Source organism: Fukomys damarensis, unplaced genomic scaffold, assembly GCF_012274545.1.
Source record: "Fukomys damarensis isolate Sample0158 unplaced genomic scaffold, DMR_v1.0_HiC HiC_scaffold_35, whole genome shotgun sequence".
NCBI lineage: Eukaryota > Metazoa > Chordata > Mammalia > Rodentia > Bathyergidae > Fukomys > Fukomys damarensis.
In genome coordinates this window covers 24486370-24558458 of record NW_022900947.1, presented here as the reverse complement: position 1 = coordinate 24558458, position 72089 = coordinate 24486370, and positions in this window count along the sequence as shown.

The following is a 72089-nucleotide window of genomic DNA, read 5'->3' as shown; positions in this document are numbered from 1 at the left end:
TTTTATATTTGTGTTTATCTTACTAGCAGAGAGAGAGAGAGAGAGAGAGAGAGAGAGAGAGAGCCATCCAATCCCAATCCTGTATCCCATTTCCTAATGGAGGCTGGAGACAGGGCTCTACCGGCTCTGTTTCAAGTCACTCTGACACAGAGGATATCTCATGATCACCAAAAGGGTTACCTCTCACCTCAAAGTGAAGTCCAGTTAGGGGAAAATAATTATGTGGAGATTTTTCTACCAATTACCCATTCGGTCTGCTGGGAGTCAGTTTCCACTGGGGGACCTTTAAGCATCTGCTAGAGAGTAGACCTGGCCACAACCTTTCAGTTGTCAGTCCAGTTTCTACCAGTTTCACACAATCATAGATCTGTCTCCAGGAAGAAATCTCGTGCCTGACTTGCCAGAATTTAGTCTACAATTTATTTGCCAAAGTATTTTTTTCATACACAAATGATAAGAGCTAAACCTATGAAGAGAGAGAGGAGGTCATTTTTTTTATGGAAATGAATGAAAGAAGGAAATCTGCTTATCATTTTTTTTTTTTTTGCACCAGGTATTGAACTCAGGACCTTGACGCTTGTGAGGCAGGCACAGTGGCACTGAGCTACATCCTCAGCCCAGCTGCTTATCATATTAACAAATGAGATACAGTCCCAGAATTCATGGAAGCTGGGACAGGTGAGGTGGGAGGATATAATTTTGAGACCAGGCTGGGAAACTTAGCGACTTAGTGAGATGATATGTCAAATTGATGAAGTAATAAGTTAAATAATTAATTAAAAAACCTGAGGAGGTAACCCAATGTGAAGGCCCTAGTTCAATCCCCAAACTGCAAACAAAACAAAACAGAAAAAGGAAGAGAGGGAGGGAGGGAGAGAGAGAGAGAGAGAGAGAGAGAGAGAGAGAGAGAGAGAGAGAGATAAATTTCCCAATGCTACATGCTATATTTTTCTGGGTCATCCAAATAATGGTTCATTTTCTTTTAGAGGCAGAGAATTACAAAATCTATAGTTGGAAACCTAGAGAGCTAGGAAAGCTAATAATATAGTTCAGCCTGAATCCAAATGTCTGTGAAACAAGATGGTAAATATGTCATGTTAAGCTTTAGTCCAAGTTCGAGTACAAGGCGGGCAAAGACCAATGTCCCATCTTGAGCACAGCCAGGCAGAGAAAGCAAAGTCTTACTCAGCATTTTTGTTCTACTCAATCAGTCCTTAGGGAAATCTGCTATATCTTGTCTACCAACCCAAATATACCAACCCATAGCAGACACAATATTAAGTAATAAATGTAATATTTAAACAACCCTTGGTCTAGTAAATGACATAAAATAATCACTGGACCGATGAAAGCTAACATACCTTGATTTTTCATTATTTAGAATATTTGTCATATCTTTCTGCTTTCCTTTTGACTTAGATACCACATTATTTTTCTTCTTAAACTTTTTAAAAACATAACACAGATAACTCTAAGTTAATTAAGTATTTGTGAGTCAATCATTTCAATATCGGATCTTTTAAAGTTGGTGACATTAGCAGAGAGAAGTAAAAGGATCATTTGAGTTCCTTAGTATTTTCATATTTGTAAAGTTGTATTCAGTTTGAGAAAATAATTTTCAGAAAGATTTCAGTGCAATCCATCAAAATAAAGTGTGAATCTCTAAGAAATACATTAACTCTCACTTTAAACATGAAACCAATACAGAAGTGCCTAATGTAAGAAGTCAGATATTCAAGAACCTGAATATTTTCCCCTTCCAAAGCAAAACAAAATTTTTATTCACCTACTTTAGGGTCACACTGCTTTTTGATTTTAGGGAAATTTTTTTTTCCTAAGCTCTTAAGCCTCATTTTGCAAAACTCACTCTCTTTCTCTCAGTATATGTGTGTGTGTATGTGTGTGTGTATGATTCTTATGAGTTAATAAAATTGCATCCTCAAATATAATTTATAAACTATAAAGTTCTATATAAATTGGAAGTATCAGTCATTTTAGTTTGATTGGTTTTGTTTTTATTTACTTCAGATTTTACCCTTTTCTGTAACCTAATGTATGTTGAACTGATTTGCTTCTGCAGTTAAATAGTTGAGAATCTATTGTTTGTCTTAGTCAAACAAATCAATCTAAGTCTTGTGGCTTCTAAGTCATGTCATCCAGTATAGATTAATGGATTCCTCTGAATTACCAGTAGAGATAATTGCTGGACAATATTTTTGGGTGATGCTATTTAGTTTTTCACTGTGTACATGTCACTAAGTATACAATTCTTTTTTCTGAGTAAGTTGAATAAATTTGTTGAGCAAAATGAATGTTATAATCTCAGTGTCTGTTTCTTCCTGAACTTGTATGTCAAAATACTAACCTCCACACGATAACATCAGAAGGTGGTCCAGTGGGAGGTGATTAGTTTATGCTGATGGAACTCTCATGAATGGGATTAGTTCCTGTCTTGTTCTGTCTGTCAGATATAGGTATACAGAAAGAAGGGGTCATCTATGAGCTAGGAAGTGGTTCCTTTTTATACACCAAGATCCCTAGAACCTTAATTTCCATCTTTCCATCCTCCTGAATTGTGTGAATTAAAATTCTACCATTTATATCCAACCAAGTCTATGGCAATTTATTACAATAGTGTGGATCAACAAAGACAACTTAAATGGAATGTCATTCATTTACTCATTTAATGAATATTAATAGATTATGACTGGACTAAATATAGGTGATATAAAGATAAGTAAAGCATAACCAGTCCTTAAGGGTTCAGAATGGATTGTGGTAATTTCATGAAAACAGCCAAATATACATACATATGTATGTATTTATATATATATATATATATATATGTGTGTGTGTGTGTGTGTGTGTGTAAAGGGTCATGTTGGCATAGGTAAGAGAAGTACTTACATAGTCTTATCATTTGGTTTTTCAATAAAAGCAAGACAAAATGAACCGATATGTGAAAACAGAATCATCAAATTACTCAAAGGTCATACAACTTAATAATTTACACAATGAATAAAGAGCCAAATTGAATTCTTTAGTTCCTTTTCATGTCATGGTTTTATGAATTTTCAAGTTTTCTATTAAGACACGTGAAAATCCTAGAGTAGTAACAATTTATAACGAAAGAAACATAATTTTAGTAGTGTATGGCCACACTTTAGAGAATTAACTAATAAGATGATAATCTTTAAAAAACAAATGCTAAACATTGTCAAAATAATCCTTTGGGATTGCAAGTAGGTACAAGTGCCTAGTAAGACAACAAGCTGATTTTTTCAAGACCTGTCATACAAAGGTACAAGATCCCAGTAATGAATGTAACTGTATTGTATGCCTAGAATGTACCAATAAACTCAATAAAAAGAAAACAAAAAGACAACAAACTGGGTGTGATGGCACGCTCCTGTAATCCTAACACTCAGGAGGCTGAAGGAAAGAATCTTGATTTTTAGGTGAAATTGAGCTACTTAGTAAATTCAAGGTCACCCTGAACCATATAGAGAGACCTTATCTCAACAATGAAAATAACAACAAAGCCACATATTACCATTCCACACTGACCAATTGATTCCAAGAACTCGATAGAATAAAATACTACTAAACCATATATCCTTTAGAGAAAAATATAAATATGAGTAGAAGGTGATTTTCAAAAGAGCACATCATTTTTCTCTCACCTATTCACAGTATTATTATGAGCAAGTCAAGAATAGCTCTTTTATATTTCTACTGGAAACCTTTGCTGAAAAAGCCTGTGTCACTTTGTTTCTTGTTTTCTTTTTAACTCAGTCGTTTCATTACACGTGATAGTTATTTCTGCTTCACGCTACTGTTTTTAATATGAAGTATGCCTCTTTGCAACTTGAACTCTTCAAAGAGAAGTCAAGTACCTTTGTCTAGCTACAGTTCTTCCCCTGACTATGAGTAACTGAGTTCCCAAAAATAGATTGAAATATGAGAATATACCTGACTTTTATGTAAAGTAAAGCTTTTATTTCCTTTCTACTTCTTGCTATTTTTTTTACAAGAAAAGTAAATACTTTCTTTTAATTCTAGGTTAATTTGGGAGATATATTTCCATACAATTTTACAACTTTTTCTTAAAGGGATCATATTAATGTCTTAGATCAATGTATTTAAAAGGGTATGTACTGATAAACATAATTCTTTCTTCAAGGGAATTAGCTTTTATAGTTGACCTAGCAACAAGATACCAAATTAATTGTTTTTCATAAGGGTTGTTAATCACAGTGGTGACAATTCCACACAATGAACCCACCAGTAATTGAATATTGCCTCTCACTTTAAGAATAATTTAAATCATCCAGCAAGTTTAAGTGCTGCCGATGGAAGAGTTTCTAAGTGGTTGGAGATGATCCATAAGCTAATTGCTACGCGGTGGTGGCATTTTCATTTATTATAGTCCACTCGACCGTTAATTGTGTATGGTGATACAGTTCACTGGAGTTTCTCATTGAACAAGTTGCAAAGGTTAACAGGAGCCAAGCTGAAAAGAAATAAAAAATAAGGAAGAAACATGGATCCTCTCAGGTGCCTATGAACAATGAACAGTTTTTTGAAATCATGGATGCCAGTTAAGATTTTTATAAGCCTAAAATATATACTGAACTAATTTTTTGTGGAACTATACAACATCTTACAAATTCTTTGATAATACAGTTTACAGTATCGACTACTGCTATATTTCATGTGAGAGAGTTTGAATATTCTAGCAAAATACCTTAGAAGGAAGATGCATATTTAGTACTTAGGCATTTCAAAAGCAAATACTCTTAATAATTAATTCTTAGAACAGCAGGAACTGTATATTTTTCTCAAGTATTTTGACATTCTTGTTATTTGGGTTATCCTAAAATACATAATACATGACCTTTTCTTTGGAAAATATTTCATGGATAGGCCTAATTTCAAATCCCTTGCTCCATTTTTTCCCTTGCAATTAATCACACTGACTTGAGAACGAAAACATTATTGCTTCTTATGGAGATCTTACAGGTAGTAAATCATTAGGAGCCCGCTAACTATAACATGCTCTTTATGTGGACTTCACTTAGCAGCAATTGTACTTGTAGAAATATCTAAATTGTAATTATTTCTTATTGAAAAGGAATGTACACACACAGACATATGTTAGATAAAATTTTAAAATTACTCCCAAATTATTTCTACTGTTTTTATACTAGGTTATTTTTGTTAGTTTCATTTATCTAGTACCCAGAGTAGTATGTTGACTTTTGAAAGTAGAAGTGTATCTTTCTCCCTATGATCAGCCAGCTGTTGCTTGACATATGTTGAAGATATTTTATTTGATGCATATATTTCATGCTCATTAAATATTTGTGATTTGTATTTTGTTTATTGATAATGTTCCTTTTGCCTAATATGAAGATTCTTTACAGATTCCTAATTTTATAATCATGCCATAACATTTTTGTGTTGCATGCATGTATTCGATACATCTCATATATATTTGGTTTAAACAATTATGAATTCTTTGTTTTAAAATACTTTTTACAAATCACATTATCAGATATGGTTTGATATATCTCAAGTTCAATATCTTTGATTTTTACAATAAGTTTAATACATTTTTCTTTCTTGTATGCAACATGTCAGATATTTTAGCAATCTAATATCATATTTTCTGATTGTTTTAGATTATTTATGATTACTTTTGATTTCTATCATTATTTTCTATGATTATTTTGCTACAATGTTTTGCATCTTCTTTTTTTTTTACATTAAGTTTATTGACATATTTTAGGTAGATGACACAGTTACATTCATCATTGTGACTTTGTACCTGTACATGACATATCTTGGTCCGCTCTCCCTTACTGCCTCCACCCTTCCTCATTTACAAAGATATTGCTTCCATGTTTTTTTCTTTTTTCATTTTTTTTTCTTTTCCCTTCTTACATTTGCCTACCCTTCCCACTTCCCCTCCTCCTTTAGACCTTTTCTTAGTATTACACAACATTAATTATACATTTTGATACTTACTTACACTTTTAGTTTTTCATACCAGAGAAACTATTTCATATTTGCACATATATGTGCTATTTATTTCACTTAAGACTATGGCAGGAAAATGCATCAACTTAGCTTCTTATTCTTTATGCAGAGTAGTACTCCATTTTATAAAACAAAAACAAAAACAAAAAACAACAAAAAAATCTTCTTTATCCAGTCTCTAATTAATGGGCAATTAGGCTGTTTCCAAGTTTTAGCTATTACAAAATGTGCCACTATAAACATGGTGAGCATATATGACTGTAGTACAATTCTTTTAATTTTGGGGGGAAGATATCCAGCGGGGGAACAGGTGGGTAAAATGGGACTTCCAATCCTAGTTCTTTGAGGTATATGCATACTGATTTCTATAGTGGTTGCACTAGTCTACACTACCACCAACAATGAAGAAGAGTTCCTTTCTCCCCACAACCCTGCCAGTATTTGTTACTGCTTGATTTCTTGAAAGCAGCCCATGTCTCTGGGATTAGATGGAATCTCAGTGATGTTTTTATTTGTTTCTCTTGAGTGACCAGTCATATTGAACATTCTTTATATGTTTATTTGCTGCTGTCATTTATTTGTCTGAGAAATGTCTGCTCATGTCAGATGCCCATTTGGGATTTGGGTCTTTATGTTTTTGGGGATCTGATTTTTTTTAGTTCTTCTTATATTTTAGATAGTAGACCATTGTCTGAGGAACAGCCGGTAATTTTTTTTTCCTACATCATAGGCTGTTTCTTAGCTCTGGTGGTAGTTTCTCTTGTAGGGCAGAGCTTTTTAAAAAGGTGAGATCCCAATTGTTGATTAATTGTGCTAGTTCCGTGCTACTGAGGATTTGTTCTTAATATCTTTTCCTATTCCATTGTCTTCAAGAATTCTGTCTAACTTATCTTCCAGGAAATTTAGTGACTCTTTTTAATATTTAGATCTGTAATCAACCTGGATTTTAATTTAGTGCATGGTGAAAGATAAGAGTCTAGTTTTAATCTTTGGCAGGTTGAAATCCAGTTTTTCCAACACCATTTATTAAAGAGGCTATCTTTCCTCCAGTGAGGATGGTTGACTCCTTTGTCAAAGATGATGTAGCTAAGTGCATCTGGAGTTGTTTTTGTGTCTTCCAATCTGTTCCACTGATCCACAGGTCTGTTTCTTTGCCACTACCATGCTGTTTTTCTCACAGTTGCTTTGTAGTATAATTTCAAATTGGGAATTGCTATACCCGCTGGCATGTCTCTGTTGCCTAGGATGACTTTTGCTATTCTAGGTCTCTTATGGTTCGAAAGGAATTTTTGGATTCTTTGTTCTAGTTCTGTGAAATATAGAGTTGGAATTTCAATTGGCATTGCATTGAATCTGTATAGCAGTTTTGGTAGTATGGCCATTTTCACTACCTTGATTCTTCCTACCCAGGAGCAGGAGATATCTATCCATTTTCTTATATCCTCTTCAATCTCATTTTTCAGAGTGCTATGGCTTTCAGTGAAGAGGTCTTTTGCTTCTTTCATTAGATTGATTCCTAGATACTTCATTCTTTTTGATGCTATTGTGAAAGGAATTGTTTCCCTAATTTCTCTCTCAGTGAGTCTGTTATTTGTGTAGAAGAAGGCTATTGATTTTTGGGTGTTGACCTTGTATCCAGCTACCATGCTAAAAGGATCAATTGAGTCTTAGAAGTTTTTTGGTGGAACTTTTTGGGTCTTCAATGTAGAGTATCATATTGTCAGCAAATAATGACAGTATAACTTCTTCCTTTCCTATCTTTATTGATTTAATTTCTTTTTCTTTTCTAACTGCTGTGGCTGTTTCCAAAGACTTTATGAACAAATCCTCAGTAGCACATTAAGTAGCACTAAGAATCAACAACTGGGATCTCATCCTCTTAAAAAGCTTCTGCACTGCAAAAGAAACCATTAACAGAACTAAAAGACCACCTACAATGTGGGAAAAAAAATTTACCAGCTGCTTCTCAGATAAAGGACTCTTATCTAGAATATATAAAGAATTAAAAAAAAATCATCCCTCCCAAATATAAAGACTCAATTCACAAATGGGCATCTGAAATGCAGAGACATTTCTCAGACAGAGAATTAAAAGCAACAAGTAAATGTATGAAACAATGTTCCACATCAGTGGTCATTCAAGAGATGGAGATGAAAACAATACTGAGATTCCACCTCATCCCAAAATGAATTGCTGCTATCAAGAAATCAACCAATAACAAATGTTGGTGAGGTTGTGGGGAGAAAAGAACCCTTCTCCATTGTTGGTAGGAGTTCAAACTGGTACAACCACTATGGAAATCAATATGGAGAGATCTCAAAGAGCTGGGACTAGAGGTTCCATTTGATCCAGCCATCCCTCTTCTGGGTATCTTTCAAAAGAATTAAAAGAATCATATCACAGTGATATATGCGCATCTATGTTTATAGAGGCACAGTTTGTAAAAGCTAAAACTTGGAAACAGCCCATTTGCCTATCAGTTGGAGACTGGATAAAGATGATGTGGTTTTTTTATAAAATGGAATACTACTTACTCAGCCATAAAGAATGAGAAATTAGAGTCATTCATAGGAAAATGGATACATATTGAGGATATGCTCCTAGGTGAAATAAATAAGTCACACATATATAAATACAGAATAGTTTCCTTGGTGTGAAAAACTATAATGGTACATAAGATCCTAATGATATAATTGATAATGTGAAATAGGAAGAAAAGGGCCAATGGTGTAGGGAAAATGGGAAGACTAGGGGAAAGGTAATAAGGAAAAATAAAAAAATAGAAAATTTAAGAAATGGAAATAAAGTATTTGTAAATAGGGAAGGGAGGAGTGGGTGAAGGAAAGGCAGGGACAAGGGGAGAAAATGAGAACCAAGACCTGTCATGTAAAGGTACAAGATCCCAATGATGAATGTAACTGTACTGTATACCTAAAATGTACCAATAAACTCAATGAGAGAGAGTAAAAAATAAAATTAATGTTGGGGAGTAACACTTCAAAATTTCATCAATGACAGATAATAAAGGAAATATATGTAAAGTGAATAAAAAGAGTAACTCAGTTTTGTATGTAAATTCATAAATACCACAAGAATTAATGGCATTTTACCTTAAAAGAGATCTAAGGTTTACCTTAAAAGAGATCTAAGGTCAGAATGATCACATCTTGTGATTAGTGAAATAAGAGGTACTGAAATAGAATTCCCTTAGTCAAATGAGGTTGCTCTAGCAATATTTCATATACTGGGTTACATACAAACAACATAAACTTATTTCTCGTAATACTTCCAACTGGAAAGGCCAAGACCAAAGTGTCTGCAGATTCGGTATTTAGTGAGGATTCATTTATTTTTTCTTTGTACATGCTTACAGTGCATAAGGTTTACATTCCTAGGGGGAAGTGGTAAAGGTACATACAGCGTCATAATTTCTTTTCACCCCTTCTCTCTTCCCCACTCTGCACTTCCTCTCCCTGTTTCCAGACCCATTTAGTTGCTTTACACATGTTTGTAATACATAATACATTCTTTGTGTGGAGTTGGTACATAGACACAGCACAACTGGTGAGAGGCAGGGAGTGAAATGAGATGAAGAAAGGGTCACATATGAGGTCATACTGCTGTGTCCTCACATGGTAGAAAGGAGTAAAGATCTTTTTGGAGCTTCTTTTTAAGGATACCAATCCAAGTCATGAGAGTTCTTTTCTAATCTCTGATTACTTCCAAAACTATATGCCAATATTATCACTTTGAGAGTTAAAATTTCATCATGAGAACTTATAGGGGGCATACTAATTCTAAGATCATGGAAAAATTGGAAAGCTCTAATATACACTTTGAAAAGAAGTACTTGGCAGATGGTAGAGGTGCACATAGTTTGCATAATTCTTACATAGATCAATTCATCTGGGTCTAGTTTTTATTGTTCACATTATGTTTCTAAGGAAATTTGCACATAAGCCAATGCAGAAATTACATTTTGCTAAAACATTTCTCTATTGTATCAACCAACTTAGAACAAATTTGCATTTCTGAAACAAGCTTTATAGCATAACCAACTGTAGTTGGAAGTGAAGAACTGACTGATTATTATAAGTAAAGACTACAACACTGTTTGGTAAGTATAATATGGCTTAAATCTTAACAAAATATTTATATTTACTATTAGTATAATTTTTATTGAATGATCCTACAATATTTTAACATCTCACTAGTAAAAACCAGTCAACACCATCATTAATTATAACTGTGATTATGTGTCTTCTCTCACACTCAGCCTTCATTTATTTAACCATGGTTGTCTTTTTTGGAGTTCTTATAGTGGTTAGTGAAATTAAATAAGAATGGTATAATTTCTGAAATTTTACATCATTGGGACATAAACTACTGACTTGATTTCAAATATTATTTTCTTCACAACCTGACCATTAATAAGGACAATCAAAACAACCACAACAAGCTCTCTAAACCTTAAATAAGGTACAGTTCTTTTCTTCCTTTGATATTAAAGTGGCCTTTATGATGTTTGTATGATATGTTTTTCATTTTTATGAATTTACATTTACTGGTTATGGTTAAGCTTAATTGTGGGCTTGATTTACTTTACAACCACCTGGGTGAGTCAGACAGAAATGACCTTCAAGTCTATACTGGGTCCTTGACCCTTCCTTTCTGGCCTTATTCCCTTTTTCTGATTTTGGGGTGCTGTGAACTAAGAAACCTGACTCCACCAGGCACTTTTGCCATAATATTCATTTCTTGGAGCCAACCAGTGATGGACTGAACCCTCTGAAATCATGTGCAAAAATATCCTCTTTCAAGTGGTGTTTGTCTGGTATGTGGTTCTATTGATGAAAATTTGATTAACACAACTCTCCAGCATGATGCAAGTGATTTACATACCAGATTACATTTCATTTGTTTGTGTTTGTATCTTTGTGAAGTTAAACCTTTTTGTTTCCAAGGGGATGGAGAATAGTGTAAAAAAGATAAAATAACACCTAACTGCTCAATACTGTTGAAATTACTTTTCTTAATGTTATCCTTCAAAAATCACTCTTCTTAGAACAATCATAAATTTCTTCTTCTGAGTTACTATCATTCCTCCAGTGATGAATCTTTGTAAAACCTATTGAAGTCTTTGGTTTTCCATTAGCAAAATTCCTGTTTTGCATTGTACCTTCACCAGTGCTATGTACAAATTACCATGGTTTTATTTGTATTCCCTTTGGTCCTCAAATATTATTTTCTTCTCTTGAAATATATCACTTTGCCTGTAAGTAGAATACTCACATCCTTACCTTTCTATGTCACTCCCAGACTACTCCTCTGTTCTATAAATGACTGACCATTAAAAATCATGTTTATTTATTGTCCTTCATTCTACTATCACTCAAGGAATTTTATCACCCAAATCATTGCTTTTTCTTTATATTTTTCTGTCCTCATTCCTGATCATGTTAATATTCATGTAGATGACACATATACTATCGTCCCCTCCCAAGCTGTTTTCCCTGAACTCACCTCTTACTGTTACACCCATGTGGAAGTCCCTATTTTACTAGTCAGGTGGAATCTCTTTAATATCTGAGGGAAATCAACTAATCAAAATACAATAATTATTTGGGCTCACGGTTTCTTATGTTTCTGACCATGACCAGTTGGACATTTTGCTTTTAAAACTCCTAGGGGAGAGGCATAACATCATGATGAATTATGAGATGTGAATACCAAAACTGTATATATTATGGTGCAGGTGTGAACGAGGAAATAGCTGGGGTCCCACACACCCATTTAAGTCATGTGGGACTTTCTCAAAGTTTTCACTTTAATATCCTTAACAGTTTTGCTATAGGTTTAAAGCTAATTCAAAAATAAAAGGTTCAAATTTAAAGAATTGGATAGATTGGGAATATCTTAGGAGAATTGGAGGAAATGTTATGCCAAAATAAAGGCAGATCTTCTTGACAGAAAAAGTAAGAAAAGCATACATACACATGCACATGCTCAAAGGAAGTATTGGTTGTGTTTAAGGAAGAAAAAAATTTTTTTGGACTTCCAAATGCACATGAGGTATGTGTTTTTGATGAAAGTGATGTGATAATTTGGGACCATATTAAATTAAAGAGAAGTCAAGCAAATTTTGCTTTTCCATATATTTCAGTCTAGAGAAGTCTTCTAGGAGCTATTCATCATTCTTCTAAACAAGCTTTCACTGAATGTGTGATGAACTTGAAGACCTTCATAAGTCTTTCATGTTTGCAATCTTTGCAGCTCTATGTATTTGCCTGATATTGTGTTGACTATCAATGCTCATAATGTGAACAGAATTAATTTTTGTCACTATCCCTTTGATTTTCACACCCAGTTGCAGTAGATACTTCTCACTGTGAAAGAGATTTTCCATTATTCTATGCTTTTAAATTTAATTGTTAGTTTCATGTGTGTGTTTGGCTGTTTCCTAACCCATTGTAGCTTGACCTTTAGTTAAATCTTTGATCATTGTTATGCATATAATGTAAAAATTGAATGACAATGCCACTAAAGTTATGAACTCTTGACTATAGCTCCTGTTTTATTTCTGAAATAATACTGAGAAAATATGTGGGTGAAAAGTATGGGAGTACATTAAGAAAAGTAATACTCTTCATATATCAGGAAGTTCTAAATAGCTTCCACTCTAAGTTAATGTCAGAAATTGTTATGATGCTCTTAGCAAGCTATTAAATCCCTGAGGCAGACAACTTCCTAGAAGTCAAAGGCTTCTAGGAACACAACGTTGAAGAATAGTCTTTTATGGTAAGTTACTCAGACTCCCCCTACATTGTTTATCTTGATTTGAAAACAGTTTAAAGATGTCCATTTTATACATAAATAAACATGTAACCTATTTCACATACAGAGAGGGATGAAGTTTAATTTGAAAATTAAATGAGTAGATTTCATATTGACATATCAAAAAAATACAAACTGTAAGCCTGAAGGCCTAGCATTCAGACATTTACTCACCACTACCTTCTAATCTAGAGGAAGAACGCACAAATGTTTTTAAAGGAAAGCTTTAAAGTTATTAGTATCTACATTTCTACATATGAATTACAGAATCAAACACTCTAAGCTGTAGTGAAAAATAAAACCTAGTATATTACATTTTAAAATGATATTTTATAATATTGTGAACTATGGTGGGATTTGGAGCCTTTCATCTAAGCTTCTATGATTTTTCTCCTTCTGCAATAGCTTGGCCAGTATATTATTGAAGAATTTTAAAAAATTCTTTCATCTGGTAAGTTAAATAAATTCTATAAAATTACATGTCTGGAAATACAAGACATTATTTGCCTTGGTGGGTTGAGTCTGCTTTGAGAAGTCATGGATTTACCCACTCCTAACAGCTGAGCTTTACTCAGATACCAATCAAAGGCATAGCGTGTTCCACAGCTGTCAGTTTTACATTTGAACATGGGAAGTTTATATATAGTAAATCCCTTAAGTATTTTGGGCTTTCTTCATCTTTGGAGAACATTTTATCAACTTTTACCTTGTTATTTGATTATGGATGTCATTGTGTTCTTTAATTTTAGCAGTCTCCAATTATTTATGTTATAAATAAAGAAAATAATTAACTGATAAAGAATGTTGAAATTTTCATTCACTAAATTGATTTAAAATTTGTAAATCTTCAAACATATAAACAGACAAAAGCATGTACAGGATTTAGCTCAGCAGTTCTGTGGCCTGCTTTGCAAGCACAAGGACCAGAGTTCAATCCCCGGTACCAAAAAAAAAAAAAAAGCATGTACAGTCCTTACTACTAATACGACACACAGTTAGCTTGAATATCCACTATGGTGAAATAACTAATAATTCTAGGGATGGGTATTGCCTCAGAATCATTAGTCACCTGATAAGATCATCAGATGTTTTCAGGCCAGACCTGAGCAACAAAGATACTTGGAGCTGTAAAGTGTTTTCCTACAGTCAGATTGTACCTGTAGGCAGGAGATTAAGATGGGGGAAGCTGGCTGGAAAAGAGAGTGTTACCTGTCTATCACCGAGGTCCGAAACACACCTACAGAGCACAGTTTGCAAACTTGGAACCTGAAATCAATCAGATACAGTACTACTATCTTAAGCTCTTCTGGTTGACTATCTGGCAGGTTTTTGATAGAATTGTCTAGATGTGACATTAGACTGAAGAACAACTTACACAGAAGACACCCACTATTAAGCTCTGGCCCCTCTGATTTTCTGTCAATGGTCTTCTTGCACTCTGCAGAGTGTACTTCTTTTCCTAACTTTAATAAATGTTAAACCTCATTACTTTTTTCTAGCAATTCTTGTCTAACTCTTTATTCATGATACAAAGAACGTGGAAAGAACCTCTGAAAAGAATCTACAGTACGCAACAGTCTGGTAGATTGAGGTCTCCCAAATCTCATGAACTTCAAGTTAATTAAATCCTCATAGGAGTTAAGGTCTACATACCAGCTGTACACATGAGGTGTCAAAGGAGCTCCTCACGATGTAAGCCAGAGTCTTGAATTTAAGTGGGAATATAAAAAACGCTCCTTGAGTGCTACCTGGGAAATTAATTCATTAGTAATTTGCTACCAATTAGAAAGATAGAAATAATATAAACAATACATGAGAAAAACATGTTTTAAAAAGCAACGGAAAATATATTTTTATGCCATGATTTGGATATGGACTGAGAGAGCACTCTTGGGTATATGTGATGAATTTTAATTTAATTAAGAAGGTGAACATTTTCCTTGACTTTGCTGTTCACAGGTATCTCAATAGGGAGATGATTAAATGTGGATAGTCATGAGGGTGGGCCCATCATAAGTGAATCGTGGTTGCTTTAAAAAAAGAGAGTCCACAAAAGAAGAGAGAGATAATCAAAAGCTTTCTGTTTCTTATCATGTGTTGACTTACAGGCTTGTGGACATTTCCAGCCAGAAGCCTGTCACTAGATGACTTCCCTCAACCTTGAACCTCTAGATGAGCCAACATAAACATTTTTTTTTTTAATTGTGACTTCCCCATGTCTTTGGCACTGTGTTATTGACAACAGAAACTGAGTTAGTACAATTTTCAGACTTCTTTTAATGATGATTTGTAACCAAAATTCAGTACATATGAAAAGACAAGAAGCCAAAAATCAAGAATTAAAGATTTTGCGAGGAACATCAAGGCATAAGGTAGACATTGCCTCAAGGGATTCTAAATAACGACTGTGAAGAATCTCTAAAGTAAAATACCAAAGAAAACAGTAAGTTGTATTCAAAACAACTCGTCACAAAAAACAGGAAGGTAACATGAGTGGGAACTGCACATATAAACACAACACTTCATACTAGTGTATAAATAGATAAAGATGAAATGAACATAATTACATGTTTAAAGTTTAAATTTATAACCTGAAAATATAAAAAGGAAATAAAGAACTTAATTTAAATGATAGCTAGTAGTTTTTACATTAAATTATATAAAATTAAGCAAGCTTATACATGACTGATGCAGGAATTAATGGGCTACAATATAGGATAACAGGATCATTAGGTTCTGGAAAAAAATGCGTTGTACAGAAGTCTTCAAAGTTGCTTTATCTATTTTACAACTTTAATATTGAATAAAAGGATCTCTTTATTTTAAAAAATGTACCTATATATGCTTTCTCAATTTTTTGGAGCATTCAAATATTTCACAACATAAACACAATTATTTTCTCTAACGTTCTTATTATTTTACTCTAAATATTCAACTTTCCTTTTAGATTCTCAGTTTACATTTTAAATTTGATGTCTGTTAGTTGAAGATGAATTGATTAAAAGCTCTTAATACAAAAATATATTTTGCATATATTTATTAAACACAGTCAGAGAAGTAGACTTCTCTGATATTGTTAGTATCATATAGAAATATGTTTATATATTCTAAATTAAAAATAAACACCAAATCGTAGAGTTATTTCTTATATATGCCTTTACATCCACTCAGATTTGAATAAAAATATATAGCATTGAAGGTCCTGCCCATTTCTTCTCATTGACTTTTCAAAAATTACAGAGATATTTGTTTGCATAAAAAGTTCCAAAATTTAATTTGATAACAAGTCAAATCTATATAGGTATCTTTAATCTCAACCATTTCCTTTGAATGGTTAATACATGGATGGACATTCAGATATTATTTACCTTTTTAAATCATCATTAAAATTGATAAATATATTTTCAATCAAAAAAATTGTTTCTTGAGTCCAAAATAAATATTGACCAAGTTTTACTGTCGATACAGATTCACTGAGACCTCTTCCCTATGTAGTAAGATCTACTGTCACATAAAATTCATACTATTTTTTGAATATTAAATAACATGATTACACATTTTTTATTTGCATAAATTTCATATTGCTTGATTTGCTTTCTTTGTGGGCATATTTTTGTGTTCATCAATTTTATTGGTACATTTTATGTACACAATATGATGACACTCATTATTGGGAATTTGTACCTTTGCATGATAAATCTTGGTTCTCCCCCCCGCATTCCCCTTTCCTTCCTTCAACATCTCCATCCCTTTTATCAAGTTTAAGAGTGGATTTTTCTGAATACCAGTCAGAAGGTAAATTATGATCCCCCAGAACATGCTTTGCAACCTGTAATTATGTCTTTAATTTGCATTCTTTTTTTGGCTTTTACAGTTAACATTATAAATTTCACAGCATTTGTTCTAGGACATCCATATTGGTTTCTTACAGTGTTCATTGTGTTGCTCTTGAGCATAATGTTATTCAGTCGATAATACTATTTGATGATACTTCAAAATGGAAAGAAAGCAAATTCTCAGTTCAAATGTCATTTTCATTCCTGCTGCATATTTAAATCATCATAGTGCAAATTGTCTTTGTACATATGAAATCACAATTCTAAAGGATAGTTTTATTTTTTTTAACCAACTTATAATCCTTCTTGCAAAAATAAGCATTCAAATTTTTTGTGGCAAATAGTAAACATAAAACATAGAAATATATATTCGACAACTGAATCAATAGCTGTATCAGTTATAATACAAAAGCCAGGATAAACAATCTTGCCAACTGAGTATTTAACCTTAATAATCCTGGTTATTAAAAATTATAAATTCTTGAAATAGGTAATAATCAGGAAAAATAATAAATTTGAGATTTAAGACACTATATTCCTAAAAAATTGATTCACTACTTTTTTTCTCTGAAAATGTTATACAACGTAAAAATGCTCAATTTACTTCTATGAATCAAGAAGAAAATCTATAAAATGGAAAAAAATAAATAAATCCGGTAAGGTAAAATGAAAGCATCCCATGGAATTAGATAACTGTGGAGCAGGAATAGAAATTGTGCTATTCTGCAATTGAAATTATGGAATCCTTAGATATTGTTTTGTACAAAATGGTGATAATCATCTCAAATCTGTATAAGCACATATGAATTTTGCTGTTGAGTCTGTTTATTTCTATTATAAATTATATCCTTCAATATTTGTTATTTATCAAAACTTTGATATTTTATGTATTTCTACAATGTGAAACTATTGTAAGCAACATCTTTTGTTGCAATTTATTTCAGTCTACATTATGGTATTACCTTATGGGACTATGTAATTTAATTTTATATTTTAATATTTTAGTATAAGTATGTACTCAGAAAAATCATGGAACAGCGTCATGTTTCCTTATATTTGGGAATTTGTTGTATAATAGTGAGGCACTATCAAGAAATGTCTTTGCATTTACATAAAGGTCAAATTCTCCAATATAAGATGACATCAAGAATAATAGTAAGCATTAGTGTTCACATTTGCTACTGAAAAAAATTCTGAAATTCTGAAAATATACTGATCTTCTAATTTTTATATGTGTGCATCTTCCCAAGCATTTGTTTATTTTCTTTGGTAATGTAATGATAGGAGATTTTGAAGTTAATATACACTTTTCTAAGGAGAGGTGACATAAATCATCAATTTAAGCCATATCTGAGATAGTAGCACTTATTTTAGTTCTTCTTCTAAAATCATGTATATGTATATTGCACCTGGAATTTAGCATTTATAGAGTGATGTCTGCCAATTTAATAAATGTACTCTGAAAAAACTGGGCATGAGAGGTGGAAGAATTTCTAAATTCAGGGAACTCAGAAAGAACTGCCTCAACCCACTCAGTCAAAAATTCATTACTAAACAATGAAGATGCAAAAATTATTATTTTAACTTTTTAAGGATATAGTTTAGTGGCTGGAACTACTTTTATATTGTTTGATCATCTTCATATTGATCATCACAGTTATTTTAGCCTACAATTATTTATTATTCCAAACAGTAGCTCTTTGTCTGTTAAGCAATGACCTTCTATTTTCTCTCCACTAGTCTCTAGTAACTACTTTTATTTTCTGTCTTTATATATTCACTATTTTAGTCATTTTATGTAAATAAAGTAGTCCAATAGTAGAAAAAAAATAGTAGACACTATTTTTTGTATGGTTTACTTTACTTAAGTATAATGTCTTTAAGAATCATGCATGTTGCATTATATATCCAAATTGTATTCCATTTTTAGGCTGAATATCATTCCATCATCTTTATACTACATTTTGCTTTCTACCCGTCAATGGACATTAGTGATAATTGCACCTTTGGGCTGTTGTGAATAAGCCTGTAGTGAACCTTGTATACAACTATCTGTTTAAATCTAATTTTCATTTTTTTAAACATATTCCCAGAAGTAGAATTGCTGAGTTCAATGGTGAGTCGATTTTTTTTTTTAAATTTTCAAGGAGCCACTGTATTAGTCAGTGTTGCTCTCTGGGGACAAATATTTTGTCACCTATAATTTAAGGGAGTCAAGGGTTTGCTTGGCTCGCTGTTTTAGAGGACTCAGTCTACCATGTGCTGGCTCTAAGGCAGAAAGGTTATGGCAGTAGAGAGTGGCAGGCCAATGTGTCTTCCTCACGGCAGCTGGGAAATGGAGTAAGAGAAGAATGTGAGAAAGGAAGAGGCCAGGGACCCATTTAGTATCCAAAGTTGTACTTCATGATCCACTGAGACACGTAGAGGTACGTTTTACTAACAGGTGGCTCCCAAGAAAATCTAATAGACATGATTAAGCTCAACAATCACATTATACCCTTGTCAACTTGACAGCCTACAACATCACCTTATATCACACTTTATCTCCAAATAGGGATCAGTCAATGCCACCTAACACCTCATATCTATCTTGTGCACAACCAAGAAGACGATCATTCTTCCAATGTCTTGATAGTTCCAGGATTTTTCTTAACTCCAAATCGATATCTCTTTTGAGACACAAAGAAAACTCCTAGCTGTGAACCTCTACAAAACAAGTTTCATAAATCCCACGGTAAAATGTCATAGGATGAATGAGGGAATAGAAAAAAATAATAGAACCAAACTAAAACCAAAATCCAACAAGACAAACATTAAGTCCTGTAGCTGTACACCTGGCACTGGGGACACTAGGTGGTGAGATCTGAGCTCCAGAGTGCTTGAGCAATGCCACCCCTACAGCCTTGATAGTGGCAGCCTGTCCCTCAGACTAGCTTTGCTCACAGTCTGAAGTTTTCCTCAAAAGAGGTGCTACACTTCTGAAATCTCAGACTTCCTGGGGCCTCCCCTGCACCTTTTGCTCTATTCCCATACATTCACAGCCAGCTCTCTCAGAGGTACATTGTCTGTTCTACCAGACCTTCCTTTAAAATCCATGTGGAGGCTTTTCTGACACTACAACTTCGGTATTCTGCACGTCTGTGTTCTGTATCCTGTCATGGAAAACCAGCATCCTGTAGGTGACACAGACTTCTTCCCCCAGTGTGTGGAATGACCAGATAGCTTTGATCATGGCTGCAGCAGCCTCTGAGTGCCTAGATGGTGCAACAAGGTGAAATGAACCCCAGACAACAGATTTCCTAGAAGGTCCTTTCTGAGCGTGGATTCCAGTGACTCTCAAATGAAAAGTTTACACTTTTGCACCTTTGAACCCTCAATGGACTCATTCTATCTAATCCTGTGATGTCCTCAGGGATCTTTGTTCTTCCTGTACAACATCATTTCTTTTAATGACACTAATCTCATTAGCAGACGTATCTCCTTTGGTCATATTTTATATGTGATTTGTTTCAGGAAAATTTTAAATATTTCAATTTTTTTCTACTTTGTGTTTCACTCAATTATCAGTATAAATTTGATAGAAAGCTGTCAGTGGTAACTATGCCACAATCTGATTGTTGGACTGCTTTGCAATTTCTTTCACCAAATCAATTAGTCCATAAATTTTAAACTCATCCTCCTGCAAAATTTCAGGAAGTGTGTAATATGTAGACAACATTGGTTGCTAATCCAACTCCCAAGAAAACACTCATTCCCAATTTAAACCTATAAACAGGGCCTTATTGGTCTGCACCACTGTCTCTATTCTGGTCTGAGTACTGACCTGAATCATGCAACAGGCTCTGCTTATAACATTCTAGAACTTTTCTATCCTGAACTTCTAAGTTTTTGAAAGTCCTGCAAAGCAGTTTAAAGTTTCTGAAAGAATGGAATTAAGGAGAAGTAAAAAGAATTAAGGTGTATCATTCACGTGTACCAACTCCAGATAATGACTCGAATCATTATGTACTGCAAACATATCGCAATAAAGAAAGGAAAATAAGCAAGCCAACAAACAACAAATTTCCAGACAATCAAAGGCTTCTGAACTACATAGATTTACATAGACATAGCAATCACTCCAGTTCTGGTGTTACTTTCCATATTGGTTAGCTTTCCAATTGCTGGGATTAGTATGCTGACACCTGCAATTTAAAAGAGGACATCTTTCTTTGCCTTACACTTTCAAAGGATTCGGTTCATGGTTAGCAGACTGCAAGATTGCTCCTTCATGGTGGAAGTGTGCAGGAGAACACAGATGTTTACGTCATGGTGGCAGAACAAAGGATGAATGACAGAGAGGAGAGGACAGGCACCATAAATAATACTCATGGTCATGCTTCTGTGACTTACCTAGGTACCCAGAAATATATCGTACTAAACTACATGGCATCCATGCCAATCATGTTCACACAATTAAGCTTAACCAGCAGCGCCTTTATTGCATTTGTTTGCTTTTTGAGATGGGGTCTTGCTAAGTCCCTAAATTGGCCATGGGTTCAAACTCATGTTTCTTTTGCCTCAGTCTCCCAGAGTGTTATAATTATAGACTAGCACCACCACACCCGGCTACACAGCCTGTACCTCTTTTAAACAGTGATAGCCAGTTTCCAAACCCAGTACACATGAGGTCTAATTTCTCCACACACTCAAAAAATAGTAGTTATTTTTTATTTGGTTCTTTCTGCTTCAAACAGTCACCTTAATGGGTATAAACCGATAGGCAAAATCTTGATGATCTTATGGACATTTGTATATCATCTAAGAATGAATGTCTATTCATTTTAAATGTCTATCTGCCCGTTATACAAAAGATATTCTCCACCTTCATGATTTGTAGATGTCCCTATATTTTCTTTAAGTTTATTTTGGTTTCTAATTCTTTGTCACACACATGATTTTCAAATAATTTCCTCCATTCTAAGTTGTCTTTTTACTCTTGTTCATTTTCGTGGATGAGGAGAACTATTAATCTTGATAAAATTCAATTCACTTTTATTCCTTGCTTTGTTTCAGTGTTTAGGTAAGGAATCATCATCAAATATAATGTTTTAAGTTTTTGCCCTCACTCTTAACTTTTATCTTGACTGGATTAGGAGAACCCTGGATAAATGACAGGATCCTGGGCATACAGTGTGACATTATAAGTGCTCATGATGATTCATTCACAAAATTTCTTAGGTAAGTGTGCTGTCAGGAGCAGGGGCTTGTTGAAGGGAGGGGTGTCACCTAGGATGTGTGTCTCTGGAGGGCAGAACTCTCACTGTGCTCCTCTGAATTCTGACTCCCAGCTGCCATGAACTGAGCAACATTGCTCTTCCACAGACATCCAACATGATAGTCCTGCCTAAGAGCCAGCTAACTACGGACCAGAACCTCTGAAACTATGAGTTAAATGACACATCTCCCCCTTCATGCTTGGGTGTCAAGTATTTCGACTCAGCGATAGGAAAGATAACTAGCAGCTTTTTTCTTTTTGAAAAAAGTTTATAATTTTGACTTCACATGTATGTCACAGACTCACTTGTGGTTAATTTTTGTATACAGTATTAGATAATCTTTTGTTTGCAAATATTTAGTTTGGTCAGCAATACCCTTTTTTTCGAGGGGGAGGTTGAGACAGGGTCTCACTATGTGGTCAAAACTGACCTGGAACTCACTATGTAGCCCAGGCTGGTCTCGAACTCACAGCGATCCTCCTGGCTCAGACTCCTGAGTGCTGGGATTGCAGGCATTCGCCACCACGTCAGGCAGCAATATCCTTTTCTTCAGAGATTAAAATTCATGTGAAATCCCAAGAGGCCCCAGGGCAAAATAATTTTGAAAAACTATAAATTTGGAAGTTTTACATTTTTTAATTTCCATATACTACCATACTGAAAATAGTATGCTACCTTCATGCAAGACATAAATATAGACCAATGCAATAAGGAAAAAGAGTAGGAATAAATCCTTACTTATATGGTCAAATGATTTTCAACAAAAATACCAATAATGGGAAAGGCCAATCTTTTTAGGGTTATTTTTAATCCTCAGAAATTGATCTATGCTTAGCTGAACTTCTAAATAGTAGTATTGAATGTAATCATATCCCATTATTTTAAATACATACTGTTTAACATTTATGAGTTAATTTTCTTATCATTGAAGTCCATCTCCTTGACCTAATGTCCTATTATTATCTCCCAGTGTGAGCCAGTAAATTATATTCTTCTTGCACATCATAAATGTCATAAATATTCTTGTCATAATGTGATATAATAATACATATTCTATCTTTATTTTTGTTATATGTAATTTTCTTGAACATTGTAACTCTATATCCCTATTAAGTTCTTAAAATCTTTCATATAAAGTAGTCAATAAATGTCTGTCAGTGAATAACACACACATGCACACACACACACACACACACACACACACACACACACAAGCACCATAGATATTGTTAGCACTTTAATCACCGTTTCTTTTCCCTTGGAAAGCTATAGAGAAGAAGGCTGATAATTATATGGATATCAACAGGTTATCAGCGTTACCTATTCTAGTCTATGTCTCTTTAAATATCAGCTCTATTCATTATTCTGATAGAATGTCCCTGCTAGAGTCTACTCTCCTCTTAAATGACTAATGATGACAAAACTGTAAATCTCAGTTCAGTCCCGAGTAGAAGCCATCATCGGTTGCATAATCAAGATTCCAAATTCTCAAAAGACGGTAACTAGCTTTATAAGACCAGTAGCATGATGTATAAACAAAAATATGAGACCTGCTATCATGATCATTAGGGGTTAATTTACTATTTGAAAAAAAATTAAGCTTAGTCCGAACTCAAGTATGTTTTATTTTATTTGAATAAAATGGAAAACATTTCTAGTGTGAGAAATGTAAAATAGAATGATTGGATTTTGGAGAATTTGTGACATGCTGTTTAGGAACTTCTGGTACCAACTTGAAATAGGATTGGGTCTTTCTTTAATGTAGTTCCTGTTTTTAATACATTTTAAAAAGTAGTCTGTTGCCTTAGACTGCCCTTTAGTTCTACCCCCGTTAACTAAGGAAAATTGGATATTAACACATAGTTTAATTGCAACATGTAGAAATATATCCTAAGAATGAGTTTGTTTCAGTAATTAGAACATGAGCAGTAGTTTTCAAAGCAGTGAGCTACTGTATCTATTTTTGACCATATGTAGGTATACAGGCACCTATTTCATTTGTAAACAAAGGCAACTTTAAAATCCTTTTTTGTAAGCTAGAATATTTTATGTTGTAATATTACTCATGAGTAAATCAAAGTAGAATAGCTGGGAATGGAATGGGGGTTCCGAACAGAGATTTATGTAACTGAGAAAGAAGATCATCTTTTCCCCCCTTTTATGACTCTTCGCCAGGAGAAGATACTATTGAGAAATTACTCTTGTGAAAATGATAATTGATGTCATGTAAAATAAATTGGCTGAAAACAGCTTGATAGTTAAAAGCTTTAAGTGATTCCTCGGCTCGCCCTCTGTGGGATGCTCTCCTCATTCAATGACTAGATGAACTCATCTGATGTGCATCACTTAATGCAATTTGAATTAGAAAAAGCTTTGATTAGACAGAAGCCAAGATGTAGGAGATGAGGAACCATTCTTATCCCTTACTGAAAAGCTTCAACCTATATAAATGTTAAGAGGTAAATTGATTTGGTAAACATTTTAGGAGTAGATAAATTGCAGTCTCTGATAATATCTATCTCATTAAAGATGACATTTTAAGCCTTTGTGTCTCTCTGGAAACAAACTAATATTTTAAATAGGTCCAAATAAATTTGGTTTATTGAAGCATGTCAACATAGTATATTATTGTCACTATTGCTGTGAAGAAATTTCTTATCAAACATTTAGTGTTTGTAAAAGTTTATTGAAGTAGAGATTATACTGCTTGTGTTATAGGATAATTGAAAATAAATTTAAACTCTACACCATTATTCTATAATAAAGTTGAAGTATTTAGTTATGTAAATTAAAAGTATTATAAGGCTTTTAATTGAGCACTCATTTATTTGTTTCTCTCATAAATTCATCAGTATCTATTGAGCAGCTACCTCTTATGAAATTTATCTTTTGCTTTTACTTTGTGGTCTTTGTAAGAATCTGTCTTAGTATGTGACTTCTATTGTGTGGTCCCTAGAGAATGAATACATTTTAAACATTTTTCTTTCACTTCTAGATGACTCCTAGTAATCTATTCTTATGTTTGAAAAGATAAAAATAATTATTTGACAATATTCACAAATTCAGTTGTTATATTAAAAACAATATAATTAAGAAAAATATAAAAGAAATAAATAAAGGGAAGGACATAAGTAAACATGATTACAAATTACACATAAATGCAAAAAAATGAAGGGAAATAATGTCTCTCTTTGTTTAATTGTATGGAGAATCACACAAAAGGCTTTAAACTGCCCAAATATTTTTGCTGCTGAAAATTAACCATAGTGTCTTAATAAGCTGTTTTAGCACCAATTTTAAATATAAAGTAACACTAAAATTTCCCAAAAATCTTACTTTAGTGAATATTAATGACCATGTGTCACATAAGCACTCATTATTTTTAATTCAATATGCCCTTTCATCTTTATAACTATATTTCCACTGAAGGAACTATAAACTGTAGGAACTATTGTAATAAATGCACATTTACTCACCACTGTGGTTAGTCATACCTGTGTTATCTTATTAAAATCCATTAGATCATATGCATAGGAGTAAAATAATTTAGTTAAAAATCACAATCTTCATGTATCCCTCTGTTTCCCAGTTTCTTTTCCATTTTGAAAACTATAAACCATTCTGAATAATTTCTTTGTCATACTCTTCTTTGTTTTAATTTTCAGTATGTTTATCAGCATGGTGATATTTAAAACATGTGATAAGGGCCAAAATGGATGATAGATATTGGGAAGCAGGAAGAAAATGTTCAAAGGGGGTGTGGACAAGGGAGGGGGAGGAGAAGGGAAATAAAGTAAAAGAAAAAAAAGAGTAGAAGGAAAAATGGAAACAAAGCTTTTGTAAATAAGGAGGAAAAAGGAGTTGAAGGGAGGGAAGCTGAATGAGGAAAAAAGACGAATCAAGATATATTGTAAACAGGTACAAATTCCCCCAGGTGAATGTCATCATGTTCAGCAAAAGTGTACAGGTAAAATTATAAAATTCATTTAAAAAAGAAAAGAATATTTTTATAGTTATTAGACATAACACACTATAAATGTAAAATAGGTCAATTTGGTGGATAAAATTTAAGTATTTGAAAGCTTTCTTTTATACATCAAGATGAAACAAGGACTTACAGTCACACAGAAAACAATAAATAACTAAAAAGCATCTGATAGTTCTTATTGAACATATGAATATGGGCGTCTCTTAAGAATTCACTTAAATTAAGTATTGGCTAAAAAAGATATGTTTAGACAACTTTAATTTCAAGAGCTATGTCTAAGTTTCTTAAACTTATAACATTATTTTAGTAATATGCATGAAATACTCGGTTCTGGAAGTTGTCATTTTTCTAGGCATATGGCTGTTTAATGAGTGCAAAATATCTCTGGCTTTATATTTTCTTTCTTTTGGTACCAGGGATCGAACTCCGGTCCTTGCTCTTGCGAGGCAGACCACCAAACCGCTGAGCTACATCCCCAGCCCTCTCTGGCTTTATGAAACTTAAATTGTGTCGGGTCAGCCAGTTTATATTGACCAAATATACTATATATATGTTATCTTGCGACTATACTCTTACTAATGTTTATTATTGCTTTTTAAAAATATTTTAACTTGTAAATGTGAAATGATATGCTGCTTTGTAGAATCACTAGCAATTTGAGTTTCTCTTAAAAATTAACAATTTTGATGATTTTTCTATTTGATATTAGTGCCTTCCTTCCACCTTCTCTTTGTCTTTTTTGTTTCCTTTCATTTATTATTTGGGTTTGTAAGAGTTTTTTGTGTATTTTGCAGAATGGCCTTTAATTACTTAAACAAATTACAGTTATGTTCTTCTACACTTTGGTTTATAAAGTCACTTTTTAATATTGTCTAAATTGCATAGAATGTTCTTGAATCTTACTGTTTTCTAATATATTAATATTTAGGTTTATTATCAGTATTCTTTATTTTGGTTTTTTTTGTAATGCTGCTTTACTACTGTGTGTAATTTCCTACAAATTATTGTTTAAAATTTTTCTTGATTTAAATTTGGTTTGAATCATGAAATTATAACTGTGCCTATATTATTAAGCAATCATCACAGAATTATCAATATATTCACTTATTTTTCATTTATGATATCAGTTGATAATGATACATTTGTAAATCTATATATACTACAGCAATGCACTTTGCTATGTTTTAGTTAAGAATATGCTTAGATGCTTTTGCCTTTAATTCATCATCAGGAATTCAAATCTCAGTATTTTCATTTTAATGCACTTCCATAGCTGTTTTTGAAGTTTATTAGTATTGCTTTGAACTGCTAAATTAAAATAAAAATTTGATGCATTTCTGCACTTTTAAAGGAAAGTTTAGTAGCTTCTTGTATCATTTTACATATTTTGCACATATTTACAGTTTTCTCTCTATTGATTTTATATTAATTTTTCACTGTATCATTAAAGTTATATTTTTCTAAGAATAGAATTAATCATATATACTATTTAAATTTTTATCATTTTGATGGAAATTTATATTAACTTTTCCAGGTACTCACCAGGAATAATGGGACACACCAATAATCCCAGCATTTGAGAGGCTGAGGCAGGAGGATTGCCGTGAATTCAAAAGCAGCCTGGACTACATAGCGAGACACTGTCTTAAAAAATAAAATAAACAAACAAAAAAAAAGCAGACAAATTAAATCTTTGCACATAGTCATGGCTGTTTTTCCCTTCTCTCTATATATATATTTTTATCTTACATTGGTGGACCTTCCTCCTTTACAAAGCCAAACAGTACCATTCCCGGTATTGTCATTACAAGCATGTTAAATATTTCATGGTTGATATTTGTTTATTATAGATTCTTCTTGAATACCATTCATTGGATTAATGCATTCTCTTTTATTTACAGCCGAAACAAATAACTTAGAATCTCAGTGGCGCTGCCTCCTGTCTCTCAATGTCCTGAAGTCTGAGTTCAATTTCCGGTTTTAAAAAAAAATGTTGGGGGATATTAGTGGCTGAGAATAAATGACTAGGAGCAAATTCTAAAAGGAATCACATGAGTTAGGTGCAAAAGAAGCCTTATAGTATGATTTTAAAAATTAGAAGCCAAATGTACAAGACTCATGCCAAAGAGTCAGAGTTAAAAACTCAGGTTGGAAAAGCACTAATGCTTTAAACCACTTTATTATTGTTCAGCAAATGGGAATTCTCCCCATCTTGCGCCAACTCACCCATGCCTCTTTCTGGGATTAGAGTATTTTCCTTCTAAATCAGTGTTGGAATTGGGGTGTGACTATCTTTGGGCAATAGAATGCAGTTACAAAGGACATCTTGCAGATTTTCAGTAGAGACAGTAAGATGCATCTGAATTTCCTGAAACCACTTCCTCTGACCCTGTCACGAGAGCATCATCTACAAGACTCTGCTTTTCTCACAGGTGCCCCAAGGAGCCAAGGAGACAACTGCTTCCACGGGCAGAGACACAAGGTGTCTAAATCCTGTGTGTAGTAAAAAATATGCCACTTCACAGAATAAATTTATTTTACAATACAATCTTAAATTTAGAATTGAACAAAATAAATTCCTAGTAAATGAGAACAAGCTCTAGTCAAAAACAAACCTTTGTGAATACTTGAGGAAAAGTTCTTGATGACAGAGATTATTCATTAAATTAAAAAAAGAACTTGCAAATATTAAAACTTGACTGACTGGGGTTTAGCTTGGTAAAAAAATACATTTTCTGTATATTTTAAATGGTAGTATTACAGTAACACAGAACAAATATTTCTTTTTAAGCATATAACATTTTTAAAGACAATCATAGTTCTGAGCATATAATCAGTGGTAGAGTAAATATCCTACATGTCATCCTCCAGCAGGGCCAAAAATACAAGAATTCCTTGTAAAATATGGTGAACTTAAAAAATTGTTACAGAAAAGACGTTATCATTAATCCCCATGCAAATAGTGCCTCTTGTTTTAAGCACACTTCTCCCATCGTTCTTACCATTTTCTAAAGCAGCTCCGGAAATCCTCTTTCATACACGTCCTTGATTGCATAGTCATAGCTGCCTTCGTATCCAGAAGAGATGCACAACGTTTACTTCTAGGGGTCCTTTTAACTTTGGGGAAGAGACAGAAGTTCCACTGTACTAGATCTGGTGAATAAGATGGATAAGGAAACACAGCAATACTTTTGCAAAGCTGTATTTCAGGTGGATGTCACTCATCCGCACCTTTCACTATACCCGCAACGACACTCAGCAAAGAAGATTTGCACCAGTGCTTCAGAAAGCGGCAAAGATGGCGTAATAAATGGACTTGGAGTGAGGGGGAGTATTTATTATTCATTCAGTTTACTGGTACATTTTCGGGAAGGGTTTAATTAATGGCAATGGGTGTTTAGCTGCTGTATTTTTAAACATCAAGTGTACATTTTGATCACAACTGAAAAATAAATAAAATAGAAAAATATTTACAAATGATTGCCAATGATAATATGATAATTACATTATCATATTTCAGATATTTTTGTTTATTTCAACTATAAAAAGCTTTATGTTTTATTTCTGTTACCATTATTTAGCATTACATTAATATTAAATCAAAGTTATTTGAACGTTTTCTATTTAAAATATTGACATAACAGAATATATAAACCATAATGTCATTAATAGATATTTATTTCAGCATTTTAATATTGATAATACTATAGTTATCTATTTATACATAGTTTTCTTTTTGTTTCTGTAGGTTAAGTCACTATAACAGATTTACTGAGTCATATACACCTTAACCCTCTACTTTTATAATTATCAATCTACTTCTAAAATGGGGGCATAAATTTCTGAAACACTTCATATTATGAGTGAATATATTTCATTATAATACTTTAAAAATTGCTTTCTGTTTCCCTAAAAAAGAGAGCCAGTTTAACACTTCATGTTATATTTATTTAAATTTCTTTAAAAAATGTTGTAGTCCTTACAGCAATAGTGTTGTTTTATTTACTTTCAAAACAAACCTACTGCTACAGATAGCTTTTTTATACCTTTGTCAAGATTTGTATTCTTTCTGAGTGAAATTTTGGTATTCCCTCAATGAGATCTCAAATATTTTTCCAGATGTTACTTACTCTCAGTTTATTGTAATTATTGAACATTATGAATGAGCATATATCTAGGTGTATTTGAATTGGCTTTGTTCTTTTCTACTTGAAAGTAGGGTGATGCAAAAGCAAGAGAGACCAATAAGAAAGATATTAATTATGAAGTAGATAATAGCAGCTATGATTAAGGACACGATAAAGATACAGAGTATTTCCGGAACTTTTCCCACAAAGGAAAGACCACTGTCCTTGATGAGTTAAGCATGACATGTATGAAAGAGAAAGATCAAAGAGGAATCACAGTTTCCTTGCTTGGGCAATTAGGAAGTTTTTTTGCCTTATTTCTTAGAGAAATTACAAGGCCCCCTGGTAGGTGTGTTGTGTGCACTAAGATGACTGCACTGTAACCCAGCACTTAGCCTGCTCTCTAAGATAGTTGTAGGAAGGCTGCTTATTTCAGAAAGATCATCTTTCATTAAATTATTTAAAGCATTGTATAAGCTATCAAAGGCAGAGTGTAGTAGTTTTTGTTGTGTTTGATTTGGAATCTGAAGAATTAAAGAGTTTATTTTAAAAAAAAGTGATAAATGGTTCTCGCTATTAATGACAAAATTAATATAAAAGGCATGGTCTTGTTTCTTAAATATCATTATCTTTCAGCAAACCATAACTTCTATTGTTTCTGTACCACAATCTAGAATTATGTATATGAACAAGTCTTGTATTTTTGCCTCTTACATATCTAAAGAACCCCTCTGTTACTGCTTCCAACTCCTTAAATATACCTACAATCACTTTTAAAATATCTTAATGATTCTCTTAGGCTTATAGCAATAATTTTCTAGCTCTTATTATTTCTTTTTTGTCTTTTCATGTATTTAATTTCCTTTATTATATGTGTCATAAAATACAAATTCTTTATGTGACCAATAAGGATCATGGTGCGTGATCACAATATACCTGTCACTATTTTAGTTTCCTTGGGCTCCAGCTGCTAATCTTTCCAATTCTTTATATGCTTCATGATGTTTGCCTATATTTATGCTTTCCTATCTGTGACTTTTTTTTTTCCTGTGAGGAACTTTCCCAAAAAGATTTCCACTAAGATTTCTGGAACCTGCAGAAATAACTTTAGCTATCTTTGGATGTGGAGATGAGCTTGGTTGGAGTTACTTGTAACTAGGACTTTATTTAGAGATATCATTTGGGTAACTGGTGATAACAATTTAAATAGTATCTAGAAACCAGGCCTATGGCAATTGTTGCTTTGTTTCAGTGAAACGTTTACTGTGCTCCAGCCATTCTGGAAAGCCCACTTATATATAACTAAGATAATTTTGCTACCATGAAGAATACTGTTAGGGAAACCTTTTCTTAGTAAGGCAGAGTAACTTCTGCCAGGCCTGCATTCAAAATACAAACCACTGTGTTTATAAACTCATGTTCTCTCTTACCAGATATAGACATACAGAGATCTGGTTTTAGTTGCTGTTTTTCTTTTTTTCATAGCTAATTCCCACCATGTAGGTTTGAAGGCAGAACATTTTAAAAAGAAAATTATATTACTAAAATTCTGGAAAAACATCTTGATGCATAAGTCACTACATAAATTATTTCATCAACTGTATCTGTAATTTAACTTTATTTTCAGGTATTCATTTCCTTCTCCCCTATGATCTTTTATTGTAATTCAAATAAATTCTAAAGTTTTAATTTGGATTAATCTTCCTTCAAAATTATGCTTTAAGATCATCTTAAATCTCACACTGATTTTTAACTTTTTAACTATTTTTTGAATAAATCTCGAACATTTCCTACCTGTTAGGCTGAATTTAGACAACTGTCCTCCTTTAGATACACTAACATTTATTTTCTTTGATACTATATCTTCCAATGTAAGTTAAAACATTCGCTTTTCTGAACCACTTAAAAAAATTCTTACCATTTTAATGATGAGTTAATCAAGTAGACTTGCATATGCATTGATTATTTAGTGTGAAGGGAAGTGACTAAATGAATATAAAATTTCTATTCTTACCATAAATACGGTAGATGGAGTTATTAATTTTTAATCAATCACTTAAGAGCTGATGTATAGATTTCTATTCAATTATTTTTATTTTGAGATTACATTTTATTTCAAAAGGATGCAAATATGTGAAATAGGAAGAAAAGGGCTAAAGGTGTAGGGGAAGTGGGAAGGGTAGGGGAAAAGAAATAAGGGAAAAGAAAAAATATGAGAAAACAAAAAAATGGAAACAAAGTTTTTGTAAATAGGGAAGGAAGGAGGGCACGGTATGGGGAAAAAAATGAAAACCAAAGTCGGTCATGTAAAGGTACAAGATCCCAATGATGAATGTAACTGCACTGTATACCTAAAATGTAACAAAAAACTCATTTAGGAAAAAAAAAAGGATGTAAATATGGTTTTTCAAATCTACTTAATTTATTTCTTGAAACAGTCATATTCAAACTGCCTTTTCATGAAATCTTCTGTTTAATTTCTGTTATTATAAAATTCAAAATATTAGATATTCATGCAGGATAAAAATTTCTTTGAATAATTTCATTGTGTTTTCTAAGGTTTCATTACATTTTTCCATAACGCATGTTATATTTCAGTCTTATATTCTGAAATACAATAATTTATAGAACCACGTATTGCAAATAGCCACAGTAATAATGATCAATAATTTGAAATTTGAAAGTTTTAATTTTTCTGAGTTTCTATAGATTTTACAGTTCAGTTCTTTTGAAAAACTTTTGATGGAAACTTGTTGCATCCATTAAACATTAAAATTGTAAAGATTTGGTACTAGTTACTGAGTTTATAGATTAATTTCAATAATTATCTGGAAAATATTTCTTTGCCTATTTTCATGTAAAAATAGAGAAGTTATGTTCATCTTTTTCACTGGTACCTGCAAAGTACACTAAAGGGTCATCTTTTGTGAGGAGAAACAAAAAAAAAGACATCAGGGAGGTTGATAGAAAAGGCAAATAAATAAGGCTAAGGAAAGAAGCAATTAGGAAATTACTGGAGAAGTTCAGGCAGATTTTTCACAACATTCCACTATTCTGAAATCAATGTTTCCCACTAAAACTAGGATTTATAGCCTTATATTTTAACAACAAACAGAAAAAAAAAGGAAAAAGAAAAGAAGACATCGGAAAGTTAGGTGTGTATGTAAATATCCGCTCCCTAAACTCATGAAGTTCTTTTCAGCACTGCTTTTCTTTTCTTATAAAATTAGAGCTTCATTTATGTGATGCACTGGGTAGAGCAACAATTGGCAGGCCTACAACTTGATGGAGATTTTATGCCTATGGTCAGAGACTAGGTGGATGGACAGGATGTTTGTAGGCCATCAAGGGACTTCATTTTAGTGACCAATCTGAGAAAAAAGGGAGTCAAATGCAGGTCATTCAATTTAGGCAGGAACATGAATTAGACACACACAATGTCAAATCAAAAACTGGATCTCATTTGTAAGACAGGAAATCTGTCCTGTAAAAATAATCTATAACGTTGATACCCCAGTACAGAATTCCAATGCAATATTTTATATTTTTTCTTTAGCATAGTTTGAATGTTATATGTATGTGATTAATTATACTGAGTTTAAGAGAGAGTATTCATAGCATATTACTCAGGAAGTAACCTCATTACATAAAGCGTTTCTTTATATGTATATTTTGTTTTATGTGTTCAATTTAATAGCTTTTTAGAAATAATGTATGTAATTATAAAGTATACAAAATTTAATTTATCCTATTTAATTACTGAGGAGATAGTCTATGCCAGATATTGACTTCCAAGAAAACTTCTAATTCATCATGTGACTATAAATATTTGCACTCTACCTTATGTCTATAAGTCTCTCTCGTGCTAAAAATCAGTATACATTATGAGCATATGTACAATTTATACATATGCATATTAAAATGTATTCATTTATATATACTTATATATATTATATAATTGATTTTCAAGGCTGGGGATTTAGCTTAGTGGTTCGGTGGCCTGCCTTGCAAGTGCAAGGTCCCAAATTCAATCCCCAGTACCCAAAACAAAAAACAAACAAATAATTGATATTTCAAAATTTTCATGAATAAATGTAGCTAAAATATTATACAACAACAACAACAACAAAAAGAAGCGGGTAAGGAATAAGAAAACACAAACATAATTAAATATATGTGAAACCACCAGCAAATGCTTTCTCAGCTTTGTATTGTTCATCTATAAAATGGAAAAAAATAATCCACGTTTACATTGATTATGAAAAATACATGTGACGTGAAATGGCTTTGTAAACTTAAAAGCACTATATGAAAAGCAAATGTAAATTATATTATCATACAAAAAGATAGGCTCATATATTAGAATTATGTGTCTCCACTTTCAACCTCAAATTTCTGTCAACTACATTCTCATTTTTCCAACTAAAATCCATTTTTACCAAAGTTTAGTTGTTTTGAAAAGAAAGTTTTTACTTTTTTTCCTTCAGTTCAGTAACACTTATTTTGAGTGCTATTTTATAATTCTTTAGTCCAAACTAAATTAGCATATGAGAGTAAATACTACAAATTGATCTTCTACCATGAATGCACTTAAAAATTACAGGAAAACACTGGTCTGAAGAGATTAAAATATCAATCTTTGGTTCAGTACTACTATTATTTTAAATGGATTTATAATGAGGGAAGATATTTAAATATTTTTTACATGATACGTTTTTTCATAATTACATTTGTGCAATAGGTCAGTGGTAGAGTGCTTATCTAGCAGTTGTAAAACCCTGGGTTTGATCTCAAGCACTAGAAAAAATTTTAAAAATAATGTTAAATCACAAGAGTACTTGGTCTCTGTCTAGTTAACCTTTTAAGAAAACATTGCTATAAATCTGTATAACAATTTTGGGAGTATGGGTATTTTCACTATGTTGTTCCTTTCTTTCCAAGAGCAAGGCATATCTATCCATTTTCTAATATCTGTTAGAAATCTGTTGATTTCCTTTTTCAGAGTACTGTAGTTTTTCAATATAAAGATATTTTACTTCCTTTGTTAGAGCGATTCCTAAGTATTTAACTATTTTCCATGCTATTGTGAAGATGTGGTTTTCTTAATTTCTCTCTAACTTAGTTATTTGTGTACAGGAATGCTATTGATATTTGAGGATGGTTTTGCATGCAGCTAAGTGATGGAATTTGGTTATGAAATCTATTTTTTTTTAATTTTAGAGGTCTAGGTAGTATCATGTCATCTGCAAATAATGACAATTTAACTTCTTCCTCTCCTATCTTTATTCTTTTTTTTTTCTTTCTCTTATCTAATTGTTCTGGCTAATGTTTCCAGAACTACATTGAATAGGAGTAGGGTTAGTGAACATCCTTTTCTGGTATCTTTCCAAAAGAATTAAACGCATCATACCACTGTGATATATGCACACCCATGCTTATAGCAGCACAACTTGTAATAGCTAAATCTTTGATATAGCCCCTGTGCCCACCAATGAATGAATGGATAAAGAATATGTGATTCTTTATACACTGGTGCACTATTCAGCCATAAACAGTGATAAATTTGAGACATTTCTAGGCAAATCAATACACCTTGAGACCATACTCTTATGTAAAATAAATAAAAAACATGTGCTTAAATGTTACATTATTTCCATGGTGTGAGAAACTGTAAGTGTAAATAAGGACTAACATGTATACTAGATATTGTGAAGTAGGAAGAAAATGTTCAGTTGAGAAAAAAAAAACAACTAGGAGAGGGTTTGAGAAAAGAAGGGAAAAGGAAAAAAATAAGAAAGAAACAAAAAGTAGAAACAAAGCTTTTGTAAATAAGGACAAGACGGGTTGAAGACAAGGGAGGGGAATGGGAAAAAAGGGGGAATCAAGATATATTGCATACAGGTACAAATTCCCTATGATGAACGTGAACATTATGTATATCTACAATGTATCGATAAAATTAATTTTTAAAAATGACCCGATAAAAATATAAAAAAAGAAACATTATTAAATTATCCAAATTTGAGGGAAATATTTCAATGACTTAGACCTGCTATTAATGAAAAATACATGTAGATGTATGATTTATTTCCGTTTTGCTCATTTATTTATATTAATATATGTTTGTGACATGTAATAAATATATTAATTGTGGGCCGCTGATATCTATTCTTATTACATCTTGATCCTTTTGCCTCCACTTTCCTTCATCTCCCTCCCATCTTTCTCCATTGTCAGACTCTGAAGCATGGTATTAAAATTGTACATCTGAATAGATTCATAATTCATTTTTAGAAATAAGGTGCAACTTGTCATTCTTTACAAGCGATTAGTATTCTTTAGATTTCATTCTCTAGGTACTTTTACATTCCATGATGATCTATTGATAAATTTTTAATAAAGTATGTTGATAGATTTCTACATGATGTTGTAGCAAGAAGTCCCTTATTAGATGCTGGGAAATTTATTGGACTTTCAGTCTCGAGAACTGTGATCCAATACATTATTCTTCATTATATGTGACCTGTTCTGTGGTATTTTGGTATATCAACAAAAAATGGACTAAGACAACACAGTAGCTGTCACTTGTAGAGTGCTCATTTTTACCCACAGAGACAAGACTATTCAATACCTTGTTTCTTATAATCTTTACGGAAGTTCTATCAGGTATAATCATTGTTATCACTTGAGGATTAAAGAAAACTAACTGGCCCAAGAATGAAGAGGAAGTAGAAAATTGCAAAACATTTCAATTTGATATGTATTAAATTCATGACCTGTTTACATGAAGTAAAAAATATAATTTGTACAGATAAGAGAGAGTGCAAATATTTGTATTCACATTTCCTCTTGAGGCAAAGACTTTCTTTCTTAAGTCTGTACCCTGCAATCAGGCGGAGTTTGCCCCAGTGTTTACAATCTCAGCTTTTCTCAACAATGTTCTCAGTTGGACAATATGAACATTTGAACTAATGAACTCTGCTTCTGTGAAAAAGAAAGATGAAGTCAGGGGAAATTAAGTACATTTGTTTATAGGAATAGCAAAAATGTGTGTTCCCTTCTGTCCTGATACTTCAAAAACTGATCAATAACACCGTAATTCAACACTCGGCTATTTCTCAAATAGAGAATGACCGACTGAGTGACAGAATTAGAAGTTGCTAGAGGATACCATTAGTAGTGGATATGAACTCAAGCCCATCTATAACTTTGGTCTCTTGTCACAAAATATCAACTGTACTAAATTTTTAAGAAGCAACTTTAAAACAATAAACATTGAGTCATTTTTCTAATCTTACTTTACTTAATACTGAAACCATATTCTGAGCTGACAAATAACATTGGAAAAATAAGAACATCAGAAATTCCAAAAATGTTTATTTTGTTTCCTACTATTAATCTTTTAATTAATATTAACTTTTCTGATCATATAATTGCATTAGAATGTAAAAATGACTTAATTTTCAAATTATAACTCACAAAAGACTGGATATTTATAGGAAGATGATGTGTAAAATTTGTGAAAAAGTTATGTACATAGAGCTTTACAAAAGTGATAGAGAAATGAGTCACATTATTTGAATTCAGCCTTTTTTTAATTACTTGGAACCAAACTGTTTAAAAATTTATTTAAGTATATGAAATATTTAAAATTTTGTTTTGTTTTTAATGTAAATTGCACATTAATTTTTACTTTACATTTTTATAACTAAAAATTAAATACATGTTAAAACTTGATAAATCATTATTTAAAATCATTCCTGTATTTCTTATAAAACAAACATAAATCTAAAAATGAAAGCCTGACATGTTTCTTTTGCTGTCAGAAAAACATGTCCAGTCATCCTAATGAAATGTTCACAGGACTTTAAGCATAGCAAATATAAATTTCTTAAATGAACAGAGAATATTTTCTATTTACATGAAGCCAATAAGAGACAAAAGAGAAATTAAAGACTTCAAAAATACAATTAAATGTTAAATTTAATTTGGAGCAAAGTAAACAAAGTCTTTTAAAATATGCAGATTCTAATTTTATCACTAATCACTAGCTCAAAACAGATGTGAGAATCTATCAAACAGATTAGAAGGCACAGAAATAACTGCAGACACACTTAGCCACCTCATCCTTGACAAAGGAGCCAAACATTTTCACTGGAAGACAGCCTCTTTCATAAATGATGTTGCAAAAACTGGATTTCAACTTGTCAAAGATTCAACTAGATTCATATCTTTCAGCATGCAGTAAACTAAAATCAAAATGGATCATATTGAAGATATACTCCTAAGTGAAATAAATAAGTCCCACATGTGTAAATACCAAATAGTTTCCCTGGTGTGAATATTCTGCAACAATGCATAAGATTCTAATAAGATTACTGACATTTAGAAATGGGAGGAAAGGAGCTAAAGGTGTAGGGAAGGTGTGATACGTAGGGGAAGAACAAAATAGCAAAAGAAAAAAATGTGAGAGAATGAAAAGATGAAAATAAAGTGTTTGTAGATGGGGAGGGGAGGAGGGGGTGAAGGGAGGGCAGAGGTAAGGGGAAAAAAATGAGAATCAAGACTTGCCATGTAAAGGTACATGATCCCAACAATGAATGTAACTGTACTGTATCCCTAAATGTACCAATAAACTCAATAAAAAAAATGGATCAAAGATTTAAATATTAAAACAGAAGCATCAAATTTTCTTGAAGATAGTTTAGGTAGAACTCTTGAAGACATTGGTGTAGGCAAAGACTTCATGAACAAAACCCCACTTACATAGGAACCATCACAAAGCATCAACAACTGGGATCTCATCTTATTAAAAAGATTTTACACAGCAAGAAAAACCATCAACAGAGTGAATAAATAATCCACAGAATGGCAAAAAGATTTTACCAGATGTTCTTTAAAGGACTAATATCTAGATTATATAAAAATTCACTGTTCAGACCTTCCTCAAATTTAAAGACCCAATAAAAAAACGGACATCTGAAATGAATAGAAACTCTTCAATGAAGAAGTAGGAATAGCAAATAAATATATGAAAACTGTTCAACCTTATTGGTCATTCACAAGATGCAAATTAAAACAATGCTCAGATTGGATCTCACTACAGAAAGAATGGCTGTTATCAAGAAACTGACCAATGACAACTGCATGCAGGGCTGTGAGGAAAAAGTATTCCTTCTCCACTGTTGGTGGGAGTGGAGACTGGTGCAATCACTGTGGAAATCAGTGTGGAGATTCCTCAAAAAGTTAAAACTAGAGGTTCCATTTCACTCTTGGTATCTTCCAGAAAGAATTAAAGTCACAATGAAGGCCACACAGAATGTATCTTCCTACTTTTAATGTATGAATGGAAAAGAAAAATTTTATCCAAAGAAAAACAGTAAAATTAGAATTTACCTGAAGTAAATAAAAAAATAAAAAATCATATAATACCTCTCCTATTTCTCCATTTTCTGTTTTGTTTTTCCCTTTCACATCCTTACTTCTCTTGTTTGTCCTTTTTTATTTATCCTACAACTTATTCTACTATTTAAAAATATGTAATTTTCTCACTTAATATTTATGTCACATCATTATCTTGCATTTTTTAGCTATCTGTGAAGTATTGAGATAATGTTATGTTTACTAACCACTGAGCAAGCAACAAAGGCAAGAATTGGGTTTATTCTGTAGCTGAAAGAAATCGATTCAAACAATAAGTCATTCAACATATCAAGCTACTCTAAGATCTAATCAATTTCAATTGGTGATAGAAATATTTACACAAGTATTAACCTGCTAATTAATAATACTAGCAACTTTATCAAGATGAATACATAAACTGGGGGATCTGGACTGTTTGAATAATTTACAGAAAGCCAGTGAGAGTTGCTCTGAATTAACCCATGTATTTGAAAGGTAGCATTTAGAGCTAGAATTAGAAAATAACAATGACATTGGGAGGGGTTGATTTGAGTTCTTTATATATTCTAAATAATAGTCCTTCATCTGAGAAGCAGCTGGTAAAAAGTTTTCCTGCATTGTAGGTTGTCTCTTAGTTCTGTTGATGGTTTCTTTTGCAGTGCAGAAGCATTTTAATAAGAAGAGATCACAGTTATTGATTCTTTCTGCTAGTTCCCGTGCTACTGAGGATTTCTTCATAAAGTCTTTTCCTATGCCAATGTCTTCAAGAGTTCTGCCTAACTTATCTTCAGCAAGTTTATTGTTTCTGATTTAATATTTAGATCTTTAATCCACTTGGATTTTAATTTAATGCATGGTGACAGATAAGGGACTAGTTGTAATCTTTGGCAGGTTGAGATCCAGTTTTTCAACACCATTTATTAAAGATTCCATCCTTCCTCCAGTGGGGACCGTCAGCTCCTTTGTCAAAGATGAGGTAGCTGAGTACATCTGGATTTGTTTTTGTGTCTTCCATTCTGTTCCGCTGATCCTCAGGTCTCTTTCTTTGCCAGCACCACACTGTTTTTATCACAGTGGCTTTGTAGTGCAGTTTCAAATTGGGAATCGTTATACCCGCTGCCATGTGTCTGTTGCCTAGGATGGCTTTTACTATTCTAGGTCTCCCATGGTTCCAAATGAATAAACGGGCATGTGAAATGAACAGACATTTCTCAGACAAAGAAGTAAAAGCAGCAAGTAAATATATGAAAAAATGTTCCACATCACTGGTCGTTCAAGAGATGCAGATGAAAACAACACTGAGATTCCATCTCACCCCACAAAGAATGGCTGCCATCAAGAAATCAACCAATAACAAATATTGGTGGTGTTGTGGGGAGAAAGGAACCCTTCTCCATTGTTTGGTGGGAGTGCAGACTGGTGCAACTACTGTGGAAATCAATATGGAGATACCTCAAAGACCTGGGACTAGAGGTTCCATTTGATCCAGCCAGCCCTCTTCTGGGTATCTTTCCAAAAGAATTAAAGGAATCATACCAGAGTGATACATGCACACCCATGTTTATAGTGGCACAATTTGTAATAGCTAAGACTTGGAAATAGCCCATTTGCTCATTAGTTGAAGATTGGATAAAGAAGATGTGGTTTTCTATAAAATGGGATACTACTCAGCCATAAAGAATGAGGAATTAGACTCATTCATAGGAAAATGGATGCATATTGAGGATATGATCCTAAGTGAAATAAATAAGTCACACATATGTAAAATACCTAATATCTTCCCTGGTGTGAAAAACTGTAATAGTACATAAGATCCTAATGAGATAACTGACATTGTGAAATGGGAAGCAAAGGGCTAAAGGTGTAGAGAAAGTGGGAAGGGTAGGGGAAAGATAATAAGGAAAAAAATATATGAGAAAATGAAAAGATGGAAATAAAGTGTTTGTAAATGGGGAGAGGAGGAGTGGGTGAAGGGAGGGCAGGGACAAGGGGAAAAAATGAGATCAAAGACCTGTCATGTGAAGGTACAAGATCCCAATGATGAATGTAACTGTACTGTGTACCTAAAATGTACCAATATACTCAATAAAAGAATAAAAAGAAAATAACAATGCATAATCACGACAAAATGGCAAAGATATGCTTATTGGTCCAGGAATGTAAAGTAATGTATTATTCTCATGTCTCAATAAATGCAGTGTAATGTATTTATACAAATTTTTCTTGTCCTGAGGTGTGCATACATTCTTTTGGCATTCTATTTTCCTAAATATATATTATATAGGTATATGTGTGTCATATATATGTTCCTATATATTAGACATATTTCATTTTAATATCTTTAATTTTAGTAGAATCATTGTTACACTCCTTCACATAAGATGATTTAGATTTTTCTTTTTATTAGTGCATGTTTGCAGTGCATAACAATGATACTCATTTTGCGGAATTGGAAAATATACATAACACATCTCAATTTTTTCCATTTCCTTTCCTTCCTTTATAATTTTAATATTTTGCCGGCATCAACTACAATTATTTATTTATAAATCCTTATAAAGTAAAGTACTGTAGACACATATTGACAGCCAGACTAATAGGGCGCAAAACACATAAAACACATAAGGTAATTTATAAAATCAATATATACTTTTAGACACATTGACCAGTGTTGGATCACAATAACTTTTTTCTCTCTTTTTTCCTATTGTTTCTTATTCTGCCATTTATTTATATATTGAGTTTCTCATATAAGAGAAATCATGTGATATATATGCTTGTGTATTTGATTTGCTTCACATTTGCTTTAACATGGTCTCAAAATACATCCATTTTCATACAAATGACTCAAGTTTATCCTTTTTTATGGCAGATTATATGTTATTATGTATAAATGCCATATTTAATGTATCTATTCATCTGTTGATAGACATAGGCTATTTAACTATTATGAATTATATTGTTATGAATATGGGAACATGTATTCCTGTAATATAATGTCTTTAACTCTCTAAGAAGCTGCCTAGAAGGGGAGTAGCTAGGTCAATTGGAATTTCCATAGATGTCAATTTTTTTCACACTATTTACTTCATCTTTTGTATAGAAATACACTAGATATTAAATGCAAATATATGAATTTAAATTTCAGTATATCTAAAAACTTAGTAAATAAATGGCAGGAACTTTTCATGAACTCATTTTTTCAAGCAATGCTTAGGAACAAATCTAGGACCTCATTCATGCTAGGCCAGTGCTATATCCTGAGCTGTACACTGAGCTGTACACTGAGCTATTCTCCTACTGAGAACAGAGCAGCCATGATTAATATTAAGCTATAAATGGATAGATGATAGATCTTGATATAAAATGAACACAGTTGTATGAGGACAGTTTTGAGATCTTCAAAATACATCCAGAATGCCCAGTGAAGCCCCTGACCCCCTATTGGGTACTTGATGTGGAATGAAGACAAAGATTAATAGTAAAACAAATGAGGCCTGAGGGGTCTGAGGTTCTAGTAAACAGTAACCCTGCACCTCTGGATTTGCCAGTATTTATTGAACACAAAGTAGCAGGGGTGTGTATGGTCAGGTATGTGGGCTGATGATTATAGGTGTTGACATCAGTGAGGCTTAGCAGGAGGAGATCAAAACATTCCTGCAAGTGAACCTTAGGTTAAAAAGAGCTTGCTCTTTACCTTAGATTAATACTAATTTTTCATGGAGGATGCACAAGAATTATAGGATCTTCAGCCACAGATGCTATCAGCTCATGGCGTTATGGACCAGGGTTGGACTTCTCTGTGGCCAGTGGCATATAGAGTTCTCTTTCTGCATGCCAGCTGAAGCCATTCAGCTGTGCACTTAAGCCTTAGACCAACTCTGAATTGTAAGTATGAGCCAATTGTGATAAGCCAATTGAACATATTCAAAGCCTGCTCAACACCATCTTAATGTGGTCTCCTTTGGAAACCTACAACAGATTTCTGAAATACTATTTACAGCTGCTTATGTGAACCCACTGTCTCTTCAAATTGGATCTTTGCTTTATTTTTGTTGTCTCACAGTTACTAACTTTATATGTGACAAAAAGCATGTATTTGTGTGGCTATATTTGACATCTTTTGCGACATTATTTCATCATGGCTACACTCACTACATATGTGAGCTCAGGTACATTTTCTAGAGTGTCCTAAAGGCCATAACCCCATAGGAAGACATGAATTCAGAAGAATATGAATATCCATGCTGCTAATCAAAGAATATAAAAATTTAGAAGAAAAAAGCTATAGAATAAATTATATTTGCAGGTATAAATAGCAGGGTTTTACATAAATTAAATAATTAAAATTTTGAGTTTCTATATTTTAATGATCATAAGTACAAATGTAATTTTTATATTAACTTTGTTTTATTTTCTAGTTATCAGTTTTGAATGCACTTCTGAAATTATTTACTTAGAAACTGAAAAAATAAATATTAAGAAAAATATTAAAATACTTAAAATAATGAAAAATTAGATGACATATGAGACCACTTTAATGAGGATTCCAAACATGATTATTAAGTAATATCTTAAATTGAAAAACATAACCCCAGATTATGAAATTAAAAATGCTTCAACAAAGACAGTGTGACATTCAAAAGCCATTGAATAAATCCAAATAAATATCATGAAATTATATTAAAATATATGAAATTATGATGGCCTATAAAAGCATTGCTAACTTAAAAATGTTTGGAATATAAAATTGAACTAAAAATTAGAAAAAGTGATTTTGTGATTGAAGTTCAATAAAAATACTCTGAGATAAAATTAATAATATGTACAATCCACATATCTTTTAAAATTATGCAAATCATGACTAGGTAGTAATATAATAAAATAGATGAGGATCAAGCAATGTTAATATGGTTTGTTTAGTTTTAAATGAATACCTATGAGGGGCACCAAAAATGAATGAATAAATTTGAATAGAGTATGAAATAATTTAAAAAATATAGATGCATAACTTCAATTTGAGAAAAACTGCAAAGCAAACTATTTATAGTCAGTATCTCACTTTTCAGTGAATGAGCGAACTTATATTCTTTACAAAACTGGGCCTTCTCAGTGCAGAAAGTTTTTTGATTGTTTTCTTTTCTGATAACATTCTCTGTTTATAATGGAAAAAATTGACTAAGAGGGGATTAATGTGTTACAATTATGTTGAAGAGTAGACAGTGATGTCCCACCCCACTTATTTTTCATATCTACATAAAAGTTTGGAAACATGCATAAAAATTTAATTTATTCAATTAATTTTCATTTAATTAAATCATAAATATTTACTTTATTTTTTGAGTTTAAAGCTAATGTGTGACTTTATATTGTTTAAATTCTTTTAGCATTTGAATTTGTATGTATTCTTTAATCAGTCCCTAAAGTTCCTTTGACTAATTTAGTTTGTGTGTGCATAGATGTAGCTCTTCATTATGTTATGACACAGCCCAATACTCTAGTGCCATTGTACATTTTCTTGCCCTGTCCTCAAGTCAGATATTTCTTCAAAAAAAAAAAAAGAAAAAATCCCTTGTTTCTTTTAGTGGAAAATAATGTTAGAGATTTTCATGAATAAATAATATTGGAATGTTATTATCACATTTGTTTTGTGACAGCTATGGTTGCTTTTATAGTACATCCTTAAACATAGACTTTATGACAATAGAATTTTATTCTTGTTAAAGGATGTATTTAAGTAAATAGATCAACTGTAAAGGAGAAAACTAAAATGTTCTTCAGCGACTGTGTTTCCCTACTATGAAAATCTTCCTGAAATTCTAGTGGAATCTGAAATTATATTTTAACGTGTCAAAATGCTCAGTTGATTGGCTTTTTTAGCAATAAATCCCTTCTCATTTCAAACTTTTAAAAAATACATGAAAACTATCAAATTCACACTTTCAAATTTACATGTTAAAAGTTATTTTTGGTTAAATACTATAATATTAAGAGGTAAATGGCACGATTAATGGAAGAAGTTTTCTAAAATATGTATTAGAAATACAATCATTGTCATTGTATGTTGCCAGGTATCGGAGTGTCCAGTGGTTCCAGGCTCTTGTCCCATTTAAAGAATTGGATAGAACATCTAATGAATCTAAAAGTTTAACATTTATTGATGGTTAAAGAAAAAAATTAGAAAAGAAAAGTGAATTTTAGCAAAGTAAAGAAGTAGAGAAGAAAAGGCATAGAAGAGAAAAAAGTGGAAAGAAGAGAAAATATGCTTTGCATGCAGATCAGGTCACTTGAAGAGTAGGAAGGCAGCCAGGGCTTCAAGACCCAGTAGCCACAGTCTTTTATATCTTTCTTCTGAGAGCAAAGCCAGGTTGTAGGAAACTGCTCTTTTCAGAGATTTGAATGTTCTCTGTGACTGTCAGGCCACACTCTCTAGCCAAGCCTTTTCTGTGATTACCATGTGATGCCCTGTGGTCTGGGCTCCTTGCCATGCCCTAATCTCATGCCTTAGTATTATCTGAAATAATTTATTACATAATTGAAAAGAAAGCTATATTTCAAAGTGTACATTTGAAAGAATGTCTCAAAGAAGGCATTATGATATCTTTCAGGAGCTTTACAGATTCAGCTTTTACATTTTACACTCTGAAATGATCTTCAGGAATGGGTAAGTTATGGGACAATATTGACTCTTTCGTATGTGGATATCATTTTCCAAAAATCATTTCTTGAAGAAAATACCTTTTTTTCATTTAGTGTTTTTTGCCATCTTGATGAAGATCAACTGACATATATTTATGGATTTATTTCTTAGCTTTTTATTTTTTCCTGTTGGCTATATATTTAATTTCATTCAAGTGACATTGTTTTAATTATTATTTACTTTTCATATATTTATAACCTATTATATGTTCTCCCTTCAGCTTTGTTTTTTATCAACATTGTTTTGACTATTGAGGGTCTTCTGTGTTTAGTGTGAATTTTAGAGTTCTCTTTCTATTTATTTATATAAAAATAGTACTGAGACTAATAAAATTACATTGAACGTGCAGATGGTTTAAGCTAGCACTAACAGTTAATCAGTATGAATTCGTCCAATCCATAAATTTGAGAAAAGACTTTCTATTTTTGGGTATTCTTTAAATTCACTTACCAATGTTTTGCTGTTTTTAGTGTCCTTGTCTTTCAGTTCCTCAGTTAATTCCTAAGATTTGATGGCATCATTATTATGGTTTTCTTATTTTTCTTTTCTCATAATTTGTTAGATTATATATATCATTGTTTTTTAAGGTTCAGTCTGTGGTTAGCCTGCTGCAAAGCATAAACATGGTGGAAGACTGTGATGAAACTAGGTGACTCCAAGTAATCTTTGAGCAACCATACACAGTTTTGCATCATGGCATGTTAACGAGCTGCAACTCTCATACATCCATGACATAACCAGGAACACAGAGGTGTGCTCCCTTTACAACCAAAGATGTACTAATGGCTTCCCTCTCTCTCAACATTTTTAACAGTGCTCAAAGTCCAAGTCAAAGTTTCTGTCAAATTTCAAGGCAAGGCTGGTGTCATGGTGCATGACTGTAACCTCAACACTTGGGAGGCTGAGGCAGAAGGATTGCCATGAGTTCAAGGCCAGTCTGGGCTACATAATGATTTTAATGCCAGCCTGAACTACATAGACAGACCCTGCCACAAAAAAAAAAAAAAAAAAACCCTCAAGGCAAATGCTTAGCTTTGAATCTCTATAAAATTTAAACAGCAAGGTGTCTATTCTCATTAAACAATACTAGGTAAAAATCCCCGTTCAAAATAGGAGGGAAGAGTAGATAGAAAGCATATAGATCAAAGTGAGAATTAAAATCACTAAAGTCAACAGTAAATCCAACAGTTCAATGTCAAACACCAAGAGCAAATAATGGTTACATGTTAGTATCAGAGGGCTTAGGTAGTCACATGTCTAAGGCTTTGCTGGCTTCAAGCCAAATAGCCTCGCCCATGAGTTCCTTTTGCATACTTCTTTCAGATATACCAGCAGACATTCCATGTTTCTGGCATCTTGAATTTCCAAGAATTTTCACTGCACTCTCAGTTTCATTTGCAGAGCTTCACACAATGTTCTTCCACACACACAATACCTGGATTTCACGTTTTTCTTTTGAAATATATTTGAAGCCTCCATAACAACCTGCACGCCTTGAAAACATGCATCATGTGACCAATACCTTCAGCATGAACAATAGCCTGGTCCCCTTGGATCATGGCTGCAGTGGAATACACACTCCTCTATGGCTGAAATGAATCTCAGGCAAATGATTTCCTAGATTGCCCTTCATGAGTGGAGGTTGCAGGGGTTTTTCTGCTAAATTAAAATTTTATAATTTTGCACCCATCAGTCTGAAGTAGTTGGAGTCTTGTCAATTCCTAAAATGCCCTTAAGACATTTTTATTCATGTCTCTGTTCAAAGAACTTGAATGACACTAGTTTCTTCAATAAATACACCTCCACAATCTTTAACTTTACTTGTGGTTATTTTGGGGCCAAAATGTTAAGTTTTCCAAATATTTCATCTTTGCTTTTTGCCCCTTATTGTCACAATAAATCTAGCTGAAATCAGACAGAAGTATCCATGCTAGGTGTGAATTTTGAGTTGTCTTGAAATTGCCTTCACCATATAAATTAGTATAGTACCTTTAATCTCATTCTTCAGCAAAGTGACAGGACATGGGCCAAATGTATTCCATTGGTTTTGGCTCTTCTCATTCTCAATCAGGTCCCCATTTTCAACTAAAACCTCATGAGCCTTGCCTTTAATTTTCTCATTTCTGTGATAATTCAGATCTTTTGAGCTCTGGTCATAACAATCTGGTTCTTACAATATTTTAGTACTTTTCAAACTCACTTGTCCTAACCTTCCAAACTGCTCCTTTAGAGGAATTCCAAAGGCTTTTTGAACCATATGGGAAAGTATAGTCTCAAGAATGACTCTACTTCTTGGTAACAATTTTATGCATTAGTTAGTTTTCTTAACTTTAGGACAAAGTCTAAAACTGCAACTTTAGAGGTTCATTTTGACTCTTTGTTTAAGAGGCTTCGTTTGTTTAATGTTTGGTTCTGTGGCAGAAACTTCATAAAGAAGGAAAATGGTGGCATAATACGTTTACTTCATGGTGCCTAGAAAGAGAGTCTGGGAGATGAGACAAAAGGAAAGAGATCAGAGATCAGATGCAGTACTAAGATTCACACTTCTATGACCTTCACAGACACACTCAGAAGTATGCTTTACCAGTATTCTATGTGGATCTCAGTTCCACAAATAGAAAATGCAATTTAATTATTATATTGTTTTATCTGCAAAGAAGAATAATTGTACTTGATGTGCTTCAATTTGGAGGCTTTTCATTTCCTTTCCTTGACTAATTGGTTGGTTTGATTTGGTTAGGATTTTCAGTATGATGCTGAATACAATTGACAAGAGCAAACATCTATCCTTAGTTTCTATTCCTTGAAAAAAAACTTTATATTTTACCTTTGAAAATGGAGTTAGGTAGTGTTCATTATACCAAAGGGTATTCCTTTCAGACCTACTTTGCTTATTTTTTTGTATCATGAATGGGTGTTCATTTTTCACAAAACAATTTTTCCATATCCAGTGAGATGATGTTGCCTATGTGTCTTAAATTTTATAAAACCTTTCAACTGGGTATTTTGCACATATTTTAATGAAATATAAACAATATACAACATAATTAGAAAAGCCAAGTATCTTACAGTGTGTAGTTATACAAACTATATTCTTAAAATTAATCGTAACTTTTAAAAACTAAATTTCTTCTGAAATAAATGATCTGAAAGCAGTTTGAAAAGAGAGTAGAGAAATGAAGGAATGAAGAAATGGAGAGAGAATGGGAGGAAATAAAAAAGGAAAGACTGAAGGAAGATTAGAAAAAGAAAAGGAAGGAGAGAAAGAAAGGTAATCACAGAGTTTTGGACAAAATGCCAGATCTTTAGTTTTCATCATTTCCTCTATTTAAACTTAAACAGATTCTTCACTTAGAACCAACATATTTTTTTCAGTTTTCATTGCATGAAAAAAAAAGAGAAATCATTACAGAAAATGTATCTCTTCAGTGTAGATCTCATTAAAATTCACAAAGATTCTGAATATGTTCAATGTCTATTTTAATAGAAAGAATATTCCTCAACCCTTTTGAATATGAAAGTGGAAAAGACACTGCTATATGATTGGAATAAAAATCAGTGCTTATGTTAAGAACTTGAATTCTTCCATATATTATTGCAGGGATAAATTTACCATTATATAGTTTGGAAGGAATAAGAGTTTCATACATTTCTCATTGTTCAGATAAATATTTCCCAAAGTGCTGTTTAATTCATAGGTAGGATTTGTGCAAGGTAATTAAATCAGCACATGTTAGCTTCATTGATGGATTAATCTTTTGAATAATTTGTACATAAATACATAGTTAAGGAGTAGGCCTTGTTTGGAGGAGGCAGTTCACTAAGGATATGCTTTTGAATGTTATTCTCTTCCACCCTCTTTCCTTATGCTTTGCTTTCTGGCTGCCACGAATCTCTGCCATATCCTCCTACCACGATGTTTGTGTCTTGGAGCCAGGCAATTATCTATTCATTACACTGCAACTGTGAGGCAAATTCTTCTCCTTTAAATTGCAAGGATCAAGTGCATTTTCCATCAATGGGAAGCTTACCAATACTTTATATTCTTCTTAGCTCTGTTTTTTGTCTTCCTCCTAACCTCTCTTTCTTTCTCTATCCTTCTCTCAGAAATTAGCTCTCAAGGAATGCCTCCCCTTCAGAGAAAGAGTTGAATAAAGATTCTACACTTTCCACTGAGGATGGACCATAACCAGTGACTTATAAGAAGCAAGGATACAAAATCTCAGCTATTTGGGCAAAACAGAAGGCAACTGTCATTAACATTTTAGCTGCATAATCTACAAAAAGTCAGGTGAGGTTTTCCTGTAATGTATTCTATAATGTGCCCACCATCTGTCCAAATTCTTCACCATAGTTACTCATTCATTGATAAGCACCAATACAAGTGTAGTGAGGGACCACAATACTCCACTGGCACAAATAGACAGATCATCTAGACAAAATATTAACAACAAAATAATAGAACTCAAACAAGTCTTAGAACAAATGGACCTAATAGATGTTGACAGAGTGTTCCACCCCACAAAATCAGAATATATATTCTTTAGGGTGCACTCAGGTCATTCTCCAAAATAGACAACATGCTAGCTAATAGAACATGCTTAAGTACACTCAAAGGAATTGAATTTATCCCCTGTGTACTAATAGACCACAATGCAATTCAATTGGAGATCATTAGCCTAAAAAACTACAAGAACTTCACAAATACATGGAAATTAAAGAACACCCTACTGAACAACCATTGGGTCACAGAGAAAATTAAAGAAGAAATTGGACAGTTTTTACAATAAACTGATAATGCCAATACAACATACAGGAATTTATGGAAGACAAAGAAAGTAGGTCTATGAGGGGAATTCATAGCAGTAAGTCCCCATACTAGGAAAACAGAGAGAGAGATCAAATAAACAACCTAATGCTTAATTTTAAACTTCCAGAAAAAGAAAAGTAAGACAAAACAAAAGCAAGTGAGGAAATAATAAAGATCAGAGCAGAAATTAATGCAATGGAGTCTAAGAGAACTATACAAAAAAAAAAATCAATGAAACAAAGAGATGGTTTTTTTAAAGAATAAATAAAATTGATAAACCATTGACCAAACTTATCAAAAAAAGGAAAGAAAAGGCTCAGATTTATGCAATGAGATATGAAAAAGTTGAAATCACAACATATACACAAGAAATATAGAGGATCATCAATACCTACTTTTTTTCTCATTGAGTTTATTGGTACTTTTTAGGTATGAAGTACAGTTACATTCATCATTGGGATCTTGTACTTTTACATGACACATCTTGGTTCTCATTTTTGCCCTTACCCCTGTACTCCCTTCACCCACTTCTCCCTTCCCTATTTACAAAAACTTTATTTCCATTCTTTCATTTTCTCAGATTTTTTCCCTTATTTCTTTTCCCCTACCTTTCCCAATACCTACTTGGAAAATCTGAAACTCTAACAAAATGGAAAATACAGAAGAAATGGACACATTCCTAGATACATATGAACTTCCAAAATTGAATGAAGATGATACAAAAAGTCTAAACACACAAATTGCATTCAGTGTAATTGAAAATATAATTAAAACATTTACCGACAAAGAAAAGCCCAGGCCCCAATAGCTTCACTGCTGAATTCCACAAGACATTCAGAGAAGATATAGTCTTTAAACTCTTCAAAGAAATCGAAAGGGAAGCAATACTTTCAAATTCACTTCTGAAAGCAAGTATTACTCTTATTTCAAAACCAGGGAAAGTTCCAACCAAAAAAGAGAATTATAGGCCAATCTCCCTAATAAACAGAAATGCAAAAATCCTCAATAAGATACTGCCAAACAGAATACAGAAGATCATCAAAAGGATCATACACCCTGACAGAGTTGGATTTATCCCAGGAATGCAAGGATGGTTCACCATATGTAAATCAATAAATGTAACACACGATATCAACAGAGTGAAATACAAAAACTATACAATTATCTCAATAGAGGAAGAAAATCATTTGATAAAATTCAACTCCCAATCATGGTAAAAATACCTACAATAAATTGGAATAGATCATCTTTAGCTCAACCTGATAAAGGCTATCAATGAAAAAGCAACAGCAAATATCATTCTAAATGGTCAAAAACTGTAAACCTTCACACTAAACTCAGAAACAGGACAAGGATGCTCACTTTCACCAGTCCTGTTCAATATAGTTCTAGAAAAAAAATAGCCACAGTAATTACACAAGAGAAAGAAATAAAAGGAATAAAGATAGGAAAGGAAGAATTTAAACTGTCACTATTTGCTGGTGATATGATACTCTACATAGAAGACCCCCCAAACTGCCAAAAGACTGCTAGGCTTAGTTGACAGATTCAACAGAGTAGCTTGATACAAAGTCAACACTCATATATCATTAGCCTTCTTATACACAAATAACAGACTAAATGAGAGAGAAATTGGAAAACAACTACTTTCACTATAACATCCCGCCCCCAAATGAAATATCTAGGAATCATTCTAACTAAGGAGACAAAAGACCTATACACTGAAAATTACAGCACTCTGAAAAAAGAGGTAGATATATATATAAGAAGATGGAAAGACATCCCTTGATTCTGGGTAGGAAGAATCAACATAGTGAATATGGACGTACTTCTAAAACTTCTATAAAGATTCTATGCAATCACCATTGAAATCCTAAAAGTATATTCACAGAACTGGAGAAAACCATTGAAAAATTCAAAAATTCATTTGGAACCAGAAGAAACCTAGAATAGCAAAAACCATTGTGGGCAACAGCAACATGGCAGGGGGTATTACAATTTGCACTTTAAAACTATACTACAAAGCCACTGTGATTAAAAAAACAGCATGGTACTGTCAAAGAAACAGACCTGAACATCAGTGGAATAGAATAGAAGATGCAGAAACAATACCACACATACTCAGATCTCTCATCTTTGACAAAGGAGCTGACCATCTCCAGTGGAAGAAAGATAGCCCCTTTAATAAATGATGTTGGAAAACTAGATTTCAACTTTCCAAAGATTAAAGCTAGATCCCTATCTTTCACCATGCACTAAACTAAAATTCAAGTGGATTAAAGATCTAAATATCAAATAAAACACTAAACTTACTGGAAAGTAAATTAGGTAGAATTTTCAAAGACATTGGCAAAGGAGACTTTATGAGCAAATCCTCAGAAGCAGGAGAACTTTCACAAAGAATCAACAACTGGGATCTCATTTTATTAAACAGTTTTTGCAGTGCAAGAGAAATCACCAACAGAGCTAAGAGACAACCTACAAAGTATGAAAATATGTTTACCAGCTACTCTTCAGGCAAAGGATAACTATCTAGAAAATATGAAGAATTCAAAAAAATCAGACACTGCAAATACCAAAACCCAACTCAAAAATGGGCATCTGAAACAAACAGACATTTTGCAGACAAGGAAGTAAAAGCAGCAAATAAATACATGAAAAAATGTTCAACATCAGTGGTCATTTGAGAAATGCAGATGAAAACAACACTGAGATTCCACCTCACCCCACAAAGAATGGCTGCTGTCAAGAAACCAACCAATAACAAATGCTGGCAGGGGAGTGGGGTGAAAGGAACACTTTCCATTGTTTGTGGTTGTGCAGATTGGTGAAACCACTGTGGAAATCAATATGGATATACCTCAAAGAACAAGGATTAGAGGTCCCATTTGAGCCAGCTATTCCTCTGCTGGGTATCTTTCCAAAAGAATTAAAAGTGTTATGTGTGCACCCATGTTTGTAGTGACACAGTTCATAATAGCTAAAACTTGGAAACAACCCAAATGTCCATCAAATGGATACTGGATAAAGAAGATTTTTTTTTCTATAAAATGGAGCAGACATAAGAATAAGAAATCAGTAACATTTATAGCTAAATGGATGCACATTGAGCCTATACTCTTAAGTGAAATAAATAGCACACACTTGAGTAAATGCCAAATAGTTTCTCTAGTGTGAAAAACTACAAGTGTAAGTAAGGTTCAAATGGCATAATTGAGAGTTGAAATAGGAAGAAAATGGCTAACGGGTATATGGGAAGAGGAGGGAAAAGGAAGAAAAAATGTGAAAAAATAAAAAAAATAGAAACAAAGTCTTTATAAATAGAGAAGGGTAAAGGAGGTGAAGGGAGGGCAGGGTTATGAGGAAAAAAATAAGAACCAAGATATATCATGCAAAGTTACAAGATCCCAATCATAAATGTAGCTGTACTGTTTGCTTTAAATGTACCAATAAATTTAAGGAAAAAATTTGTTATATAACATTAAACTCATTTTATGCTTCTTTGTGTCATTTTAAATATTAAGTTAAATAAAAGTAAAGATAACAACCAAAGGCATATCTTTTTTTTTCCAGAAAACCTTGCTACATAATTTTATGAGATGATGTTTGACCAACTTTTCTAATTATGCTCTTAGCTTAAAAGTATAGAGGTTTATTAGAATAAAGCTGACTATGATTTTTGTTCCACAAGAATTATTACTTTTCTATTCTCTACACCAGTAAAGTCCTTACAATAAATTCGTTGTAACCTTTTCATTATAATTATTTTTTAGGCAGGATTTTAATCAGTATATACGTACAAACATAATTATATTAAATGCTAAAGTTAATAGCTTTGAAAATAACAATCACTAAAGTCATATTAAGAAATCAAGCCAAGTTATTCAAACAAAACATTTACTTTTTATTATTATCAACAATAACAGCTTAATGTAAAGATCCAGCTTATTAAATTAAAAAAATAATTTATTGGTACATTTTAGGTATACAATACATTTACATTCGTTCTTCGGAACTTGTGCCTTTATATGATGTATCTTGGCTTTTACATTTTCCCCATTCCCCTGCCCTCCCTGCGGCCCTTCCACCCCACCATCCCTCCCTATTTGCTAAAGCTTTGTTTCCATTTCTTTTTTCTTTTCTTTTCTTTTATTCTTTTTTTTGTTTGTTTGTTTGTTACCAGGGATCGAACTTGGGCTCTTGCACTTGTGAGAAAGGCAGCAGAACCATTGAGCTACATCCTTTGCCCTGTTTCCATGTATTTCTTATCTCATATTTTTTTCCTTTCCCTTCTTTCCTTTCACCTACCCTTTAGTATCTTTTCTTCGTATTTCACACTATCAAGTATTCATTTTAATCCATATTTACTCTTTCAGTTTCTAATACCAGAGAAACTATTCAATGTTTAGATGGAGACAAAAAGTCTAGAAATATCAGTGGATTAGAAATATCTAGAATCAATTTTTTATGAAGAAGAGAGGAGAGTAGCTATGCTAAGCAGAAAAAAGTCCACAATAAAGATGCCTACAGTTTCATACCTGATTTTAAAATCATTACCTGGGAAGAGAATGATTAAGTTTATAACTGGTATTATTTCTTCAATATCTAAATGATGATCAAATAAAAACTTATGGATGAATGAGCTTATATTATTTCTCTAAATGCTAATCAATTATACTGCTGTAGCTCCCTACTTATTGAGACCTGGGTGACCCTCTCATGCCTGTCTGTGGAAAATAAATTTAAATATTAACTTTTGTTATTTATTATTGTTGAACTCCTTTATCATGTGCAGTTCTCCAGAGGAAGAAAACATTAAATATTTGGAAAACAACAAAAAAAAAACATTGAAAGGATTTACTAGTTGTATTGTGAAATTCTTGATTAGGACAGGAGCTACAATATTTTTTGGGATGTATAGATAGCTTAGACATTCTCTGAAACATTTGGCTACTTTCTAATCCTTGTAAAATCATTATGTGTGCACAGTACAAAAAGATCTGTTGGTCCTGTGTTGATCTTGAGATCACATTTACTCACTGAGGCAAAAACATGTCAATGATAGCATCCTTGAATTCAAAGGATGTGAAATTTTGTAAAACAAAATACCCTACTTTCTGTAGGTTGAAGGCTTTGTTACGCAAGTTAAAACTTGTTAAAATGTCTGTATTGTATCAGCTAGAACATTTATGGTTAAAATATTGGAAATGAAAACTTTAAGAGTATGCATTCATCTATGAAATGCAGTTCAACTTTCCATGCAATAACTTTACTTAAAGGTATTGATATGAAGAATTCTTCAGCAGCACTGTCTCTTCTTGAAGGCTGGGGAGGGATTCTTTATCCCTTGTGAAGTGACATTCAGCCTAGTTTTACTATGTTGAGCCAGTCAACTTTTCTGAGTGGCAGATTTCATGAAAAGGTTTTGCTCAAGCCAAAATAAATTTTTGTTTGTTTTTTTTTTCAATAAAAATAAACACAAGTTATCTTCAAGAGTTCTGCCTAACTTATCTTCCTGCAAATTTAGTGACGTTTTTACTATTTAGATCTTTAATCCACTTGGATTTTTGTTTAGTGAGTGGTGAAAGATAAAGGTCTAGTTTTCATCTTTGGCAGGTTGCAATCCAGTTTTTCTAACACCATTTATTAAAGAGGCTATCTTGCCTCCAGTGAGGCTGGTTGGTTCCTTTGTCAAAGACGAGGTAGCTGAGTATATCTGGAGTTGGGTTTGTATCTTCCCATCTATTCCACTGATCCTCAGGTCTGTTTCTTTGCCAGTACCATGCTGTTTTTTATCACAGTGGCTTTGTAGTATAGTTTCAAATTGGCAATTGTTATACCTGCTGCCATGTCTCTGTTGCCTAGGATGGCTTTTGTATTCTAGGTCTCTTCTGGTTCCAAATGAATTTTTGGATTTTATTTCTAGTTCTGCGAAATATAGTGTTGGAATTTCAATGGGGATTGCATTCACTCTGTATAGACATTGACATAGGAAAATATTTTATGAACAAATCCTCAGTAGCATGGGAACGAGCAGAAAGAATCAACAACTGGGATCTCATCTTATTAAAAATCTTCTGCACTGAAAAAGAAATCATCAATAGAACTAAGAGACAACATGCAATGTGGGAAAATTTTTCATCAGATGCTCCTCAAAGAACTTTCATCTAGAATATATAAAGAACTCAATACAATTATCCCCCCCACATACAAGGACCCAATTCAATAATGGGCATGTGAAATGAACAGATACTTCTCAGAAAAAGAAGTAATAGCATCAAGAAAATATATGAAAAAATATTCCACATCTCTGATCATTTGAGAGATGCAGATGAAAACTGAGATTCCACCTCACCCCACAAAGAATGGCTGCTGTCACAAAATCAACCAATAACAAATGTTGGTGGAGTTTTATTGAGAAAGGAGCTCTTCTCCATGGTTGGTGGGAGTGCAAGATGGTGCAACCACTATGGAAATCAATATGGAGATACCTCAAAGACCTGGGACTAGAGGTTCCATTTGACCCAGCCATCCCTGTGCTTTTTATCTTTCCAAAAGAATTAAAAGAATCACATCACAGTGATATATGTGCACTTGTGTTTATAGTGGCACAGTTTGTAATATCTAAAACTTAGAACAAGCCCATTTGCTCATCATTTGGAGACTGGATAAAGAAGATGTGGTTCTTCTATAAAATGGAATACTACTTAGCCATTAAGAATGAGAAATGAGTTATTCATAGGAAAATGGATACATATTGAAGATATACTCCTAAGTGAAATAAATAAGTCATACATGTGTAAATACCAAAATAGTTTCTCTGGTGTGGAAAATCTATAATGGTACATAAGATCCTAATTACATAATTAAAAATGTGAAATAGGAAGAAAAGGGCTAAAGGTATAAGGGAAATGGGAAGGATACGTTGAATGTAATAAGGGAAAAGAAAATAAACATGAGATAATACAAAAATGGAAATAAAGTATTTGTAAATAGGGAAGGGAGGGGGGTGAAGGGAGGGCTGGAATAAGGGGATAAATGAGAACCAAAACTTGTCATGTAAAGGTACAAGATCCCAATGGTGAATGTAACTGATTTACTGTATACCTATAGTGTACTTACAAACTCAATGAGAAAAAAAAAAAGTTGAATCCAAATGGCTCAGTTATGTTTAAGATGGCTTGGCATAGTAATATGTGTAGGAGAGAAATATCAATTATGTTTTGAGGACATCTGATCTGTATCAAAAAATTTACCAATTTTATACTTGGAAAGTATTACAAAAACCCTAGGATTAGTTCAAAATTAAGGCAACACTAAATCATAAAATAAAGTTGGAATAAAATTGGAAACTTACCCAGAGCATACATTGATTTTTATTTTTAGAGGTTTTTTTCCTGCTGATTTTACATTTTGAAGTGCTCCTACGTTCCTATGTTTTGAAGCATTCATATACATCTCTCACATTTCAATTGTGTGGGGCATAATGAAGGTGATATTCAAAAATTGTCTTTCAGGTAGAGAGGGTATTATTCAGCTGTCCCGTCCCTGAGGCAGAATACTGGTCATGCACAGTTTAAAGGAAGAAAACTTTAATTTGGCTCATTATTGATGCGATTCTTTCATGGTCAGCTGGCTCCGAGGTAGAAATCTCATGGTTAATGGGCAGAGCAGAGCAGAGCTTCTCAATTCATAGCAGCAGGAGAGGAGAGCAAGGGAGGAGTGCCAGAGAGGTAGGGATAAAGGACTAGACATAGACCTAAGGGCATTATCCTGACCCAGCTGGACACACAGAAAGTGCTACATGGATCCCCTGGGAAGATCCCAAAGCCAGTCAAGTTACCACTCCACGCTAACCACGACATGAGATATCAGGGATGGGAGTTCTTCAAAACCTTTGTTGCTGACCTGGACTATTTAATTCCAAACATGTTACTTTTATAGGATCTAGTACTGACACCTAGAATCAGTTTGGTGACTGGTGCTGATTTATTATAATGTCTTATCCTGAAAGGAATTCAAATAGACATCAATTCAGCAAAGGCTGACAATTCTTGTTTAATAGCTGCCATCTCACAAGCTGTCCTATTATTTCTTAACTTTCTAAAACATTATGTGTTGTATATTGCAAAGACCAGTTAGAATAAACTCCATGGGATTTTAATATCATAGTAAGTTTCTTCTTATAGGTTAAGCTTATAATGTATGGGCATCAATAATCACTACTTTTCTGGATTCTACAGGCTCATCCTGATTTAAAACCTGTATTGTATAAAATGAGTTTTAGTATGGCTTGTAGCTGGATGTCCCCTCAGTGCCTCATGTGGTCATAAGTGGGGCTTCTAGGAGGTTGTGGGATCTAGATTGTGTGCTGCTAGGATCAAGGATGTGAAGCTGGGCCTGATTTTCATTGCCTTCCTGGGATCAAGGTGTAAGTGCTAACTGTGCTATGAGTCGGGAGACTGGATCACAAATAAAGTGTAGGAAGAGGGTTGGTGTTTGTTGCTTGTCTCTTGTTGATTGTTGCTTGCTGCCTTCTGCTTGACCAGCTTTACCATGGACTATTTCTCCTCTGCTATGCATCTCTACCATGCCATCCTCCCTTGGAGACAGACAACAATGAATTGAAACCTCTGCTAACTGTAAACCAAAATAAATCCTTTATTCTTTTACTTTGGGTGTTGGGTAATCTGTTCTTGTAACAAAAAAGTAAATAAGACAAAATTATATACATCCGAATGGTCTATAGTAGAAAAATACCACTATGGTCTAGGTGTTTGCATCATGCAATTTTTTGTTGTTGTTGTTAAAATCCTACACTTCATGTGATGCAGGCTGGAGGTGAGGCTTTTCCTAGAGAGAATGTGGCAATGACATCATATGGGCAAAGCTGCCTCAGTGGGCTAGAACACTTACAAAAGAGGTCCAAGGGAGACTCACGTTGCTTTTCATAGTGCAGAGACACAATAAGATAACAGCATCTGTAAATAAGCAATTTATCCTTCCTAAGACATTAAATATTTTTGTACCTTTATCTAAGATTTCTCAGCCTACAAAATAGTGAGAAAAATTCAGTTATTTATAATCCACCAACTTTATGATATTTAACATTATTATCTAAATGCACTATTGAAATATTTTGTAAATGTTAAAATCCACAAATAGGGCATGCAGTAGTCTATATGTTTTTCATTGTTAATTGCCAATGGAATATTTAAAATGCCTCATACTCTAGTCTGGTCAATTTAGGTAAGTGCTATTTGACAAATTTTTTCATACATGCCACTTTTATAATAAAATCTTTGAAAGAAGTATTTTATGTTCACAGAGTTTAATTTAATTTTTCCTGATATTTGGCACTTGATAAAAATATGTGGTGTTATAGAAATATTGATCTTAAAAGATTTATTTTAGCCCGGGGATTTAGCTCAGCGGTTCGGTGGCCTGCCTTGCAAGCGCAAGGACCGGAGCTCAATCCCTGGTACCAAAAAAAAAAAAAAAAAAAATTATTTTAAACAGTTTTGAGATTCATATATGTTGCTCACATTTTCACTTAAAACTCATGATTTTGATGTTAAATTTACTCGATATTTGGGCAGAAACAGGCTCTGAAAAATACTTTTTCAAATGAAAATTTGGAAAGCTAAGAAAACTCACACTGTAAGGATCGCAAAAGAAGAGCTACGAACTTCTTCAGGTACCGCAAAAGCAAAAAACAAATAACCAAAAACTGCAACTACTTGTTTTAGTACGTTTTCAGTTACTATAATAAAATACTTCAGGTTGGGTAACTTTGGAAAGAAATGGAGTTTATGTAACTGGCAACTCTGCAAGTGCCAGTGCAGTATCATCTGCTAGTCCTTGGTAAATGCCTAATGGCAGATGGCATCACAATGGAAGGAATTTGTACCAAAGAAAGAGGTCACCATAGGTAAGGAGTCAAAGAACTTGAGGCATTGCGAAGCTGCTTTTTATAATAACCCTCACACAAGAACTAACTAGAGTGCCAACAAAACTACTGTAATCCTTTCTGTGTGCAGCACATTCAGAAAGCTGAGGATTTCCCACTGGTTTATGCCTTTCAAACTCTGCCACTTCAATAGCGCTACACTGAGGATCAAGCCACCCAACACATGAACAGCTGAGAGAAAAATAATTAACAACACCCAGAAAGAGTGACAGGTGGTCAATAAGGATATTGCATGTTGATTAATAACTAAGTCCTTAAAATGGTTGAGAGTAGCTTAAACTGTGTTCTGTTTTCCATAATAATCAGGCTTAATAAGGTTTATTACCCTTTAATTAAAGAATGGTATTACAGGGAGAAATTCTATTAATGATCAGGTATTTGCTAAATCTATTGCTACTTGATTTAAAAAATTATATATATATACAATTTTCCCACTGCTAATTCATAAGAGGAGTTCAGTACACATGTTCCTCTATATCACTTTTATTTATTACATCGTTGATTTCAGTTTTTAAGGCATTTGAACTGATTTCTTTGATAATTTCTTTATATAGATCTCTCTCTCCTTGGATAGGTATATCTAAATCAATAGACATTGTCTATGTCTTTGTTATACTATCTACCTCTAACTTTTCCCTGTTCTTATAGTTGGCTGGGATATTTAAAATATAAAGGCAGAACCACTATCCATTAATTTAGTTGAGTGTCTCAGTACCTAATTACCTTTGATCTCTTCTTCATAACTACTTATTCTGAAAGTGGAACTTTAATCCCAGTAACTGTCTCCTAATGATAAAATAATGGGATTTTATAATATTTTTTCTTTAGAAGGAAAATGTTTCCTAGATTATTTATTTCTCTTGAATGATTTCTGTCCTTGAGTTGATGTTTCGTTGTTTCTGAGCCTGGCTTTACTTTCTGATTTCTCATTAAACTAACTGGTAATTTTTTTTTCTTATGTTACCAGAAGACATTAATTTTTTGGGGGAGTGGGTACTAGGGATCAAACTCAGGCCCTTGCACTTTTGAGGGAGGCAGCAAAACCTATGAGCCAAATCTCCGTCCTTCAAACAAGTTAATTCCTAAAGATTTAGGTAAAAGAGAGTACTATGGACAATGTTTACTTCAATTTATTTTTTAACTAGTCTATGATTCTGACAGTAAAAAGAACTTGATTGAGATAATTAGTTAACTAAACTACTCTCATGAGGCTGGGTAGCACAGTTGGTAGAGGGCTCAACTAGCATGTCTGAGGTCTTAAGTGTAATCAGAACTGCAAAAAAAAATACAAATTTATTTACAATGAGTTATTAGCAAACATAAAAAGCTAAGCTTTGAGAAATCACAGCATGAAACATTATTGTTATGTAACAGAGCCTATCCTATGTATATGTGTGTGTATACATATATATATATATATATATGTATACACACACACACACTAATATGAGTATTATTTTACCTCAGGTATTTATAAATATAGAAACAGTCCAACCTAACTTTTAGGAGAGTGTTTTTCCACCGAAGGTGAACAAAATCATTTAAGTCTAGCATTTTTCTTTCAGTTTTGCTTCCCAGGGAGAAAAACAGTCTAAAACAGCATAACAAAGTTCTTGCAAATAATTCTCACCAAAGTTTTCCACAAAATAATACTTCCTGGGAATTTGAACAATCATTTAAACTTTACTATTATCAACATTTTAGAGACTGCCTTTCTTTTTCTTTTAATACATTTCCTTTTAAGTTGTTATACTTTTACAAGTGTTACATTACTGTTTTACCTTAAACTACCATGTACTTGCAATTTTAATACATATGAGAAATAGGAAGGAAGATAAAATTCAAAGAGATGAGAAATGACAATGCAAGGAAATGTCAATATATTTTATTTATTTGAAACTGAAGAATGTATAATAAAATATAATGAAGACAATGAAGAAATTTATATAATATTTCTATTTTCATGTTTGGATGATCACCTAAATGGAAGTAGTTACTTAATTTGGCTGTTGTTGAAATTCTTTAATAGTCTACACCTTAAGATAAACTATTTTAATAATTCCACACAATGTATTGTATGATTTTTCTTGCTCTAAGCAATACCCACTTACCTTCATAGTACCTGCCTGCAATTGACTTATGCAATTATAATTAAGCTAATTTACAGATAAGAAAACTAGGGCTTGGAAACTCACTAGGTAATACAACTGGTGAAAGGTAGCACTACAATTCCAACCACTCCAGTCTGGAACTGGAAGAATGGAAATAAATTATCTACTACTCCAGTTGCCTTATAGATGTGTTACTTATTTTTTCAATTTAAGATATGTGCTACAAAACTTAAGCATTATAGCAAACACACATAAAACAAAAACATGAATGGCCATTATTTTTATGGGATATAATATAATTTTATCATTTGTGTCATTATAAATATGACTTATCTTGGTGAATGTTTAATGAACATTTGCTATATGATTGGCACTATAACAAATATTTTCTCTTCATTAGTTAATTTACTTACTATCATAATACTGGAAGGCAAAACAATTCTTGTAAGTGAGCTCACTGACAAAGAAATTAAGAAAAGAATACCATTCAAAAGGCAGCAAGAAAAATTTAATACTTAGTAATTAACCTAATCAAGGAAGTGTAAAACCTCTACAGTGAAAAATAGAATAAAGATGACATCATAAAATGGGAAGATATCCCTTGTTCCTGGACAGGCAGGGCCAACATAGACAAAATGGACAAACTTCCACAACTGATTTAAAGCCATCCTGCTCAAAATACCAATAGCATTCCTCCCAGAACTAGAAGAACAGATCTGGAAATTTAAATGGAACCAGAAGAGACAAAGAGTAGCAAAATAAATCCCGGACAACAAAAGCAAAGCAGCAGGCATCACAATATCACAAATGGAATATTCTGCATATGGATTCATATAACACCATACAAGCTTGAATTTCACATATTACACAAAGTCATATTTAAAATGATAGTGAGATTGGAAACTGCACAAATAGCTACTTATGATAGGTGGGGTAAATTTATTTCATTTAGTGCTTGTTGACTTAGAAAGAAGAGAGTCTGACTAGAGTTGGCTGACATTGGTGCAGCCCACAGTAAAGGCTGAACTTCATTTCAAACTTCATTAGAACAAAGATGAGAAGAACAAATAGATGAAATGTGACTAGTGAAGCTGTTTGTTAGCTGAAAGCTATGTATAGAAAGTAAATGAGTGTCTCTTCATAGGTAATTAGATGACATGACTGATGTTGAAATGTTTCTGCAATTTAAAAAAAGTATATATTGTTATTATGATATATACAAACAATATATCAACACAGCGATCCTTCAAACACAACCAAAATATTTAATTCATTTATTTTTTTTCCCATTAAGTGTATTGGTATATTTTAGGTATACAAGAGAGTTAAATTCATCATTGGGATCGTGTACCTTTACATGATGTATCTTTCTTCTTGTTTTTTCCCCATTTCCCAGCCCTCCCTTCACCGTCTCCAACCTTCCTTGTTTACAAAGGTATTATTTACATGATTTTTCCTTTACTCATATTTTTTCTTTTGCCTTCTTACTGCTCTCCTACCCCTCCCACTTCCCCTTTAACATTAGATCTTTTCTTCCTATTGCATAATATCAATTATATATTTGGATCCTTATTTACATTTTAGTTTTTTCACACCAGAAAAACTATTTGGCATTTACATGTGTGTACTATTTATTTCCCTTAAGAGTATGGCCTCAATGGCATCCAATTAACTGTAAACGTCTCTAGCTTCTCATATTTATGGCTGAGTAGTGCTCCATTTTATATTTTATAAAACCCGCATCTTCTTTATCCAGTCTCCACTTGATGGGCAATTGAGCTGTTTCCAAGTTTTACCTATTACAAAATGTGTCACTATAAACATGGGCGCTCATATATCACTGGTCAAATGGGACTTTGAAATCTAGTTTTGTCAGATATCTCCACACTGATTTCCACAGTGGTTAGACCAATGTGCACTCCCACCAATAATGAAGAAGTTTTCCTTTCTCTCCACAACCCTACAAGCATTTGTTATTGGTTGATTTCTTGATAGCAGTCATTCTTTCTGGGGTGAGGTAAAATATCAGTGTTGTTTTCTTCTGCATCTCTTGAATGACCACTGATTTTTTTCATATGTGTATTTTCTGCTGTTAATTCTTTGTCTAAGAAATGTCTGTTCATGTCAGATGCCCATTTTGGAATTGGGTCTTCATATTTGGGGGGTCTGATTTTTTTGAATTCTTTATATATTTTAGATATTAGACCTTTTTCTGAAGAACAGCTGGTCATCGCTTCTCAGCCTTTTGGCTAAGATGAAGTGAAGAACAGCTGGTAAATTTTTTTCCCACATTTTAGTTTGTCTCTTAGCTTTGTTTGTGGTTTCTTTTGCAGTGTAGAAGCTTTTTAAAAAGATGAGATACAAGTTGTTAATTCTCTGTGCTAGTCCCTGTGTAATTGAGGACTTGTTTATAGTCTTTTCCTATGCCAATATTTTCAATAGTTCTACCTAATTCATCTTCCAGCAAGTTTAGTGCTTCTGTTTTAATATTTAGATCTTTAATCCACCTCAATTTTATTTTAGTGCATGGTGAAAGATAGGGGTATAGTTTTACTATGTGACAAGTTGAAATTGAGTTTTTCCAACATCATTTATCAAAGAGGCCATCTTTCCTCTAGTGAGGATGGTTTACTCCTTTGTCAAGGATGAGGTGGCTGAGTGTGTCTGGAGTTGTTTCTGCATCTTCTAATCTATTCCACTGATCCTCAGGTCAGTTTCTTTGCCAGTACCATGCTGTCTTTATCACAATGGCTTTGTAGTATAGTTTCAAGTTGAGGATTGTGCTACCCTCTGTAATGTCTCTGTTGTGTAGATTGGCTTTTGCTATTCTAGGTCTCTTCTAATTCCAAATGAAATTTTGAATTGTTTTCTCCTGTTCTGTGAAATGAACTGTTGGAATTTCAATCAGGATTGCATTGAATCAATATACTAGTTTTGGAATTATGGCCCTTTTCACTATACTGATTCTTCCTACCCAGGAACAGAGGATGTCTTTCCATTTTCTTATATCCTCTTCAATCTCTTTCTTCAGAGTGCTGTAGCTCTCAATGTAGAGGTCTTTTCCTGCCTTCATTATATTGATTCCTACATATTTTATTTTCTCACTTGTGAAAGTAATTATTTCCCTGGTTTCTCTCTCAGTAAGTCTGTTATTTCTGTGCAAGTAGGCTAATGATTTTGAGTGCTTACCTTTTATCTACCTATTCTACTGAATCTGTCAATTAAGTCTAGAAGTCTTTTGGCAGAGTTTTCTGGATCTCCTATGTAGAGTATCATATCATCAGCAAATAATGACAGTCTCACTTCTTCTGTTCCTATCTTTACTGTTTTTATTTATTTCTCTTGTCTAATTGCTGTGGCTAATGTTTCCAAAACTGTATCAAACAGGAGCAGTGATAGAGAACAACCTTGTCTTATTCCTGATTTTAGTGTGAAGGTTTTCAGTGTTTAACCACTTAGTATGATGTTGGCTGTTGCTTTTTTATACATAGCTCTTATCAGGTTAAGATAAAGTCCATCTATTCCAATTTTCTGTATGTTTTTATCATGAATGGGTGCTGAATTTTATTGGATGTTGTTTCTGCATCTATTGAAGTGATCATATGATTTTGATGAAACCTAGGGTGTAGGCCTGTTAGAACTAAAGGGGTGAGAAATAAACTATACCTCTCTCTCCTTTTCCTCTTTCTTTAGTGCAGTACCAAGGATCTGAACTGATGACCTTGAGCTTGCCAGGCAGGTGTGGTGCCACTGAGCTACATTCCTGGCTCTGGACTTTACCTCTTGAGAAGTAGATTTAGAAAAAGTATATTGCAATGGATGTGGACTCGCAGAAGTGAAAGTCTGTCCAGTTTTTGCAGTAGTTTTGCAGTAAATCTAATAGTATTAAAAATACATAACCATTGCTCATCAAAGTTTTATAGGGAGCCAGAAGGATTGATTTGTTAATCTCTCTGCTAACCCCTCTTTCAGATGGAAGGTCAGTTACCAGTTTTGACCATAGTAGGCAAAATAATGATTTCTCAAATATGCTCATGTCCTAATTATTGGAATCAGATTAGGCAACCATTCACAGGGTAAGGATAATCAACAGTAGCCAGGGCAAATAAATTTGCTAATCAGCTAGCCTCAATATATGGAGATTGTCCTGGACTACCTGAGTGGGCAGTTTCATCAGAATGATTCTTTTTTGTAGTTTTAATTTTTTTTAGTTTATTGGTACATTTTAGGTATATAGTACAATTACATTCATTATTGGGATCTTGTACCTTTACATGACAGGTCTCGGTTCTCAGTTTTCCCCTTGTCCCTGCCCTCCCTTCACCCCCTTCTCCCCTCCCTGTTTACAAACACTTTATTTACATTTTTTCACATTTTTTCTTTTCCATTATTACCTTTCCCCTACCCTTCCCACTTTCGCTACACCTTTTGTCATTTTCTTCCTATTTCACATGGTTAATTATGTCATTAGGAACTTATGTACTATTACAGTTTTTCACACCAGAGAAACTTTTTGGTATTTACACATTGCGACTTATTTATTTCACCTAGGAGTATATCCTCAATATGTATGATTCTTCAAAGTGACAAATAAGACTGAAGAAGTAAGAGCTAATTTAATGTGAGAACCTTCCACAACTGGCTTTGAATAAGGACGAGCAAATTAACAGTCTTTGAATGAAGGTGGCCTCTAGAAGCTTGCAAAAATAAGAAAATTTATTTTCACAGAAACTTAAAGAAAGGAATATAATCTTAAAAATACCTTGATTTTCAGTTAACCAACGTCTTTGTCAAATGGCTGTAGAACTATGTGATAACAAATTTGTGTTGCCTTTAGGCACTTTGTGGAAATATTACATCACAGCAGGAAAGTATCACAGGGAGATGTGACAAGAAATTAAAGTCCTCTTTCCTTTCTCTTTTTCCCCTCTACAAGAGTTCTTCATGGTACACTCATTACTATGTTTCATTTTGCAAAATCTGAGTCAGTACTATGAAATAGTGGCCTCTGCCTAATATTGAATTAACTTCTTTAACACATTTATGGAAATTTAGGCAAGTATTTTGACCAGATAAATAAGGGATATTCGCTAACTTGCTTATCAACAGTAACCTAATTAAATAAAAATAGTGGTGATAATAATAGCAATTTTTTTTTTCCATAGACTATTTTCTGACTTGAATTAGTGAGTCCAAAGTTAGGGACAATTAATTAATCCTGTGGACTTAAAATGAAGTCCTTTTTATTTATTTTATTTAGAGATTATTTTCTCTCTCAGGTAACTCAACCATGACACTAGTGAAATTTAGACAGATGTTACACAAATGAATAAAGTAAAAGGAGTGGAAATGGTAGATTTAGAATTTTTTACTTTTTCAGAAAATTTTGCAAAAAAACCCACCTATTTCTGTTAAAAATAAGATTTTTGCACGAATTAATTAGGGAAAGTAAATGTGTAAAATAAATCACGTAGATGGACTATTCAATATTTTTTAAATTTTTTAAATTTTAACTTGATTTGTATTGGGCTAGTCATTGTTTTTAACAAGCAGTGACACTTTCAAGATTAATTATAATCTAATTTAAAATGTTTCCAAATATTATCAGGATATTTATACTCTGATAAATATAATACCAAAATATTAATGTTGTTTCTGATTTGATTTAAACTACAATCTTCCAGTCTATTTTTGTTGTTGTTGTTGTTGCTGTTGTTTTGGTATCAAGATTTTAACTCAGGACCTTACTCTTTTGAGTCAGGTGGCAGCAAAACTGAGCTAAATCCCCAGCCCTGCCAATCTGTTTTTTTTTTTTTTTTAACAAGAAGTTTCCTGCTTTGTGTCCTTTATTCTACATGGGTCAGTATACTACAAAGTGAATTAAATTAGGGCTTCTTTTATTGTGGTAATCTAATACTGTGACATGCAGTGATGTAAATCCTTTAACCTACTCAGTAGGAGAAGACATTAACTGGTGAATTGTAGGTGTGTGGATTAAACCGACCTTGAAACAGCAGGGTAGGAATTAGTCTGGTACAATGCCAATAAATAGGAGTGAATGCAGCAGTGCCAGAGACAAAAATGTGAGAGAATAAGTGTTCAGACATAATTTTGTGTATTTCTTGCATTGTCTTGCTTGAGAAAACACATTCCAAACAATGCTGTCTATTGATTTTGACACTGCTTATACAAACTGGTATTACTTTCTGTTGTTTAAATTTGTTTTAATTATTTACTGCCTTCCTGGCTATATGCAATATGCCGGGCAAAATGGCATGTAAATGTGGTATACAGTAAGAAGTGTTGATAAATGTATATATTATGGAAATAATACTATACAATAGTGAAACTAATTAAAATATCCATCATCTCATAGACCTTTATAGTAGTGAGAAAATTAGTATCTAATATTTTGACAATTTAAACATGTGCTAAAATATTAAATATGATCACATACTGTACATTAGCAATCCAGAATTAATCCATTCTACATTACTGAAACTTTGTACCTTTTGCTTGATATCTTCCTATTTTTTTAACAATTCTTGGCCCTGACAACTACTGTTTTACTCTTCCTATGTCTTTGCTGTTTTAGATCCCACCTGTAGTGAGACCTTCCACATATGTCTTTCCGTGCCGGACTTACTCCATGGTCTAATATCTTTGAGGCTCATGTAAGTTGTTCCAAGTGACAGAACTTCCTTAATTTTTCAAAACTGAATGTCTTTATAAATAGGGAGGGGTAGAAGGACTGAAGAGAGGACAGGTGAATGGGTAAAAAAATAAGAACCAAGATACATCATGTAAAAAATACAAGTTTGCAGGCTGGGGATTTAGCTCAGTGGTTCCAGTGCCTGCCTCGCAAGCACAAGGACCTGAGTTCAATCCCGGCAAGAAAAAAAAAAAAAAAAAAAAAAAAGACATTACCAATGATGGATGTCATCATATTGCATACCTAAAATCTATCAATAAACTCAATGAGAGAAAAAAATGCAAAAATTCTGAAAAATAGTTTAGCTATTGTGAATTGTTTACTATAAACATGAAAAAAACACCATATCGAAATAACATGAAAATTATCTAATAAACTTTTAAAAGAACAAAGTGATTCAATACTGTAATAGTATAGTTTTCTGAATTTTCTAGTTGTCTTTCATTAATAGGGAATATTATACTTTCAAATGCTGTTATATGCTATTATCTTTTATTTCCACCTCATGAATTGCAGTTAGCATCTTATAAGACAGATCTGATGATAAAATCATTCAGATTTCATCTGAAATTTCTCTATATGGGATTTGAATATAACATCTTACTTTCTCCTTTCAAGGCTTCTGTGGAAATAGGCATTGACAGTTGGCGTTATTCATTTATTAGTAATGACCATTTTTATGTTCATTGGTAAATAATGTTAATCTGAATATAATGGGTCATGTTTCTCATGTGGTTTTACAATTCTGTGTTTCTTTGAGCTTTGAGATTTCATTATAATATGTCTAGATGTAGATCTTTCTTTTTTCTTAATCCATTCTTTTGTCTTCCTAACTGTTAACTTCCACCTCCATATTTGAGAAGTTTTCTTTCATTAGCCTTTTTCTTTTCTCTTGATCCAGGAACTTGTAAAATGTATATTTTGATATTCTTGGTAATGCCTCATAAATTCCATAGACTTTCTTTGATGTCTTTTTTGTTTTGTTTTATTTTTCTGAGGAGGTAATTTCAAATTACTTATTACTGTGTTTACTTGTGTTTAATTGAATTATTTTTTTTACTAACCCTTGAAGAATTTTTCTTGTTCAGTTGTTTTGTTTTTCAGCTCTAAGTTTTCTTTCATTTTTCTAGTGATTTATCTTTTTTAATTAGATTTAATTTATTGTTTGATCTTATGCTCAACGGTGGATCAGTGAGATTTTTAAAAGTTGCTCATTTTGAATATTTTTTCAGGGTGTTTTATAATTGCATATCTCTATTTCATTAAAACTAGTTAGTAGGTACTTTATTTTGATCTCCTGGTAATACAGTGTTTTCTTATTTACTTGTGATCCATGCATGTCATGATAGAAGCTGCGTATTTGAGGTGGGCATGACTTTCATTCTTTACAGCTGGGCTTTACTAGACCTACTGTACAGTGTAATGAAGAGAGAATTACTCTATGTGAGGAAAGGAAAGTACAGACTGTACAGAGTTCCTAGAAACTATGGTTGGAGAGGTCTCTGGGAATCTTTAATCTAGAGTCCTTTGATGATTTTTTCTTGTGCCTGGATTAATGGTTGAGTGTGACTAGATCTTGAGCACACCAGTTCAGATTTGTCTAGACCTGAAGGTTCAGGAAAATGAGTCCACAGGGGTAGGTCATAATCTTGAGTTTATGAAATCAACCCAGTGTTACCGTACACTGGGGTGGGACTGGTATCTGTGTCCAAGGTAGCGAACCGAAAGTTCGGAGGAAGGGACCTGATGTGAGGCTGAGGTTCACTATGGGCCTGAGGCCAAAGGACCAAACTGGAGCTGTGGCCACAGGACCCAGCCTGGGACTTAAGTGTCCTGCAGGAAAAATCTGCTGAGAAGTCAGATGTTTCTTTCAGTGTCCAGTACCCACACAGAGTATATCTCTTCACATTACAGAGCAAAAGCATGGGAGAAAGATGGTGCAGGAAATGTGAAATTGTCCACTTCCTCTTTATTGTATCTCTTTACTTTTTTTTCGCCAAGCCGTTGTAATATCAGTTGGATCGCTTAGCTCTTACAGAGAAGTAATTATATGTGGACTGCTGTGCACGTTGATGAGTCCTGGAGAGGATGACCACTGAAAATATATATCTCAGTATCGTACTAATATTGCTACCTTGGAACTTTCACTGGCGTGGTTAAGTGGTCTAGATAACTGAGAAAGTTGCTAATGTCATGTATATAAAGTGCATTACAAAAAAATAAAATAAAGTGTATTAACGTTGAAGTCTTTTGGAAGGCAAATGTACGGTAAAATTTACTTTACTTTAGAATGTGATGG